The sequence below is a fragment of the Lissotriton helveticus genome, chromosome 3_1, assembly GCF_964261635.1.
Source record: "Lissotriton helveticus chromosome 3_1, aLisHel1.1, whole genome shotgun sequence".
In the NCBI taxonomy this organism is placed as follows: Eukaryota; Metazoa; Chordata; class Amphibia; order Caudata; family Salamandridae; genus Lissotriton; species Lissotriton helveticus.
In genome coordinates, this window is record NC_136061.1 from 532241012 (window position 1) to 532313100 (window position 72089).

Sequence of the window (72089 nt, forward strand, 5' to 3'; positions counted from 1 at the left end):
ATCCCAGATCCCTTATAATCATCAATACCACAACTATTGCTACTACCATTATCATCCTTTCCACCACTATTATCACGGTCACTGTTACCAGATCCACCATTACTGCCACCATTGCCAACAACTAGTCTATTACCACTGCATCCTTTGCACCACGATTACCACTATTTTCAAATACAACACCAGAACTACCATTACCACTACCATCAGCACCATTATCACCATCAGCATCACCACTACTACTATCTATTTTCACCAGCACCATTACCACCATTGCCATTAGCAATCCAACAGACATGGCTGGAATATGTGCATCTCGTTATTTGGATGTGTTATAACATTAAAGCCAGCACTACTGGCTTTTTCAGGGCTTTTTTGTTGAGAAGCAGGTAATAACTAGTGGCAAACGAATTTCCAGGAGTTGTCTAATCTTATGCATTGAGGTTTCAAAACTGCATAAACAAAAGATTGATTTTTTGGTTTTACTCGGATCAGGGTCTCAATCTACTATTTTCTCTCTAGTACATCTACCGAAAATGTATGCTTTCATTAATGATCAACGGTTCATCTACATGTGTTCACAAATAATGTAATACCCTTTCAAGCGATAATGTAATATTTACAATAATCATGAGGTGTCTGCAATTGTTGTTTATTATTTGGGATATTTTAATGTATTGATCAATTGCTGTTTTAATTGTTGTATATCGTGGGAAAAGTCCTTTGCCTGTAGTATGTTTATCTAGGGACCTGTATCGATACTCCAATTTCTGACCCTTGTCCGGTTATAAATCACTAATATCCATACAACGGCACAGAAACCCGTTTCATAAATTAGTCATAGCGCATGCTGTCACATTAATCAAGCACTATTCCTCCAGACCCCTAGAAAGCACACCGAGTTCTCTAAACAAACCAAGCCTCCAGCAAACCTGGGAAATCCCCGCTGCTATTGTTTTGATTTCGTTCGAGAACTCCTGTAAAGAATGTAAGAACGACCAGTTCTTAATGACATCTTTTATTGACGTCTTATGTCCATCCTTACGTCAAACCCGGCACCTTTCAGGTATAAATATACCGACGCTGCCCTAAGCAAGGACACGGTGGTTATGCGCTTGGAGCAGGGACTACTTGCCGGAGAGCCCAGCTGATGCGAGAAGCCCACGGACGCTGCCCCTCCCTCTTTGACACGCTGAGAGAGACGCTGCCTTTTCTCCTGCTGAGAAATCTAGCTTCCAGCGTTTCCTGGCCATCTTCACGGGTGACTGGGATATCGAGTCCTGAGACAGAGATACCAGCCCTCCTGCCTTCTAAATCCCAGGTACTGAACTGACTAACCCCTTACAGAGAATTCTTGAGTCAGATTCTTGGCAAAACAAACTTAACTTAAACTGCTACTTACTTACTCCCTCCCACGTATTAGGCTTAGGTCAGGTACACCTAGGCGTAGTTAGAAGCACCAGTTGAGTACGATTAGTCAATGTATATATGTATGTATATCTTTTATCCATTTTAAAGTATCATATGGCTAAGAAACCATATCAATGCTTTTACAGTATTATTTTATAATCCTGCTTTTACTGTATGCACTTTACTTAACCTTAAGTATTGCTACTGTAGCGATTCATTTCGCTTGTATGAGAAAAAGATACTGATCAATAAATAACACCTTTTATTGAACACGCCCATCTCTTCTTTCTCTACAATCTGGTGGAACTAAGTATGCACGTACTGACTGAGTAAAATAGTTGTCTTTTGTTTTCACACAACTTTGGAGATATAGTCTTGATTAGGGAGAGCAAAGTTGTCATGTTCTATGGTTGTCAGAAACTAAATCCCTTCTTGTCTATCCAGGGAGGTTAAACTCCTCCTCGCCTATTCGAGAAAGTTTCTAGTGAACTCTGAGCTAGCTGGCACACAAAACTTAAGTCTAATATCGTCAGTAGAAGACCTAGTTAACCTCTGTCCTACGTCTATACTATTGAAGATATTATTCCAATGCGCAGAGCCTATTGGGATAATAGGAACTACACTACATGGCGCCCAACGGTTTGGTAAGGTGATAAAACTAACGCAAGACATTAGAGTAACTCAGTCGTGCTTTTCACACAGACCCTTTCTCCCATAATACTCCAAAGACGTCTGGAGTGGGTAAAAGGTTAAAAATCCGCCAAACTTAGTAGGAGGAGACTCCTATGTATGGTTTTTTGGTTTATTCAACGTTGAAGGATACAGTTTTCCAAAATATTGTGCACCTAATCTTTGTTTCCGTGAAAACCTGATCTGCAACAAAAATCTTCTTGTCAGTAAAATGTCAGACAATGAAGAAGATAGGGAGACAGCTAGAATGGCAGCTCAACTCCTAGCGGATGACACAAGTCTCCTACAGCAAGACCCGGATGCAATACTCATCCCGGTCAGCATAAGAAAAACTATAACTTTAAAACTTATAGAAAATGGACTGACATCGAGAGGTGGTACAGTCATATTTGTAATTGAGGCACATGAATATCGGCAGACAGAGGTATTCTATTCATGGATAAACTTTCCAGCAGCAAACGCTGTAACAAAGGAGTTCCACTATTACAAAATAGAGGAACCACCGGATGAGTACACTCCTTCCGAGGAGGTGGAAATCCCATTAAAATACCAAGAGCACCTGCTCTGGTTTAAAGGCGCCCTAAAACATAATGATCACATCACCAGGCTCGGTCCACTAGGTAGACCAGGAGCAACGTGGCCGGTTCTAGCCAGCTACACACCACATCCAGACATTGAAAAAATGTCAATACCAGAACTTTTAGTACAGCTAAAACAACTGATTAAAATACATAGACAATTAGTCCAGTACATAATGCGGACTTCAACAGTCCAACCAGCTATTAAAATCCCACAGCTGACCCCTCATCAGGGGAACACAAATAAGATCACACCACAGAACATACAGTCCTGTCTAGGTAAAGTACCCATTAAAAGGGAACAAATTCCATTCTGGTTAGCACAAAAAATCACTCAAATAGAGGCAGTATTTCCGGATACTGCCCCTACTGAGAAACACAGAATTCTGACTATCTGTCTTCCAATGGGGATCACAACACATGTGGAGGACTGTGACACTTGGGGTACAGTCTTTGCTTCCATTTACACAAAAACACATGGTGTTCCGTCCATGGCGGTAATACCAGAAGTGCTAAAACAGATTCAAAATGAATACGGTCCAGAACCTGCTTTAACTCTGGGTATGAAATTACTGAAAGATTTCAAGCAGGTCTCGGCAATATTACTAGCCAACATAAAGGGGGAAGCAGCAAATGTGGCGATCCACCAAAGACTGAAAGAAACAGATATTGCAGAACAACCATTTGAACTTGCCAGAATCATAGAAAAATCCTATGAAGAACTAGGAAGAGATAGTTTGGGTGGAAAACCACTGAAACCCCAACTAACTGAAAATCCTGAAAAAGTATTTATTAAAAATAATCTAAACACTCCAAAAAAGAGCTGGGAGGGAAATAAACAATCCACTCCCAAAGAAAAAAGATTCCAGTCCAGAGGAAGGTCTCCTCGGCGGAGAGAAAGATCTCCGAACCAAGGACACAAGTCTCCCCAGAGGGAGCCCTCTTAGAAAAAATACAACCTTAGAAATAGGGATAATTTGAAGAAACCTGATAGATATCAAGATATTGATACACATCCATCTCGATCTTTTCAGACTTCCTCGCAGAAATCGGAAAGAAGAGGACGGTCAGAACACAGGGAAGAGCACGTCAAGTCCAAAGACAAGGAACCTGCTCATCAAAATAAAAATTTCCAATTTCCAAAGAAGAAGGTAGCCAGTATTAAAGTAATAAAACATGCCGAGGATACTGAGGACACAGCTGAAAAACGGAGAGTGGGCTCAGACAATGCTAGACAGCGCAGCAGAAGTGAGCATTGCTCGCAAGATCCTGATGAATCATCTGGAGACAGTGGACACGAATGAATACATTCAGGTGGAAACTGCAAATACCAGAGTTAGCAAACCTCATAAAATATACGAAATAACATTACGTATAGAGGGAGATAAGACTAGGAAAATAAGGGGTCTATTTTGGGATAATCTCTCCAAAGGCTATGACATCCTTTTAGCTGAAAAAGAGTGGCCACCAGAGTTTGTCAGGGAGTGCCCTCATGGAGAAGAAATGATTATGCCTGCCTTCTCAAATCACATTCCAATACATAAAAAATATACACTTGCAAGAAAGTGGGCAGTAGCCCAAGCTCCTGCATTATATAAAAACTACGTAGGATGGGATGAGGACTCACCTCCTCACAAAATCCAGTTAAAATCTCAACCAACTGCACAAAGGCAGTACCCAATTAAACAAGAAGCTACAAAACAGGTCAGGGAGATCTTAGATCAACTTTAATACCAGGGGGTGATTGAAACTTGCACCTCACAAATGAACAATCCTTTGTTTCCTGTCTCCAAGCCAGATGATTCATATGGTCTAGTTTTGGACTACAGACACCTTAACTCATGTTGCAAAACTTTTGCAGTACAAAACTCACACAGAAATTTTGAGATCTTTACAAACAGACATGTTAGTTAAAACAAAACTACAAACACGCGATAACACACGCAACCTTGTGATTCGAGTCATCCCAGGAAGATGCGGATTCACATACCTAACCTCTAATGAGGGAGAAACGGTACCAATAGCATACAAATCACATTTGTACACAGAAGCTGAAAAAACATTCAGCATTAAGGAAAACATTGTTCATGCGGTTCAAACAGCTGTAGCAAGAGAAAGATACCAAGCTGACGGCAGACAGATTACAGTCAGAACAGCAGAATTGGCCTTTGAGGCATTAACAAGCCCATGTAATTTACCTACTATGGCATTAAATCCAAAATGGATACAATGGGAAAATTGTCTTGCTACAGACAGAGTGAAATACTATTTTGACCCGGAAATGAAAAAATTAAAAAATCTAGAATATGAAAGAGAATACCCTCTGCCTAGCGACATTCTGCCCATACAACTTTACGCCTGCGTAATGTACACAAACAGTTATGCTCAACCCTCAGTTTGGGGAGAGCAAGCCTACAACGCCACATGCGAGATTGTAAAAAACGTATGGCACGGAGGTAAATTGAGACCTCTGTTTACAAAAACACACTCAGTGGAAAATAATTCAGAACAACAGACTGAAATAATAGCGTTAAAAATGGCGCTAGATAATGCTGATCGCAAATTCCCGACACTAATAGTGTGCGATTCGTATTACTGCGTCAAATCATACAACGAAGACTTGCAGAAATGGGTTCAAAACGGTTACAAAGATGTCACAGATGCCACAATAAAGCAAAAATCGCTTTGGGAACAAGTAGTTCTTTTACAGAAAGAACTACAAAAGGCTCACGTGATACATACACTGAGTCATCAGCGTGATGGCGTTCACGCTGCAGGGAATTTATTGGCTGAGACAGCCACAGCGGAAGCAACTAAATCGGCTCCCGTAGCTACAAAAAAGCGTTCAGGAAAATACATTGACGGGGAAACAATGCTGGCGGTGAAAATATCATCAAAAGGTGACTGCTTAGCGCTACCCATCACCTATCCACTCAATTATACATACATAATCGATGCAAACTCCGTTCCTTTTGCTCAAATCCCTGGAGTGGGGGATAGAGTAATTCCAAACACGAACAGGAGAATATTGTTAATAGCAGACGCACATATGGGTGAGGGTCTTAGACACCTTAAGCTTAATGAATCTCTGGAAGAATTGCAATCCAGATACTGGTGGCCAGGAATGAGCCTGCAACATCACATATTTGCAAAAAACTGTCCAAACTGCAACAGAGATCGCAGTGGCGACCGAGACGGTGTTTTACCATGGCGTTTCACTCAAGATGGGATTAAACAATAAATATATAAAACCCAGTATGATTAATGCGTCAAATTAACAAATAGAGACTATCATCACTTAAAATGTAGACCCCAGCTCTCGGCTGTCATCTGAACTGTTATAAAAAGATTTGCAAGTCTATAATGGCATATACGCATGGGGCATGCTACATTCTGACCATTGCCCTGCTTTTAGCTCTCGAGCTTATGGGGGGTGTATGGCCAGCATGGGCATTGCATTGCGGGACTCTTGGCACTTCCTTCCTGAGGGAAACGGGATGGTGTAAAGAAAAAACCAAGGCATAAAGCAATCTATAACGGCAAAGGTATTAGGTTCGGGAGCTGGGTGGGTCAAACATTTAATAAGTGTCCAACGTAGTCTTAATAATCTGCCAAGAAATTCTCTGAAAGGTCTCAGTCCGTACGAACTATTGTTTGGGACTAGAATGTTAATTCAGGACCTCGACAGTCAAACTTCAGTGGTTAAAGAAAAATGCTTTGATATCAAAGATCGTTTGGCTATTTTACAGGACTTAAACGAAAAAAGAAAAGACCTGAGCAACATAAAGTTGAAGCAACTGCCAACAGCCACTGAAGAGAAACCACCTGTCCCAGCAAGGCCTGTCTGGATTCCAAAAATCGGGGATCTGGTCAGAGAGAAGATCGCGGTAAAGAAGGAATTTGGGCCTTCTTACCGAAAAGCAGTACCTGTCTTGTCTGTCAACGGGACAAGATCAGTGGTATTACCGCCCCTTGCTGGTAAAAAGGAGAACCGAGTTGTATCCATCGACCTGGTTACACCACAATCATGTGGCCGATAATAAGTAGTAGGCCAAGTGGACTCCCAAGAAGTAGTAGAACACCAAAGTTTGCTACAAATACAGAGGTTCATACTGAGAGACTAATCACAATTGATAAACCTACAGTGAATCAACAAGGACTATGCAACAAAGCCATGGAACTTAAACCTCTTGAAACCCAAATCAAAAACTTACATCAAGAAACACCAGTCTACAATGATGTAACCACAGACTATGCTAATGAAACAAAGAAAATTCAAAAAGCAAAAAAGAATCCAGAAGCAATTGAAACAATTGACAGAACAGCATCAGGCTACTTCATCAACTTCGATGATTTTTCTGAAGATCCGAGTGAACATGAGGAAGAACCAACAACAAAAACCTTTAAAAACAAAGCAAAGGAACTCTTTCATCAACTAAAAGAAACCTATCTGATTTCTCCATGGATTGAACTTTGGGTGGCACTAGGAGTATTCATCCTCATACTTTGGCTCATCATGGTACTATGCTTGGGACATTTCATTGAGGGAAAATATGTTACAATGGACACAGCAAGTCAGAATATCAACTTGGTCCTGAAACCACACAAGTCTTCACACATCGAGAAAAGGGAACTTTCTTCAGTGAACTTCACAGCAAATCCTATACTAGGTGGGGTAGCATGGGACAAAACTGATTACGAAATCTATGGTCCGGTCGAGCTCCTGAAGTATCCTCATCAATTCAAGATTTCATTGAGTGACTTTGTAAAACCAAGCACATTCGCTGATGATTGGGACTTTGACAGTATTAATGATATGATGTCAGATCTAGTGATGTCAGCTAAATTTACAGGACATGATTATTTACAAGGTTCATCTAATTATGACCAGATGTATTGTTATAACCACTATGGTAACCATTATCTGCATAAATCAGCTCAACCTAGAAATGTTTTTAATTATAACCAATGGGAACATTATGCAACTCCACCAAAAGGAAGTTCAAAAACATTTTATGATACATTTTTATACTTCTCAGGGTTTAACACAAGTGATGCAGAAACGTTTTATTTTAGACTGTTAAATAAGACAGGAATGAAAAACATGCTTACAAACACAAAATTAATCTATTCAGAGACGTTTTTTGAAAAAATGAAAACATTTGGTTTTGATTTCTGGAACAACAATATTGAAACAAAAACGATCTGGGGTACAAAAGATTGGCAAGTGCAAGGTATAGAATCACTATTTAGAGCCTGCATGATCCCAGAACAAATTATATTTTTGAATGATACAATTCAACAGACAACCTGTCTTGGCCTAACCAAAATTAAGGACTTAAACAAACTGTCTATTCCAAAACCAACACCCGGCAGTAATAGCACTACAGATGTTGAGATAGACGTATCCCATATTTTAAACCAAAACAGAACACATCCAGATTGGAAAAAATGGTTGATCTGGCCCACAGACACAAATATCTGTCAAGATAGATTCCTGAACAAAAACAGGGGTTCACAATAACCAGGCCAGACCCTAGATACTCCCAGAGACAACATCCAGGGATTATAACTACATACAGTGTAGGGAAACTCTGCCTCGAATGGCTACGAACATCCACACTGGCAGAAATTAAGCAACACTTGACTTTACTTAAAGAAGGTGCTGACTTGCATGATTTCATTATGGGACCACGCAAACAGCGTCAAAAACGTTTAATAGCGGCCTCTATTTATGCAGCTTACAACGAAGCTTGGAAAGTAACTCAAATTGAAACAGCAGAGAAAATACGGGAAATTGACTGTGTTAATTTGGAAAAATCGTTTTCTGTTGTGGACAATGGGTTAATGACTCTGTCTTCCAGAATATATTCACTGGACAGTATTGTATCATCTGCAATCGATATAATAGAACTTACTGATGTTACAACACGGTCAGTCCCAATTGCGTTCTATTGTACAGCTTGGCTGGACGTTACAAAATCTGCGTACAGGCTACGTGCCTTGGCGTTTAATCAACACCACGTCACTATTCACTATCTGTAACCTTACTGATACACAAATCAGCTTGGCTCAAAAGGGTGCAGAGTATACAATTCTGAGCATTGAAAAACTTGAGAGATTACCATTGACAATGTCAGAATGACCTGTCATTGAATGGATAATACAAGGAATCATAACTATTCCGATAACGACTTTCCAATTTCGATACTGCCAGAAATATATACAGGCAGGCCAGTATGAAAGGTTGGGTAAAGGATACATTAAGTCAACATGGAACTTACCTTATACACACACATGTTACAGTAATAAGGGACAAAGTGTATTTCTTAGTGGTAATAACTGTGAAAAATCACTAAGTGGTATACTTCTGTGTCAGGGCATAAGTTTACATGGGGCCTGCGAGGGGACTTCAAATAACCTTTCATGCCACCAGCTCGGCACACCTGCAACAAAAATAGAACCATTCTTTAGAAGACTTTCTAACGGGAGTTACGTTTTAATTGTAGATCACAGATGTTGTGGCTTGCTGCCAGGAAAACCTTATCTAGTAAGCGTGACTTCCATGGTCATTTGCTGTGAGCGAGTATTGTTTCCGAATGACACTCCAGACATGGAGGGAAAAATTTGGCCCAGTTTGAATATCTCTTCTATTCGAATTGATACATGATTGTTATCAACAAATTGCCCCCTACACTTCGCAGAAATGCTAAACGAAATCTTAAATATTTCTGATACAAATGGTATCGCGAGTGTATTTAAGACCGTTTTTTCGGGACTGTTAACCCCATTCAAAGCAGTCCTGGGTATTTTTCCAAATTTCGTCCATTCCATCTTTGGCGGACTTCCTCTCCTATTGGGACTCGTAGCAGGCATCCTATTTTTGCTACTCTTGCTTCGTTATGGCAAGCCATGTCACAGACAAGACTCCAGCAACAATGGAAGAAACGAGCCTAGCTATACGCTACCGGGACCGCATAACTAAAGTCCTTGGATTAGCCCGGCTAAGAGATCTAAATATGACCTGGTTTCTTTCGTTCAGACCCATATGGCAGAATTGTGTCTTACCTGTATTAAAATGCATGCTATGCGGCGAAGAATGCGTGTTGGACACCTGTCTTACACTACAATCAGAAGTACCATTGGATGCAGATACTTTGTTGGGTCCAGTAACGGCTCATGCATTGTGCTGTCCCCAGCGGCTACCTATCCTGATGACGGCATTCGTGGAGACTTCACCACTACGATTGAAGGGTAGTGAAGTACAGGATGAGAGCAGCATCAACCAGGTACGACCTTCTGTAAGTAGTACTGGTCTAAACATCCCTGAAAGCGAACATGCGCATGACTGCATGGTAGCGACATTTTCCAACTTGGTCGAACTTTCACCAGAAGCGGTAGACTGTTTTTTCGAGAGTCTGTCTGAAAATGATGTTTTCACCAGAACAGAGAGAATGACTTTAAGCAAGATTGCACACAGCGTTCCCTGAACTCTGAATTTGGCCTTCGGCTGTAAAAACAAAGCCACTGACAATTTTTTTCCTTCTTCACTGAAAAAACGAAAACTTTTTCCCAAACCCAAAATATTTACCTTTTGGCACTTATCTTCTGCTTAAAGTAGAACTATTCTTAGAGAACAGAGCTTCTATTTTTAGGAACTCTAGAGACAATACATTACCTCAACCTCTAGCTTATGTACAAGTAATTGTATTTATATGTGATGAGATGGTCTCGCACCTTTTTTTCTGTATTAAGAGCCATTTCATGTGTAATTTCGCAAATCATTCATGCTGATATAAATTGTGCATCTCCTTTTTGAATGATTACACTGCTTGAATGCATACAGTACCGATACTCATTTTCGTGTATTTCGAATATGCCTATTTTTAAATGCAAAGAATGTATTTTGGGGTGGTTCGGTATACACATGCACTATTAGTTATGTTTACTATTGCTTAGTTAGTAACTATGGACATGAATTCGTGGAGTGGGTGTAGTGTGTTTATCTAGGGACCTGTATCGATACTCCAATTTCTGACCCTTGTCCGGTTATAAATCACTAATATCCATACAACGGCACAGAAACCCGTTTCATAAATTAGTCATAGCGCATGCTGTCACATTAAGCAAGCACTATTCCTCCAGCACCCTAGAAAGCACACCGAGTTCTCTAAACAAACCAAGCCTCCAGCAAACCTGGGAAATCCCCGCTGCTATTGTTTTGATTTCGTTCGAGAACTCCTGTAAAGAATGTAAGAACGACCAGTTCTTAATGACATCTTTTATTGACGTCTTATGTCCATCCTTACGTCAAACCCGGCACCTTTCAGGTATAAATATACCGACGCTGCCCTAAGCAAGGACACGGTGGTGATGAGCTTGGAGCAGTGACTACTTGCCGGAGAGCCCAGCTGATGCGAGAAGCCCACGGACGCTGCCCCTCCCTCTTTGACGCGCTGAGAGAGACGCTGCCTTTTCTCCTGCCGAGAAATCCAGCTTCCAGCATTTCCAGCCCACCTTCGCGGGTGACTGGGATATCGAGTCCTGAGACAGAGATACCAGCCCTCCTGCCTTCTAAATCCCAGGTACTGAGCTGACTAACCCCTTACAGAGAATTCTTGAGTCAGATTCTTGGCAAAACAAACTTAACTTAAACTGCTACTTACTTACTCCCTCCCACGTATTAGGCTTAGGTCAGGTACACCGGGGTAGGCGTAGTTAGAAGCACCAGTTGAGTACGATTAGTCAATGTATATATGTATGTATATCTTTTATCCATTTTAAAGTATCATATGGCTAAGAAACCATATCAATGCTTTTACTGTATTATTTTATAAACCTGCTTTTACTGTATGCACTTTACTTAACCTTAAGTATTGCTACTGTAGCGATTCATTTCTCTTGTATGAGAAAAAGAGACTGATCAATAAATAACACCTTTTATTGAACACGCCCATCTCTTCTTTCTCTACAATCTGGTGGAACTAAGTATGCACGTACTGACTGAGTAAAATAGTTGTCTTTTGTTTTCACACGACTCTGGAGATATACTCTTGATTAGGGAGAGCAAAGTTGTCATGTTCTATGGTTGTCAGAAACTAAATCCCTTCTTGTCTATCCAGGGAGGTTAAACTCCTCCTCGCCTATTCGAGAAAGTTTCTAGTGAACTCTGAGCTAGCTGGCACACAAAACTTAAGTCAAATATCGTCAGTAGAAGACCTAGTTAACCTCTGTCCTACGTCTATACTATTGAAGATATTATTCCAATGCGCAGAGCCTATTGGGATAATAGGAACTACACTACATGCCATTACTGTTCTGCTCCTTGTCGTAAGTGTTTTGTCTTTTGAATAAATGTGCATATACAGGTCAAGTCGCTATTTGTTTGTAGTAATTGTACAGCTTATAGACAGATTTAGCAAAAAAATCTTTTTTGATGAACATTTGTCAAATTTCACTAACTATTTTAGTTTTATTTTATCCAAGTCTAATGAGCGTTCACTTGGATGTAACAACTTAAAATTCGGATAATGCTTTATTAATCATCAACATCTCACAGAACAGATTGAATACTGAAAGAAGGAACGTCACAGGAAAACTCAGCAGCACATATTGCATTTCATTCACAAAACTATAGCAATGCAAAATGTAACTTAAAAATTGCCCAGCACCCTCTCAGCTTTTTCTTGCGGATATAGGTCCATTGCTATGGAATATTGGGCCTGATGTACTAATATGTCACAATAAACCAGTCAGTATTTTGCACAGCGACTGGTCTGTCACCACACCTTCATTCTGCGTTGCAACTCAGTCACAGAGCGGTATGGTAATTTTAAGAGTCACGAAAACCTCTTGCCTCTGTAATATTCATGAGGCAGGATACTACTACTTACCACTCTCTCTGAATAAAAAATCAGCAATGGGGAACTGCGAGGGACAGGCCTACGTACACGGATGCCGACATTTGTTTTCTATTTTTACAGCGGGCCCTGTCCCTTAAAGAGACAGAGGGTTATTTCAAAGATAAATGCTAACATTTAGTGAATGGCAATGTGGGTAAATGCAGCGGGCCCGTGACAGCTACCATTGGCAAGGTGGAAATTGTCCCTCGGGGAAAGCGTCCACTTTCCAAATGTGTTACCCCCCTCTTTTGCTCACGCTTGAGTTCACTCTCTGCCTCTCCCACACCATCAATGTAAAGGCAAAACAAGGGTTTTTTAATCATAATGACTTTACTAAAAGACAAAGTGGGCAAGAGAAAGGGGTAAGAGAGACAGGTGGCAGTGAAAACACCTCAAGCAAAAATGTGTTGAGGTGATTCAATCATTCCGGGCTTCTAAAACCTTGTAACATTATCTTTTTTTCAGTCATATTAAGCAAAAAGCAAATATATTTATTTGCAAGTAAGTACATTTCAAATGTAAATAGAGCACGCTATACAACGTAATATTCAAAGTATATGCACCATTTTGTTGTAAATATGTACGTTCGCGTTGCAGTATGAAAAAACGATTCGATATGAAAGAGAAAATAGTTTTAAAAATGTGTGATGAATTAAAACAACGTTTGATGTTCGACCTTCAGCATGAACACACACATGTAAACATGTGATTTGTTTCCACCCAGTAAAATGAGCCAGGGGTGCTGTATTTCATAGAATAATTACAGGGACAGCTACGGATGTTCTACTGGTGGAATTGAGTAATGAAAGACAACACTGGAGCTATGCGCTTGCGAGATGTGCTGTCTCATTTGCTTTTGGGAAAGATAGTTCATGCTTGTCTGGCTGCAGGAAGGGGAGCAATAAAGATGGTTTGTTAACTGCAAATTTAATGTTGGAAAATGTCAAGCATGTCCCAGCGCCACCTCATCTGCAGGCTGCCGATGATTCACAACATGAAAAAGGATTGTATTTTCTACAAAAACAGATATTGCATAGTAAGCAAGGGCTGATACATGAAATCGTGCCTTTTGTCCTTTGGGTTTCTGTAGTAAAAAAGTATGGAGGAGTTTAAGAAATAAATCGGAATGGAGAAAATGACAGACAGTACACTGTCTAGCTGGTGGTTTATACTTATGGCGAAACACACAGCCAAACACCCATTATACAAACACATCTCTCCGATTGATTGATTGATTGATAAACAAGGTGTTTGCACAGCCAGTCGGACATGAAAAAGCTGGCCTTTCAAGCCCCTACGTGTGAGTGGACGGGGGCTCTGCGATCCTTACAAATGCAGTCAGAAGAGCCCCTAGTGTTTCCAAGAATAGAACAAATCCACAATCAAGTGGTGTCTTGCACACTGAGGTGACACCCATCGTTGTGCGCTGCTTGTAGATGTGTTCTGCCTTCAGAAGCATCCCTGTCAGTTAAGTCGCCCCCTAGAAATAGCTAAAATAATAACGCCAGAAGAACCTGCTTGTTTCAGCCATTGATATTCTTCTAGTCAACAAAAAATATAGTCAGCAGTGAAAGTTATACAAAAAAACGCATTACCATTATCTTCACAAAATTGGTTTACCACATGTAAAATCACTATCATAGTGTTTCCAACCCAGACACGAGTTACTAGAGCGTGTTCCCTTATACAATGGCCAATAAAGAATAGTTAAGATTACACAGCATAGAATTGAGTTTTTTTCTTTTTACTTACATTTTTCACAAAGCTTTGAGTTTCAAAGCTTTGAGCTTCTCTACCTATGTGTTCTGGTTGTAAGAGGACAATATGGGGCCCAATTAAAAAAAGTTATTTCTTGGTACCTGTAATGCTTTTGTCGTACTGCGTCACCTACTCAAAAATGCAATTCATGTAGGTACGGATGTAGATCTACAGCCAAGCCTGTCCTATACATCAAGTGCAGAGTTCTCCACCACCAGAAGACTAATGACGAGAAGGCTCACTATTTAAACATATGCTCCTGGAACATCCGGGGTCTAACAAAGGAGAAAACAGAACGTTTAACCTCAGGCCTGCAAAAGACCCACGACATCTTCGCTATCCAAGAGACGTGTGCCTTGGAAAACACCATCTGGGAAGAATTTACAGTAATAGAATCTACCGCCACTCCATCTAAAGTAGGTGGTCATGCATCTGGGGGCGTGCTGATCGCCATAAAGAACTTACTGACTGCGAAGATAGAAACTTTCCATAGTGGAGCTGGCGATTATATTTTCGTCAGGACTGAGATCGAGAGCCAAGCAAAGGGGAAACCAAAGCAAAAAATGATCCTTGGATGCATCTATTTACACCCAACAAAAATGAGACGAGAGTCCACTTTGAGTAAAATACTACCATTAATGAATAATCTCGAAGTTTTATACCCAAATGATCTGTGGTTGATAATGGGTGACTTCAATGCAAATTTAATGGAAACTGATTTCACCCAATCCTCTCAAATAACATCACTTAATGTAATGTGGGCAATCCCGGAGATAAAATCCCAGTATCACCGAAAGGATGTTAATGGAACAAAATTGGCAACAAAGCTGAATCACCTTGGCCTGCGCATCCTCAATGGAAGGATTGCCACAGACCAACCGGCCGCATATTCTCATGTATCCTCTTTCCATATGGAAATTCTAGACTACATATGGATATCGCTTACGTCTTTACATCTGGTATGCCAATTTACGGTAACACCATCCCCTGACAGCGATCACGCCATTTTAACTTGTAATATCGCCCTCGGGCCACTACATCGCCCGAATACAAATCCGATAGGGATAGCTTCAAGTTTACAGAATGTTAGAAAACTTTGATGGTCAGAAAACAACCAGGATGCAATTGAAAGGGAGGTGGATATGCTTATAACCAGAAGGCCCCAGGCTGGTATTAGTCAAGCGACGGCTTCCACTTGGCAAACCATACTGACCAACTTCAGAGATCACTTTAGTCCAAAACTTACTAATAACCCTTCAAAGGACATTCCAACTTTGACAACTTTGTCAGCGCAAAAACAACATGTAATTACTGCAGAGTAAACTAAATAAGTTACAACAAACAAACGTAAATAATGAAAGTGATCATAAACTCTTGAAGGAAGACATCATGGCTGTGCGAAAACCTATAGGAAGGCCCTTTTTTTATTAAAGAAATTGGAAGAAGAGCGGCACTGGGCAACTGCTTTTGAGATCATAAAAACTAAAGATCAAAGAAAATTCTGGAACTGTATTAATAAGGCCAGCAAAGCTACGAAACTCCCTACCGCAACTAACATCTCTCCCGAGGATTGGGAGATTTATGTCAAAAGGCTCTACACAGCACCGCATGGCTAGATCACCAATAGTACGGCCTTCCTTGATCATCTAGTTAATCAGGACGGAACTCTCCCAACTGCCAATATACTAACTGACGCGATAACAGGAACGATAAAGAATATGCGCTCGGGTGGTGCTCCTGGTCCCAAAGGAATTCCGACCCAAATATTTAAAGCCTCTGCTGGGAAATGGGCCCAGATACTGTCACCACTCTTTGAAGTTGCAATATTGGGTGGCCCCATCCCGGCATCTTGGCAAGGCTCACTTCTTGTTCCCTTCCACAAGAAAGGTTTGCGCTCCAACCCCGATAACTATCGGATTATAGTCCTTCTAGATGTGGACCGGAAGGCATATGCCAGTATTCTCCTAACTGCACTCACTAAGTGGGCGGAAACTAACAACTTAGTCCCCTTCACCCAAACCGGCTTTCAAAAAGGGTGCCACATTGAAGACAATCTGATCTGTATCGCCCATCTGATTGAAATCACCGTAGCTGCAAAAGGGAAATCGTTACACCTTGGATTCATCGACTTTTGCAAAGCTTTTGGCAGCGTAAGCCGACCAAAACTTTGGGAAAAACTCGCAAGATGGGACATCCTGCAGTCGTTACTGAAAGCATTAATTGCCTTACACACTGACACCTGGGTTAAAGTGAGAGTTACATCAAGATGGTCCACCTCTAATAAAATCTATACCACCAGTGGTTTAAAACAAGGGTGCACCCTTGCACCAATGCTTTTCAATCTGTACCTTGCAGACCTCCCCGAATGGCTGTTCCCGCGCTTTCACTCCGGGAATAGAATCAAGAAAGATTCAAACTCTGCAATACGCGGACGACACCATTCTGTTAGATTAAACCCAGGTGGGCCTTCAAAGACTGTTTAATTCCTTCGCCCAGTACTGCATAACGAACATGCTCGAAATAAATGTCACCAAAACTAAAGCAATGACAATATCCACTGGAAAAACCAAAAAGAACACGTGGTTTATTGAAGGGAAGAAATTGGAAACTGTCACTGCCTACAAGTACTTGGGCATGTGGATCGACCACAAAGGGAGATCCTCCGTGCACATAACCGAAATGCAGGCTGTTGCACGAAGCCTAGAAGGGGCTTTCATAAGAACAAAAAGTACTTTGCACTCCCAGGATTAGGTACCATTAACAAAACTGATTACTGCAAAATTACTCCCCACAATCTCCTTTGGCGCAATAATCTTTAAGGATAAAATGAACATTTGGCTGGATTCGAGGGCAATCGTCTTGCTATCGCAGAGTTTTTCGACTCCCTAATTCAACTGCTCATGCTCAAATTAGAAAATAATTCTTGCTATCCTCCCAGCGATGGATTATGAGTGCACGTTTTATCAGCTACTGCTCAAAAACTAAACAAGCCAGCGCTCATACCTTACAGAGCTGTTTTTGGACAGTCTTCAGTAACCCAAAAACATCATGGAATAAATATCCGAAATCATGCCTCGAATCCCTCGAGGCAAAAGACATATGGCTCTCTTCGCTACCCATCGAGGCGAAAACAAAACTCTTAACCAGGCAAGCAAAAATTCTTTCAAACGATTTTGATGAGCAACGGGTTAATCAGCTTTTCCATGGCTCCTGGGCCTCTAAATTATACACCTCGAAAATCCTTCCACCGCGCCTGGCATCCTCTGTGAGAGTCCACATAAAACTTCAATTGATGAGATTCCGCTTTGGTTTAATACCACTAATGGCATATAAGTTCGGCCAAGGCTACAGGAAAGAAGCATCTCCACAATGCCGCTTCTGCAAACAGGATGAAGAAAACCTTATCTATATCCTGTGTATCTGCCGAGAACTCCGAGCCCAAAGAAACTTTTGGTTGCGCCCACTCTGGCTCCAACTAAATATCAGGACTTGCCATGAAGCATTAGATGCATGTATGAGGGGAGACTCACCGCAGTTAGCAGTGCGTTTTGTTAAGTTTATTATCAAAATTAATTCCCTGAAACTCCCCTCTGTCAAAGTTTGAATTCCTTTTCCCCCTGTGACTTTCCTGCACTCTTTTTAATTTAATTAGCAACTTCTCTCTTTCTTAATTGATTTTTATATTGCCTTCTATTTTAAATTTTTCAAACTTCTAATCCTTAAAGGTTATTCTCGGACTGTACATTGTGCAACGATTTTTATTAATTGTGCAAATAAAATTTCTGAATTCTGTGAATTCTGTGATCCGCGTTGTAACGAGTCATATTTGTTCTTGAACAAACAAAAACTAAAAATAGCCCACTGCAAAAACAAATTTAGAATAAAACATGAAATTAATAAAGAAATTGAAACATAGATTATACTACCAGCCCTGGAGTACATTGTGGGCAGATGTGCATATGTGCACAAGATAAATGCTGTCCCTCACACTAAGGAGAGACAGTCATTGAAGAGGACTCACCCATTGCCCATGCTGGATGCTGTGATGAGTGCTATTAAGTTGTAGATGATATTTGAACAGATTAATGAATGAAGAAGGCTGTGTGTGTGGTGTGTGCACGTGTGTGAGTGTGTATGTATATTTATTATGATTTTTGGGAAAATCTGCTGTTGAGACTGTTGAACTGTATCAGATGTAAAAATGACTGATTTACTTACCAGAGGGCTATCTCAGCAGTGGGTTGCTAGCTTCAGACGCCCACATACTGATCAGATAGGACAGGGGCAAGCAATGAAAATTGAGGACTCTCCAAGTGCAGAATGGCACCCTCGGAGTATGCCCTTAGTCATACCCTGATGTTGTGTGCAAGTGCATTATAATAGTTAATATCCACCTTATTCCTGACACGCTGCAGCCTCCCATTGCAAGCTGAGAGTCTACAGAATCAGCCATTAGTGCATTATAATTCAGCCTGCTCACTCAAGCTACTAACGCAGAAGAAAGAAGATATTTTTCTACTGCCTCATATCACAGTTAACACATAGCAGGATCCCACTGAGGAGTAAGAGAAAAGTTATGTTCACCGGTGATGCTACATGAAAAAGGAGGAGAAGTATATAGACGTAGTTCCTCCTCTTCGTTTTCTACAATTTTCAAGATTCATCTTTTAGATCTGTTTCTAAGTGTCATTTAAATTCAAACTAATATTTTAGGGATCTCCATTTTAAGACTCCGTTTAAGACATGTTTAAACATTGAAATACATTCTAAAATCGGCCTTTCATGATTGTTTTTACACATCTGCATTTTAACAGCTATTTGTTCACTTCTATTCTTTTCAATTTCGAACTTTCTCATTAAAGAATATACTTTCTGTATTTAAAAATAGAATCACAAAGAAACTTGTTTTGGTTACAAAATATTTGACCTAATCTTATGCACAATCATAATGACAGGATCACAGGATGAATCTACTCCCTCTTCAATGCAGGGATATGTTTCTGAAAATCAAAACAATGAAGCCCCCAACAAGAACGTAGTTTCCCCTTTGTTGTTTGGGAGATTTCTCCATTTTCAAGCCTGGGGCTGTCTTGCCATGTACTTCCTCATGCATTCTCTACTGTGACCATGAAGCTCTGTAATAGATGGGCTGTTGGTTCAAAATTTTCCAAAGGCAGAGCCATGTGAGGCACCTTAATTGGAAATGTCTGGTTCACCCACAATTAATTGAACCATGGAACCATTTTTGGGCAGGGCTGGAGCAACAGCATTTTCAGCAGGGATCCTGCTCTACTAAACTCTAAGGGGCATATTATCAAGGAGGGCGATAAGAGATTATCGCCGCTTTAGCGGCCGTTTTCGACCGCTAAGCGGCAATATTTCTATCGCCCTATTAGCAAACTGTCGCTAACAGCAGTTAGCGACAGCTTGTAGGCGATAGCGAGCGGTTTGGGGCCCGCCTTGCATGTCAATGATATTTATCGCTAATGACACACAAAGTGGGTGTACCCAACCTGTTAGCGACCAAAAGCAGTTGCTAACATCGCTGTCGCCTATTATCAATGCAGGCGTAGAGATGGAAATATTCGCGCTAAGCGCGAATATCTCTAAAACCTAGCGCTTGCTCAGACCAGTTCTTTGCCATTATATCCAATGGGAGGTGGATATCATGGTTAAGACTCTAGTGGCGTTAATGCGTGAATATCGCTGTATTCTCAGCGATATTCACGCATTTCGATGCTATCGCCGGATATTTTATCGCTTTAGAGATAAACGTTGCTAATAGCACGTTATCTCTGCGATAATATTCGGTGATGCTTGGCAATAAAAAAAAAACTTACTAAGCCCATTTAGCGATAAATATCGCTAGTTGTTGGTAATGTGCCCCTAAATGAGTATGTTTGGTATCCTAGAGATGACAATGTTCAAATTCCTGCTTTAAACAAGTGATGGCTCATGATGTGGTTCGGGCTGTTCCTTTGGCCAATATTCTTCAAAGCACTGATGGAGCAGTGCCTCTGCATCAATCTGGCCATTTCTTCACGCTGTACTATTTCAGTACAGTGACAAAGGGCAATTTTCAGGGATTCACAATATTCATTCTTTTTATTATTCCTTAAGTAGTATACCTTCTAGAAACCTTGTGATCATCAGCAAATTAAGAGATAGAAGCATGCAAGAAGGAATCAGGGTCACTGATAATATGCCCAATGCTTTTTTCACATAATTATTCATTTGTCTCACTTGCCACATTTTCGATCACCTGCTGCATAATCAGAAGATTTAAAACAAAAAAAAAAATGTTCTAGCTCAATCTGATCAAAAGTACTACAAGCAGGGTGACACATGTTTCTGTGCACTAGAAGGCCCCTCACAAAAGTTGACTGGTTAGCTTTCAGTTACTGCTGGATTTCGGTGTACAAATGAGGTGAAATATTTCACACACAGTGTTGCCATGTGCAAAAATGACAAAATCATTAAATAATACCATCACAAAATGTGCTGCATTACCCCACATGATTTGCCTTTTCTTGCTGCATAATTTAGGCAACATTGCGGCATAATTTCTTTGTCCTCTTCCAACATTAAGTTAATAAAACAAATTTTGTAGCGTGCCCTGGATTGCAAAATTCGATGCAGGGCGCGCTACGAAATTCATTTTATTAATGTAATTGTTTACTTACCTGCAATCATCCATATTCCGGTGTTTACCACCCCCCACCCTGGCCCTCCCCCGCCCCGCCTGTCTGCCCCACGGAACTTCCTCCATGGGCCACGGCTGTCTTCCAAATAATTCCAGTGACTCTGCGAAAGGTGGACTTCCACCTATGCATTTGCTTTCACAATATGCCAGTTGTTCTCCAATTGCTCTTTAAAGAAACTGTGATTACAATTCAAAACCCAATGCACATTTTAAAAGGGATATCCGAGTGATAATGGTGCAGCCATTGGCTCACCACAATGAGTACGGCTCTCATTAGGAGTACAGAGGCTGACTCAGATGAACACGTTTCCCTTCACATATGGCTACTGTTTGACTAAGGCAGTTGACAACATTTTCATGCTTTCGTAAATCATTTGATATATATTCATGCAAGTCAGAGAAGGGAGAACATCCCTGTGATTTATCTCCAAGATGGGAACAGGGGTTTAGGTTGTGGTGGGAAGACAAGGGGAGTAAAATCATGTCCCAAAATGTAGACACCCAAAAAATCAAACACCCTGAAACTTTACCTCATACAGTTCTCCTACAGGTTGTATTGTGCATGAAGGCACATGACGAAACATCAATTAGCAGATTACACAGTTCAATTAAATAATGGAATCCTCTCAAGAATTGAGTTCTTGATCAATGGAAAGTTTGAAGGGTTTCATTAAATTTTCAAAATAAATGGTAGTCAATTGCCATGAAGGCTCTCACGTGCAAAGTTATACCGATAATGTAAAAATCATTATGGGGCAGATTTACAAGAAACTGATGCATCTGTAGAGATGCGTTAGTTTCCCTGCGCCAGCCTGCGATACCCTGGCGCCCCTATGGATGCGCCACATTTACGATATGGCGCACCGTGGCGCAATGATTGATAGATGACGAATCTGTTGGCCCAAAAGTCACACGTTGCTGGATTCATGTTGCAAGCACGACACAGGAATGCATGTTAAGGCCTATACTTATTGTACTATGTCACTCCTTATGCCTGCTTCAAGCAGGCGTTCAGTTTTGACGCAGTGGTGTCCTAGAAATGGTGCAGTGAAATCTTGTAGATTTCACTCCGTCACTTTTACGAGGCTTTCTTGCATGGGATCGCCCACCCTACATACATTATACCTGACAAAGTTATAATGTGAAGCAGGGCTTTACAACATAATGCATCTCCTTAGATGCGTCAAGTTGTCAATGGGCCACAGTGTGATTAATTGTTTACGCCGCTGCAGCGCCACAAAAAATGAAGCAACAGCGGCGCAAAGTGTCGCTAGGGACTTTAAATCTGCCCCTATATGTCTTAATAAGCAGCTCAATATGTAAGGATATCAGGCAGCATCACAGGCGGCACTGGAAAATCTTCACATCTCTCACAAATCTGGTCCACCCCCAAAAATGTCAAGGGATTCTTATATACATTTCTTGCATAACAAGTTAGAGAAACTACAAAATCACTGTGGTGTGGGTAAAAGTATAATTTCTGGAGCAGATCAAAACACAAGAATAATACAGATCATTACCTTAAGACATAAGCACCATCCAATTTCTAAAAACCTGATTGGACATCCTCTACTCTAATGTCATTTGGAGGTGTTCTAACTAATACAGAACATTGAGACAATGGGCCTTTCTCCCACTGAATAGACCAGTGATCACAGTGGACCACTGTGGATGAGACTGTGACAAATGTTACAAGTCATAGAAAACAGGGAAAACTTTATTGTAAGCAACTTAATCATAACAGTGAAATTATACTAGTGCACATCAGCTTAATTGTGTTCTTGCAGAGCCTGTGGGATGAAGATGTGTACATGGTGGGAAGCAGGAGTGATTGACAGAGATGACGTTTATCTTGTTTAAGATTGTGTTTTCCATGACAAAGTGACATAACTAAAACACATTGTTAGACCTGTCCTCCTTAGGGGTTTACCCCAAATTTCTGCTTGCTTACCTCCAATTTGTTCCATATATTTTTGTTGGAATTAAGATTATAAGCACTTTACCACTGCTGACCAGTGGTAAGCTGCATGTGCTTCTACCCTAAACATGGTAACATTGGTGATGCTTATTGGCATATTTAGTTTACCTGTAAGTCGCTTGAGAAGTGGTAAACCATATAACCAGGGCCTGTAATCTAAGTGCTACTAGTGGGCCTACAGCACTGGTGGTACCACCCACATACGTAACCATTCAAACCTGTCTCAGGCCTGCCATTGCAGGGCCTGTGTGTGTGGTTTACTGCCACCTCAACTTGGCCTTTGAAACCACTTGTCAAGCTTTATACTCGCCTTTTATTACAAATAAGTCACCCATAATGTAGGCTCCAAGGGCAGGGTGTTGTGTAACTAAAAGGCAGGACATATACTTTTAAGTTTTACATGTCCTGGCACTGACAAAAAGCTACATTAGTTTTTCACTGATGTGAGGCCTACCCCTCTCATAGTCTAACATTGAGGATTCCTTAAAACACTTTTTAAGCTGTAAATCCTGATCAGAAAGGAGTGGCTAAATCAAGTTTCATATTTTGGGAATGGTCATGATAAATCATCTTTAGTGGAAAAGTTGAATTTGACATTACCATTTTTTAAATGCCTCTTTTAGAAAGTATATTAAACAATTTGGCTGTGCCTGAACCTTACTTTTTAATGGACGCTATTGAATTCGCGTTAAGATCAAGCGCATTCATTTTATTTGATCCGATACTTTTTTATTTAAGAAAATGTTGTTTATATTTATACACTGAAGCATGAAAAAGACACTGGGTCTAGTCATACCCAAATTCTATACATTCATGAATTACAAATACATTCATAGAACTAAACACTTTGTGAATACACATTACATTACTGTGCAAAATAAAGTTACATTGAAAACATCCAATACACTGATATTCTGACACCAACTTAAGTGGTGTGAAATGCTGATCCTAGACTATCTGAGACGGCATAGGATATAAACACAGAGGAATGATTAATTAAAATGTCAGTCTGTTAACTAAGAGAATTTTCCTTGTTATAGATAATATTGTGTTCCCTGTGTGATTTTAGATACATGATACAGACATCTCATATAGTCTAGGATCAGACTAAATGTCTTCGCAGGGAGCGGGTTAGAGATTAGAGATGTACCTTTGCCCCAGCCACTCAATACGTAAGAGGGGTGTTCTGGGCCATCGTACGGAGGACCAACATGGGTGTGTGGATGGTAATTCCGGGGCTCTAGGCGTAGTTCACTACAGGAAATGTGCAAATGCATGTGTATCTGTCACAGTGTAAGTCTCCTTTGTGGGGTGTGGGTGGTCCCTGATGAGACTTCAACACCCTGTATGTGATGTAGCTCAGCTTCCATGAGCTCTGAGCCCACCTGCACTTGTTCGGACACCTCCTTTTGGCATTCTGACACATGGCATTGGAATGTGGATTGTGCCTCGGTGAAGTGTTGGGAGCCAGCCGTGGTGGCAGGTGCTTCCTGCTGTGTGCTCTGTGCGGGAGCTGGGGTCTCCTCTATGTAGCTTGGCTGCCCTGCTCCTGGGGGTGGGTTGCCTTAGATGTCCATGTGCTGTTATAGTGCGTTGGTGTCGAAGGTGTGATGGTCGTCTCCAGCATCACTGTTGGGTTGTCTGGTCTGCCCTGCTGGAGGTGTTGTTTGTCCCTCTGCAATGTAAAGGGGAGATGTATGTTGACATTGTGTTGACATTTATGTTGGCGCATTGTTCTTGTTAACATGCAGATTGTGTGACAATGTACATTGTGACTGTTTGGGTGGTGGTGGCAATTTGAGGGGGGACAGGGGACATGTGGACTACGTGACGGATGTGAGGTTCTACACGTACATATACAGCTCACAGTTTCCTGCTCTGTTCAATGTTATTGGCCTGTTTCTGCGCATGAGAGGACACAGTTGCGTCCCCTGTTCTGCAGTGTTGGTGTGGCACTTTGTGCCACATTGTCGTTGTATGTGCTGTGATTGCTATGTGTGTGTGCTGCAGTGTGCCATGGGGATCAGGGACATGATCCTGGGTAATTGTGGGTGTGCAGTGTGCTACACATTGTTGTGAATGTGTGACATGGTGCCCATCTCCCCGTCCCCCCAGCCCTTGGTTGTTACTCACCATGTTGATGTTGTGTCAGGTCCTCTCGAGCTGTGTCCATACTCCCACCTCCTTGCACCATCTCCACACTAATGGATGTGGCCTTGGTTTCCTCCAGCACCTCCTGCGGCGCAGGACTCCCACCACCTGTTGTTGCTGCCTTCCTGTTGGCAGCGGGTTTGTGCTTCGTTTGGCTTTTGACATCATGTCAGCGCCTCTTGCCCTCCTCCATTGGGTCTTTGGCACTCCAACTGCATTCAAGATCGTCTAATTTTGGGTCAGTTGATGGTAATGTTCTGTCACCTCCGTGAAGCTGATCTGGTTTTCCTGCAGACTGCACTCCATCTTCCTCTCCCTCTTCTCCTTGACCTTCCCCGACCACATTGTTCCTTGCTAGTGGTCTGTGGGGCTTGTGGGGTTCGCATTGGCCTCTGCGCTCAGTCAGGGTGCATCCATGTTGCTATGCACTTTGGATTGTTTCTGGTGTGTTGTTTTTGTAGCTTTTATAGTGCATTTTCCCGCCAGACGCGTGGGATTTGCAGGCCTGCTGCTGGTTTTTGCTGCTTTTTGTATCGCAATTGACCTCATTGTAACTTTTTTTGTGTTCGTGTTTCACATTTTTGCCGTGTGGCGTTGATTTTATCGCGGGCATGGTACCACCGTGTTGTGAATACTTAGTTAACGCGGCGTAATTTGCCCGCGATAGACTGCGATGTTGAGTGTTGCGTTGTTACTATGCGATGGTTATCACACGTTCTTGAGAATATTCCCCCTAGTGTCTTTCATTTTTTCAAGGTAAATTCATTTTCGAGCAACACGAACGTTTATATCAGCTGTTTATAAGTTTGCAGGTGTGGATAAAAGTAGCAAGAGGTGCCATATATTAAATTGGAGGGATGGGAAGGAAGCAACACATGAGGAATTCTTAGTACTAGCAATGTTTGTGGCACGGAAAGGTTGTATTGTAACTGAATGAACCTTGCAACAGCTTTCAATGTTGTTGCTTCACTTCACCCGTAGTACTAATTATTCTAAATTATATGTTTTTGTCAAGTGTCTGCCTAGAACTCTTGCTCTGTTTAATATGAATTACCTGCATATATCTGTAGGACGTTGCTCCGTAAAACGTGCAGCAGTGTAAATCGTTCTTAGACAGCTGGCAGGTTTTCACTCTACTAGTTATCAAGGGGCTTTCTGCATCATTACTGTTATCTCAGATATTCTTTTCAACTCTTCATAAAAGAAAATCACATGCTTATTTATCTTTTTGTCTTTTGACTAGATCCAGGGCATATTTTTTATTTGTTTTCTGCCTAAAAGATAGAAAATTCCTTTAAAGTTATCATTTTCTTTGAAGTTATTGCCTTTGAAAACACAGCAGCATCTGGTATAACAAACACGCATCACAACAAAATCTTACAATAAAGAGGCAATATATGTGTTGCAGACAGGGTGCTGACTCAAAGCTACATTTCACTGCTGGAATCCACCAATGTTGAAGATTCATGCTTTAGGCCATTGGTCTTTTAAGAATTGGGAAATCGGAGTGTAAGGTGTGCAAGAGAGTTAACTACAGGAAAATATTCAGCAGAGCACTGAAACAATGAAGACTTGAAGGCAGAACTTGAGAGATGCTTTGATTTCTGGGTCTGACAAACACCATTATGATTACTATGCCCTACGAATCTTTGTGTACTCTGGGTACGGGTGTGGCCACAAAGAATTCCATTGGGCAGGACTATAAGTCAGATTTTGAAATGGGGCTTCGAAAAATAATAATTTGGAAATGAATACTGGAATGTAAAGGAGCTTTTAGAATCCTCCAAGCATATACCAATCAGCATTATGCTTAATGATGAGGTTTTTTTGGGGCATATTTATATAGCGCGAACTCGACACAAAGGTATTGGAGCGCTTTACATGAGCATCGTATTCACGTTACATATTCAGGCACGGTGCAATCAAATGTGTCTTCTGTAGGATTATAACCTGGACCAAACTCTCACATTATCAAGCGGGGGAAATGGCGGCCAGCTAATAGCAGCAAGCTAGCACTGAGGAGGCAATGAAGGAAACAGGCCTTGCCTTTCTCAGGGCAGCATGTAAGGTGATGGAGCAGGTTTGAGGAGAGTTGGTGACTTACCACTGCCGGGGGACTTTAAGTGCCACGACACTGCATGTTGTCTTGGCTGCCTGCTGTGGATACAGGGCCCATGCCGCGCTGGCCTTGTGCGATCGGTGAGATACGTCAAAGGAGGGCTTCGGCAGTGGCTGCTCCTAGTAGGAGCATAGGCAGAGGAAGCACAAGTGTGGGCAGGCCATGGATTCCGGGATCATCTTTGTTTTAGGAGTAGGAGGCAGAGAAGAATCTGCAGGGCCCCTCCTATAACATATGAAGTAAAGATTGTGGAGAGACAGCTGATGATCCTGGGAGGAAAGTGCAGGTTCGGGGCCCCTGGTTATATGAAGGCAGAGCCAGTCCATCCATCAGTTCAGGAGTGCATACACGCAATGGCCTGAAGGGGCACCAACTGAGGTTCTTGGAAGTGGGAGTCTCTTCCTCATTATAACTGAATTAGTTGGGTAAAGGGAGGAGTTCATTGGTCACTTACTGACCTAAGCAGTCCTGTGGAGGTCCAAGTCCCATCATGCAAGATCCCCTTTTGAAAGCAGCTGCAGTTTCCACTGAATACTGCAGCCTCAGAGGGAGGGGCCCAATCGAGACTCCGGGGTTGCTGCGGGAGAACCAGAGGCAGGAAACAACATCAGGCTGCTACGTCGTGTTATGCTTCAGTGAAACCTAAAGTTACTCCCTCACTTAACTTTTTCTTTGAAAATAATGGCCAGCAACAAGTGAACCTCTAAGAAATGGGTAATGAAAGCACTGGAGCCTAAGCATGTACCTCTTAACCCAACTACTGCAGCTCGCAAAGGGTCCCTTATACATCAAACTGAGCCAGGAGTGGAAGAGGTTCAACCGCCTCCGGTTACATCGGGGGTCGCTTGTTGGCCCTAGGGCATTACACAGTATCCCATCCTCGTCTCCAAAATGTTGAAGTATGAAAATCCATATGCAGACAAGTTGTAGGGTCCAAGTAGTTCCTTTATTAAGTTTTAGTTATAGATGTAATAAGATAGTAGTAAGATGGTAGTGTAGCCCCACCAGGAGCAGCCTCCCTGCTGCTCAGCCAGCAATCTTCAACTGTCACTCTCACCAAGACCCAGCACACTAACATTCCATGACATCATTATACATTCTACAGTTATCAAAGCTGAACAGAAGGGAGAATACTGGTGCAGAGAAAGAAGAGGAAAAATCATGCTACAACATATAATCCTCCCATTCTCTGGTCTTTTATTTTTGCAATTATTTTTTTATTGCATATCTTTCAAACTTCTATCCGTTGTTCTCTCATATTTGCAGTTATCATTTGCACTTTGTTTGTTTCTCCTTCATGCTACACTTCTATTTTTATGATCTTGAATTAGTTATCACCATTTGTACATTGCATTTTCCCCTTGTATTGTACTTTTATTGTGCAATGTTGTAATCATTCTTGAATTAGTTTTCACCATTTGTACATTGTATTTTTCCCTTGTATTGTACTTTTATTGTGAAATGTTGCAAGCATCCTTATGTATTGTGTTCCCAAGGGAAAGGGATGTGTTATACCTTGATTTCCTTTCCCTGCTGCTCAGCCAGTATAAATCTAGTGTGTATGTGGAATGTTAGAACGCTGATTATGGAGTGCCTGGTTGTGTGGACAGAGAGACAGTTGGAGAGTGTGGGCTGAGCAGCAAGGTTGCTGCTCCTGGTGGGGCTTACCTAGAGGCTTATCTAGGGCATTAACTACTTAACTGATCAGCTACCAGCTTGTAACTACAATCTTCCATCTAATCTTAAATAAACCTCTTACTTATGTTATACCTCATGGCTACGTCTGGAGTTCCTTGGATTCATCTTTGTAAAATTTGCACTGGCCCACGAAACATTAAACAGCAAAAGATGTACTGATATGAACTCACCCACGAAAACAGCAGAAAAGAAACTGGATGAACACACCTAAGAAAACAGAAGAAAGTGTACTGGGATACGCACACCCTTGAAAACAGAATAGTATGGTACCAATTAAAATGTAACCTCTCACTAAATTACACAGGCAAAACCACAGAACGAAACACATTCACAAATGTAGCATAAAAGTGCACAAAATCAAGAAACAACAATATACAGGCACCAACAAGTAACAACAATATCACAAAATGAAGATTAAAACTCCAGTGAGTGATATCTCACCTGAAGTGAAGTACAGTCTCACAGGTCACAGGAAAGGAGTAGAAATCACAGCAACATCAACCTCGAGCTGCACCAAAAACAGCAGGTTTGTCGAAGTCAACACATGGTGAGAAAATGTTCCTTCACGGTTAACCCTGTGGGCATAAGCTTCACACATGTCTGTAGAAAAAATCACAGGCACGAAATGACAAAATGTACCTTTGTGGTAATCCCAAGCAGTGAGCTCAACCAAATGTCCAAAGATAAATATGCACAGCCTTGTGAGGTCGGAGAAAGCGCAAGAGGCAAAACAGTACGACTACCAGTGGTCAAGAATGATGATGAAGAATGAAGATGAAGTCTTTAATTGAGCAAAATGCTGTTGTATTGTATACGTCGTGCAGATTGAAAATCAATAAAAGAAAACTCCTTTACCGAGGAAAACGGGGTTGGTAGGGTTACAGCACTATGTAGAGTGCAGGATAGAAGTGAAGCACCAAACCCAAGATGGCGGTAAGCGCCGGATGGCTGGCGGCAGCAGCATGCACCAAACGTCCACCACAGCAGCGAGTCCGAGGAGGATGCATGTCATAGGAGCAAACAGGAGGACATCAAAAGAACAGTAAGGCAGTGCGCATTGAGAGTGCGCGTGTGGTGGGATGCTCAGGCTCGTGAATAGTATGGATGGCGGTGGTTCAACTGCCATTGGAATGCAACAAGACAAAGAAAACTGCCCCCTACTCACCAGACAATACGTGGCAATAGTCTCAGCATCTCCAAAGATGGATGTCAACTCAAAAAACATGCTGCTCCACGCACAAGTAATTCCGCCAGGTTGGGTGGATAAAATTACATGCTGCATATTTCAAAACAGCCGAGTCAGCGGTAAGACACCCACTATGGCATAAGCATAGAAAATCACCACAAAAATGCGAGAAAATCTGCAGAGTGATGTAGTACGTAGGCGCTAGCTTCAGAAGAAGAATCTGACACACCCGAGTTGAGGCTGACCGATAAACAGGTCACTGGTGGGTCTGTGGGCTGCCAGTTTCATAAAGTAGAAAAAACGTAGATACTTCAAGCTTGCATTACCTTAAGTTGTAGTTTCTTTAGTAGATTCCTTAATGTCAATTTCAAAGTTGCTGGTATAAAGTAAACACAATTTGTAGGTTCTGAGTCCAAACTTTGCCAAAATGTACTAAGTAAAGAAGTCCAAATCTTAAGCAGAGTTGTAAGGTTCAAGATGTAATTTATTATATCCAGTTCCAGGTACGTAGAAAGATAGTTGAATAGTAAATAAGATGGTAATCAGTAGTAGCCCCACCAAGAGCAGCCTCCCTGCTGCTCAGCCTCTCACCTTCAACTGACACTCTAACCAAGACCTCACACCAATATTCCGGGACATCATCCTACATTCTAAAGTCATTCAGGCTGAACAGAAGGGAAAGTATTGGTGCAAAGAAAGAAGGGGAGAAATCACGCTACAACAGAGAGCTTTTGCACAGAGGGCTCATTCGCCATCCCAGTGGGGAATAGATATCAGCCCTTTAGTTGTTTGGGCAATAGGAGGGATCAGTGCTTCACAATGAAATATCTTTCAAATCTGACAGGTTCTTCAGTTAAGCAGGATGCCCCAGAAGTCCCAAATACAGTCAAGAAAATTCTTTTGAATCTGCATCAGGGTATGCAACGACATTTTGCAATCTCTAAGTCCAATCAGACGGGCATTCAGGGAGTTTGTCAAGCCCTGGAGGCAAAACTTGAAGACATCTGTGAGAGTACTAATGTTCTTGAGGTGCAAGTGGAGAAGGTTGACCAAGAGGTTAAGAGGACTATCACAGATCTGAAGGCACTCAAGGTGGAGAATCAGTACTTGCAAGATGAGTTGGAAGATGGAAAAACATTATCAGAGAAACAACCTAAAGATCCTCAATGTTTCAGAGGATCTATAGGGAAGCTACCTGAAAGCCTCTGTGAGGAATATTTTTAGGGATGGGGTCCTGAAGAATTAGCCAGACAAGGACCTTGATAAAGAAATACAAAGGATCCACAAGGACCCCTTCAAACATTCAGAGGAAAGGAAAATACTGATTAAGGAGCGGAATCTTAACCTGGATCTGATGCAAGGGGAACTGGGTGCAAATTCTTTTCCATGTACAATCATACATACATATCTGTGTGGCATCCGAATAGAGACAGTCGGAGCTGGGGCAGAGGTAGGGGAGCTGCAGAAGCTAGGACCAAAGTCCAGTTGAGGTTTCTGGCCATGGCTTGGACTTATGAGGAACAATGAAATGCATATCATTAGGCAAACAGAACGGGCCGACAATCTCATTAGAATAATGCAGAGCTTATCCCAGGGTTGCAGAAGTTCACTGTCTCACCCTGTCCTCCTTGCAGTTAACTCCTTTTTTATTCTCCTTTTCTTGCAAGCTGTCCTTTTAAGGTATGGGTGACAATCAGGTAGTATAGTTGTTAATAGATATTCTCCTAAGGTGGGGCCTGAATGAGCATAGAGTATGCCACAACTAGAAATTGGGGGCTTTCCAAATAGGAGGGTGTTAGGTGTGGGGTGGGGAGTATTTTGGAGAGAAAATGAAAAAAAATGAAAAAAATAGAAAAAGTCCTCACAATCATTATACCCACCCCACCCTTTCCCCTTAAAAAATGTTTTATATTTTGTACGAGAATTGTGATGAGACAGTGGAGTTATGACAAAATGGGTAAAGCTGGTAAGGGGATTAGGATACTGACATTATAATGTCAATGGTCAGCAGTCTAGAAAGAGACAATGGCTGATTTGTCAGTATCTAAGAGATTCCTTTTGATGACCTTTAGAGGGCTTCAGTGAGGATTTTTCTACCTGTTATCTCTCCACGGTTCCATAGTTTTGGAAGAGCCATCGCCTTCTGATGTGGAAAATAAAAAGGTGGGAGTGGGAGTGAAAGGGTTCTATTCCTCTTCCAACTTTTATGTCCTGGCCAAGACCTATTCCAACTATTTTGTTGAGTCACGACTCAGAGATTTTGAATCTTTAGTGGATTAAATACAAGAGCCGGATTCACTGCGTGCAGCTGTGGCTGCTTGTAGACAACTGTGGATGAGTTCCTGGGAAAAGACACTTTACAAACATCTCTTCTAATGTGCCATCTTTTCTCCAGCACTAAACTCTTTGGGCGCAATTGGAGGCAATTGTAAAGACATTGTTAAAGGATTATAAGTTAATGACTCCTTCAAAAAAAGCAGTGAACTTAGAGGGCTTTTGGTCCTTCTTCAATGTTTAGAGCTCAGAGTCTGCACTTTCAGGCAAAGAGTTGAGGCTGGTCACTCTTGCAGATAATTCTCTGCCCTAGGCTGCCTCAGATCCTCATTCCACAATAAAAATCCGACTATTCATGTTTGGAACATTCACAACAAGTGCCTGTGGGCCTCTGGCCAATGATAATTGGTTTCAGACTGGAACAAGACAGTGTCAGATGCTTTCTTTTTTTAAGTCATTTTGCAAGGCCACAAGATTAAATTCTCAAGTTTAATTCTACCGAGCTTTAGAGCAATTCATCTTTTTTAATAGCCTCTCTGTCATAAATCTCTTCTGCAGAAAGATGAGATTTTACTTGCAAAGGGAGCTGTTATGCCAGTGCCAGAATAAGGAAAACATTGTTATTCCACTCTGTTTTTAGTTCAGAAACAGTCCAGCGAAGTATGGTTACTGATTGATCTGAGGGAGGTCAATGTTTTCATTCCTCATGTCACTTTCAAGATGAGAACAATTAACTCCACTTTCCTGTAATAAACAGGGATTGTAATGTCACCACCCTGCCGTTTGGTCTGACTTCAGGGTGTGTACAAAGATTTTAGCCCAAGAGGTGGACATTTTACATTCTAGAGACATTAATATTTTTCTATATCCTGATACTGGTTTATCCTTCCCTCCTCTTTTTCAAACATTAGGGTGGTTGACAGGGTTGCTGAAATTTCTAGCCAATAGGATGGTTAAACTTAAATACTAGAAGTGTGGGCCATCTAATGTTGCACTAGTATACATTTCTAAACAATGTTTAGATCCCTAATGCGCTACTTTTCATGACCCCACTGCAAAGTGAAAAGGAAGATAATCTTTCTGTGTAGATTACTTAGTTGTAAGTACAATAAGATACATTATTCCAATGTACTCAATTCTATTCATCAAGGAGTCTTGTTCATCTGTATCAAATCCACTTTGTTGAAGTCATTTTATAAACGTACATCAGCGCCGCCAACATGCTTCGCCCACCATGACTTCATATGGGTGGGATTTGATCTTCCAATAACCAATATATAAAGGGGGCGTGGCCAGCAGCCGGAGATGGCGGCTGCTTAGGAGGAGAGCTCCGTGAGTGAAGCGGCCTCCTAGACGATCCGAGCACTAATCCGTGTAATTTATTGCCCAGGCGGGACGGCGGCGAAGCCCAGGACCGGGCGGCGACATCCTAGCTTACCAGGACGTTCACCCGTGATCGGGATCGCCAGATTCAGACGATACTTTGGTGGGCCTGTAGTCAGCGAACAGACCGGGGACTACACTGAGCGGCGGGGCGGACAGGAAGTTGGTGGCTCCTGGCAGAGGGGAACCGGAAGCGCCCGCTCGGGCCGGGCGGAGACACAGAGGAACCCACTGAGCATTTGCGGACCGCCGGCATTCACCGGCACGGAGCGCACCCCCGGAGACCCCAGCGGGAGGCAGAGGTGAGGAGGAGAGGGATCCGGCCAGCCTGCCGGGTCGGACGGAGGAGGGCAGGGCAGAGATCCCAGGAAGACGAGCCGCCGTCTTGGGGGCGCGTAGTCGACCCTGCCTGGGTTGCGACGGCCCTCCCTCACGGCGGAGTTGGGCCGGAAGTGCTTTGCCGCCACCGGCCACTGCATAACAGACACCGGGGGGTCCTCCAATGCCCTGTGACCAATAACGCTGCCACTGATCCGGGCGGTCTACAAGACACTTTTACACCCCTGCCAGCCCTGATTCGGAGGGCGGGCGATCACCCCCGTAGATCGAATTTGCTAGCCTCCGGCTGCTCCCTTGCGGATACCACAGGCCCTAAGATCGCAACGAGAGTCCCAGTTGCGTGGTTCGGAGGCCGCGGAGCTGTGGCACAACGTTCGGCACTGCAGTGAGGGGTTTCCACATTACCGAGGAGTCCGTTCACAAACCCGCCCCACAGCCGAGGCAGACAACTACCTTTTACTAACCCCACTGCGGACTGCGAGGGGGTGCCCTATACGGCGTGGTGCCGCTGGATGCAGTGCGGATTGGGGTGTGCCCACAAAGACCAGGTGCATACTTCTACTACGCTCTGTGACCACCCAAGGAGTGACCTGGGCCAGAAGGCGTCGGGTGTGGCTAAACGCGTGAGGCAGCGCCGACCCGGAGAAGAGTGACACCGGCAACGTCCGCGTTGGGGGACCACAACTGTCGAGATGGCTGGAAGGGGCCCGAAGTCTGGGGCATCGCAATCCCGCCTGGATCGCTTTGCTTTCCCCGGACGCCAAAACACAACAAGGCAAATCAACGGACGCGGCGGGGGCTAAGAAGGCGACCCTGGACGATGTCATGCAGGCCCTCGCGCAAGTACAAGCCACCGTGGGATCGATCTCGGCCGAAATCACGCTAATAAGAGCGGACTTCCATAAGATGTCGGAGAAAGTGAATAATATGGAGGTGGTGACCAAGTCTTTGGTGGACGATGTGTCAGAGCTGCAGATTGGTATGGAGCGCGTCCTGAAGGAAAATAAGGAACTGCGGGACAAGCTCGATGACCAGGAAGGGCGCTCAAGACGGAACAACATCCGTATAATAGGTGTGCCGGAGTCGGAAGACACGAGGGCGATGGACCTATACGTGGAGGACTTAATCAAGCAGAAACTACAGCCTAAGGGGCTCTCCGCCTTCTTCACAGTGGAAAGAGCGCACAGGGTCCCTGGTGGACGCAGGCAAACGGGAGCTAACCCCAGGCCGATCATAGCAAGACTCTTTAATTTCAGAGATCGTGATGCCATCCTGCAGGCGGCGAGAATTTCACCCCCTCTTAAGATCCAGAACTCTACTTTGGCCTTCTTTCCGGACTACACAGCAGAGGTCGCAAGGAGAAGGAGAACCTTTTTCGAAGTGAAGAAGGAGCTGAGAGCTAGGGAAATTTCGTACTCAATGCTTTTTCCGGCTAGACTTCGAATTGTGGCGGATAACAAGACATGGTTTTTCGACTCCCCGGAGATGGCGCAGGAGTGGCTGGAGGGTTGGAGACAGGTGGACCCTCCGCGTCGCTCTAACCGGCAGTACAAACATCGTACCACAGGATCCCGACAGAGCTCACAATCCGCCGGGGAAGGAGCGGAGGCTCCCCCCCCTATGACTGACCTTCAGGAAGACGATGCTGAGGAAGAACAGTGATTCGTGAATCTTCTATGGCTGAACTGGCAGAACTGTTGACAGACAATGCCGCCCTGGACACTGGGCTGAGGGCCTCCGCGGCTGAGGAGGGGGGCCGCTGATACCGGAGAGTCCTTCACCCCAGCGAGCAAGTACTGTGTTTTGGTTTGGGATCAGGCACTCTGCTGAGTTGGGGGGGCGGGCAGTTTTGAGTCCGTTGAGCAGGGGGGCAGGGAGGGGGGGAGTTGGGGGTAGGATGTGTTTCTGTTTTTTGAATACTACAAAGGGTCAGGAACTATACCGTATGTTGCGAATGCGTAAAGTACTGGTGTTGCAGAGTAGAATGCGTGTTCACTTCACATGCTGTTTCATGCGATGCAGCAGTCGGCCGACTTACCGCTTGTTCTGCTATGATGGGGGGGGACTCTAACTTGGGGCGGGCACCGTCACTGTGTTTGATGTCATGGAATGTAAGGGGCCTAGGGGACAAAATAAAACGAGGTTTGGTCTTACAGAGCATTAGGAGATTGAACCCAGCCCTGGTCCTGCTGCAGGAAACTCACCTGACTGGCACGGCGACTCGGGCCCTGGATAGGAAGGGCTATAGTATGATTGTCCACTCTGAGTTTACTAAAGGGTCCCGGGGTACTGGGATATTGATGCACCGCTCCTCCAGGTTTATAGTGCGCTCAGTTAAAGTAGACACGCAAGGACGCTTTGCGGCGATTCATGGGCAGTGGGACGGGAAGCCGCTTAATGTGGTCTCTGTCTACATTCCACCAGCGCTGCACGCTATTGCTCTCCCGGAATTGGGTAACTTCTTGCTAAACCTTCCGGAGGGTGACCTAATAGTGGGAGGTGATTTTAATGCGGTGGCCAACCACTCCCACGACCGCTCCCCTGTGCGCGCACCTACACATAGGCCGTCCAAACTGTTTGACTTCATGGAAGCGCAGGGCTTAGTGGACATCTGGAGACAGTTTCACCCAGAGGATCACCAATACACATACTATTCAGCAGTCCACGGTAGCCTGTCGAGGATAGACTACTTCCTTACACTGGAAGGGGGCCTTCTCAATGTCACCGACACTAACATTAAACCGCGAGGGGTTTCTGACCACTCCCCGCTGACACTGACCCTATCCAGCCAGGTGCGCACCCACAGACGCACCTTTCCTATTCACCCGGGGTTCCTTAAGGAGCCTATGATAGCCAAGGCTTTGAAAGCCGGTACGAGATCGTACCTCACGGATAATGACGGATCGGTGTCCTCCCATATAACCTTGTGGGAAGCCTATAAAACGGTTCTCCGCGGGCAGGCGATCTCGGCTATTACACAACACAAACGCACACAGAACCTGGAGCTATCAGACTTAGAGGAACAGCTCGACAGGGCGACAGTGGACCATGAGAGTAACCCGACTGAGGACACATACCACACGCTCCGGTTGTGTCAACAGAGACACGCCGACCTGTTACGACATAAAGTGGTGGGAGGTATGGTGGCGATTACAAATAGGATATACGATATAGGGGATAAGGCAGGTAAACTCTTGGCCTGGCTGGAGAAGAAACGTGGAGGACAAAGGGCCATACTGCAATTGAAAGACTCGAGCGGGGTGCTGCACACCAGTCCAGTGCGAATAGTGGAGCTCCTAGCAGACCACCTCAGTATAGTCTACTCCCCTGATACGCATGTCACGCGGGAGATGGTAGAAGGGTCACTCCTAGGGGTGCAGACACGTACTCTCTCCCAGGACGCAAGGGATGAACTTGATTCGGATCTGACGTCGGCAGAGATACAGGCAGCTATTGCGGCGCTACACCCGGGGAAAGCAATGGGCCCGAATGGGGTGCCGATTGAATGGTACAAGATCATGTCTGAGACTCTCTCCACTCCCTTGCTCGAAATGTACAAGGAAAGCCGGGAGCGGGGGATGTTGCCCCCCGACCAGCGCATTGCCACGATAGTAGCAATACCGAAACCCGGCAAACCCCCTGAGGAATGCGGATCGTACCGCCCCATCTCGCTCCCTAACGCCGAAAATAAAATCTTGGCGAAACTATTGGCCACCAGATTACTGCCTCATCTGCTGCGCCTCATTCATCCGGACCAGTCGGGCTTTATGCCACACCGCAGCACAGCGCTGAATCTGCGGAGATTGCACGGAGTGCTGGCGCGTGCCCCGCGATTGACTGAACCAGCAGCAGTGCTGTCCTTGGATGCCAAAATGGCGTTTGACATGGTGGAATGGCGCTATCTTTTTGCGGTCCTGGAGCATATGGGGGTTGGCCCCAGCTTCATCTCGTGGGTCAGGCTGTTGTACACTGAACCCGTGGCGAGGGTTACGGCCAATGGTTGTATTTCAAGGGAGTTCCCATTGGCGAGAGGCACGAGACAGGGGTGCCCGCTCTCACCGTTACTATTTGCTTTAGTATTGGAACCCCTGGCCACGATTCTCAGATCCACCCAGCTGCTGAGGGGAATACAGTGGGGTGAGGGTTGGGAAGATAGGGTCTCCCTGTATGCAGATGACATGCTCATCTACCTCATGGACCTCGAGACTGGTATTTCGGTCCTGTTAGCCCTGTGTGAAAAGCATGGTGCGGCGTCGGGATATAAACTAAATTGGTCCAAGTCCGTACTGTTTAAGATAAGGGGCGACCCCCCAGTCCTGCCTCTTGACTGCCAGTTGGTCGTTGAACCCCGTACCTTCAGGTATTTGGGAATTCAGATCTCTAGGGAATCGGACACCTTTTTAGAATTGAATCTTATGCCCCAACTGACCAGATTGAAGGCGGATGTGCGCCACTGGAAGACCCTCCCCCTGACACTGCTGGGTAGAGCGGCACTTTTTAAAATGCTGGCATTGCCTCGCTTCCTATATGTTCTAGAGAACACACCGGCGGTGGTCCCTTTGTCATTCTTCCGTCTAGTATCGGCTCAACTGTCTGCTTTGCTTTGGAGTGGCAAGCCGGCTCGAGTGTCACAACTGAAATTGATTAGGGACTGGTACAGCGGGGGAATAGCACTCCCAAGCCTTGAACTGTACTACTGGGCGTCACACCTTAAGGTCATCAACCACTGGATCCATGGTGCACACGACGACCCGGCATATGTTGCGGATAGACGGCAATTGGGCATGGCCACTCTTCTGGCCCCGCTCTACAACAAAGGTATGGTGGGGAGGCTGGAGGGGCCTACAAAGCACACTGTGTCTATATGGCATAGGGCTCAGAGGCGGCTTGGTTGGGAGGGGGTGATTACCAGACTCACACCGCTATGGGACTCCAGGGCCCTTGGTAACCTGCGCAGCAGTAAGGGGTTTGATAGATGGGATGCCATTGGGATTTCCACGGTTGGCGATCTGTGGTCGGGAGGTGCAGTGCTCTCCTTTGAAACCCTGCAGGAACAGTATGAACTTGGTGTGACTGAAACGTACCGATATGTTCAAGTTAGACACGCACTCATGTCGGTATTAGACATAGGGACGACGGTTCCGGAATCGGCTCCATTGGAGGATCGGCTGCTCACAGACTATATGGAGACTGGTGCCACCTCCCTCACCTACCGTAAACTGTTAAACAATCTTCCGGATCCGTTGGTACACCTGAGAGACAAATGGATGGAGGAGATTGGGGACTTGGATGACACAGAATGGAACGCAGCATTGGCGTCGCCTAGGGAGGCGGGTATATCCACTAGGTTTAGATTGGTCCAACTTAAAATACTACATAGAGTCTACTACACCCGAACAACACTACACAAAATACACAGGGCGGAACACCCTTATTGTTTGAGGAATTGTGGGGAGGAGGGCACGCTGTTCCATACTTTGTGGGATTGTCCTGCTTTACACCTTTATTGGAGACGCATTGCACGTACGATCAGCCAGACCCTACGGACCTCGTTCACACCTGACCCTAGGGTATGTTTATTGCATGTATGGGGCCCGACTGATTTGTCACCGCATGGAAAGCGTTGGGTGGTCATTGGTTTGATGCTGGCGAAGCGCGATATTGCACAGAACTGGGGAGCGCCTACTACTCCGACATTGTCACAGTGGTGTAGGAACATGGATATGATTATGGTGACGGAGAGGGCGATATACAAACAGAGACTCAATCCGCGCAAATGGAACAAAATATGGACACCGTGGAACTCATATAGAGGGGACGTATGTGAGCCTTTGCCTGAGGATGAGGGGGGAGACAGTTCTGAGGAGGATGAGGAGATGGGGTGAGGGGGGGCATAGAGAGGGGGCAGTGAGGGCTTAGGAATGTGAGCACCGTAGGTACTGAGCGTGTAGACAGACTTGTTTTTGGGCAGCGACTATGATTAATGTTTGTGATGCTTCTATTCACGCAACTACTGTTATTGATTGCTGATGTGGACCGTTCATCTTGACCCTTATAAGTGGTATGTTCAGAGTTGGGGAGAAAATGAAAATTTGAAAAGTTGCATAACTGATTGAGTGCAGCTGAATGTTGACGCTGCGTTGAAAAGTGTTTAATTTGCTATGTATCATATGTGGTGGCAACAATAAAAAACAAATTTTCCAATAACCAATATATCTTCCAGAAGCAGAAAAATATGTGGATGAAATAAGATCTTGAACACGTTCCATTTCAATGTGTTTGCAAGGTGTAGGACCCTCTACAAAGAGCTGCCTTGTCATCGGCAGAGAACAGAATAATCAGCAGCTGATCTGTGTACATCGATACAACACAGATACGCTACTGGTTATTCTGAACTCCGGCAGAGATGAGGCTGAAATCCCATCTGTCGAACTAGAAATAGAAATCTCATATGATATAATAGGATATTATGGGATATTATATTTTGTCAGACAGGCTGTCTGTCACCATTGTGAAAGAGTAACCTGTTGTCCGAGATCTAAATCAGGCCCTTTGTTTCCCCAGTTAGGTAGACACCAACCCCAGTGGAAAAGGAGCTGCTCATAGAACTAGTTTGAAGAAGGGGTTGCTCATTTTCATGGCCACATCACCAGGTCAGGAACACAGGCTCTGCAACAAGGGGGACAGGTTTCACTATCTTGGTTTTAGGCAGAGGTTTGGGGGACTGTTTGCATTAGGGCAAACAGTAAATGCTGCAAGCGTGGGTAGGGTAGCCCTGGCAACATTTTTCTTATTGGTTAGGAACTCACTTCAACCCACAAGCTGGTGCCAGTTATAAAAGGTTGCATCCCCAGTACCCTCCTCAGAACACTGCTGAAAGATCAGAAGAGGACTGAACCTACTGTCAAGAGACCTGAGAGGATTTCTGGAGGACTGGACCTGCTGCCTTGTGTACCCAGGCCAAAGGCGTTGACTCCAAAGTGCCAAAAGCCGGATCTCCTGGTCCAGCTATAAGGACATAATTAGCTACAAGTAGCCTTTCCTGAAGAATCCCTGTTGAACAAATACAACTGGACCGAACCTAAACCATGCTAGTAGCATCTGCTTAAGTAAATCATAATCCTAAAGTACTGTTCCTGCGGTCCTGGAACACTTGGCAGTGTCTGGCTGAACTGCTCATATTGCCCATGAAAATCTGGGACTTCAAAACTATTCAATCAATCAATCAATCATATCATTTGTAAAGCGCACTACTCACCCGTGAGGGTCTCAAGGTGCTGGAGTGGGGACTGCTGCTACTGCTCGAAAAGCCAGGTCTAGAGGAGTTTTCTGAAGGTCAGCAGGTCTTGGGTCTGCCGCAGGTGGATGGGGAGGGTGTTCCAGGTCTTGGCGGCGAGGTGGGAGAATGATCTGCTGCCTGAGGTCGCTCTTTGGAAGCGGGGGACTGTAGCGAGGCAGAGGTCAGCGGAGTGGAGCTGGCGGGTGGGGTGTAGAAGCTGAGTCGTCTGTTGAGGTACGTTGGTCCAGTGATGTGGAGTGCCTTGTGTGCGTGGGTGAGGAGCTTGAAGGTTATCCTCTTGTTGACCGGGAGCCAGTGGAGGTCTCTCAGGTGGGGTGTGATGTGGCAGCGGCGAGGGATGTTGAAGATCAGGCGTGCAGAGGCGTTCTGGATGTGTTGGAGCCGTCTCAGGAGTTTGGCCGAGTCTCCTGCGTAGAGGGCGTTTCCATAGTCCAACCTGCTGCTGACAAGAGCCTGGGTGACTGTTCTTCTCATTTCAGTGGGGATCCACTTGTAGACCCTACGGAGCATGCGGAGGGTGTTGAAGCAGGAGGAGGAGACGGCGTTGACCTGTTTAGTCATGGAGAGGGTGGAGTCGAGGATGACCCCTAGGTTGCGTGCGTGGTCGGTGGGTGTTGGAGCGGTTCCCAGTGCGCTCGGCCACCAGGAGTCATCCCAGGCCAAGGGGATGGATCCGAGGATGAGGACCTCCGTCTTGTCCGAGTTCAGCTTCAGTCGGCTGCTCCTCATCCATTCAGCAACGGCCTTCATTCCTTCGTGAAGGTTGATTTTGGCGGCGTGGGGGTCCTTGGTGAGGGAGAGTATCAGCTGGGTGTTTTCGGCATAGGAGATGATGCAGAGGTTGTGCCGACAGGCGACGTGGGTGAGCAGTGCTATGTAGATGTTAAACAGGGTTGGGCTGAGGGATGAGCCCTGGGGTATGCCCAGATGTTCTTGGTGGCTTCGAAGCAGAAGGGGGGAAGGCGGATGCTCTGTGTTCTGCCGGAGAGGAAGGAGGTGGTCCAGTCCAAGGCCTTCTCTTGGATCCCAGCGTTGTGGAGGCGTGTTGGTAGTGTGTGGTGACAGACCGTGTCGAAGGCCGCTGACAGGTCCAGGAGGATGAGGGCCGCCGTTTCTCCGTTGTCCAGCAGGAACTTGATGTCATCGGTTTCGGCGATGAGGGCAGTCTCAGTGCTGTGGTTGCTGAGCAACCCGGACTGGGAAGAGTCCAGGATGTTGTTCTCCTCGTGGTAGCGGGTCAGTTGTTCGTTGATGGTCTTCTCAATTACCTTTGCCGGGAACGGGAGCAAGGAGATGGGTCGGAAATTCTTGAGGTCCTTGGGGTCCGCCTTGGGTTTCTTGAGTAAGGAGTTGATCTCGGCATGCTTCCAGCTCTCCGGGAAGGTTGCTGTCTTGAAGGAGGTGTTGATGACTTTCCGGAGATGGGGTGCGATGGATGTGCTGGCTTTGTTGAAGATATGGTGTGGGCATGGATCTGACGGAGATCCGGAGTGGATGGTGTTCATGATCTTGATGGTGTCATCGTCGTTGATGTTGGTCCAGTAGAGCAGGCGGTTGGTGCGGATGGTGGTCGTGGGCACGGAGGTCTCAGTGGTTGTCAGGGCGGTCATGGCGTTGAAACTGTAGTGGATGTCTGTGATCTTGCGGTGGAAGAAGGTGGCCAGCGAGTCGCACAGGTCTTGCGAGGGTGGGACGTCATTAGTGTTGGAGCTGGGGTTGAAGAGTTCCTTCACGATGTTGAAGAGCTCTTTGCTGTTGTGCGCATTGTTGTCTAGGTGGTCTTTGAAGGAGGCTCTTTTGGTGGATCTGATGAGGTGATGGTGTCTGTGAGTGGCATTCTTGTGGGCGGCGTGGCTGTCCGGTGTTAGTTCACGGAGCCAAATCTTCTCCAGCTTTCGGCAGGTTTGCTTGGAGGCCCGGAGGTCTTCAGTGAACGAGCTGGCTTTCTTGTTGGTATGAGTGTTGGAGGGTTTCTTGATCGGAGCGAGGGTGTTGGCGCAGTCGTTGATTCCAATAGATCTTGGAGGACCTGCCTAGTCTATCTGACCAAGGTGCTTTGCCGCTGTGCTAAAGATTCAGGTTTTCCCTGCTTTGAGTTTTTTTCATGATGGCAAATCTTCTGCAGTGGGACCTCGTGGAGATGGTAGCTGACCTTGTGGAGCCCAATTGGGCTGCAGCCTTGATCAGCTGGAGGAACCTGAATTCCAATAAGTGACTAAGTGCGATAAAAAAATCTTGACCGGATGAAGGCTCGAAAAGTATGCAGCCAAAGAGGGACTCTTCCTTGATGCAAAATGTGAATTTCTCGGGCTCTGAGCTTTTCCGCCAGAAACTAACTCCTTCACCAGGACCATGTCCAATGTCTATCCCCACTTTTTAGAGCCCTCTTTGGCCACAGCCTGCTGTCTTGCCTTCTGAAGTATTTGGCATTCCATTTTTGTGACTAAGTCCCCTGGTATATGCTCTAACTAGATCATACCTGTTCCATGTATCCAACCATGGCTCCATTGGGGTCGGCCTCAAATTGCCCCAAGGTCCTAGTCTTTGAAAATTCCAATCTCTGGCTTTCCTTACTGAATTTTTGTTGTGTTGATGTCATATTATTTATTACAATGTATTCTATGTTTCTAGTCGATTTGGGATTCTTATTGTGTTGCGTTTTGACTTTGTTACCGTTTTGGTACTGCTTAAATACTTTGTACATTTCCCTAGGTTAAGCCTGTCTGCTCTCTCAATAGCTAACAGGGGGTTGAGTTCAGGTTAATTTAGTGACTTTTGTCATTCACCTTGCCAATTATCGTGTTTGGTTCTTGAGGTAGGTAGTCACTCACCTCAACCAGGAACCCAATTGTTACAGTTGATGTTTCAACCTTTACAAGTGCTTAGCAGTAAAAAACATGCATCTGGTTCTTTCATTTGTGTGCTTCCTGGATTTCAGTTTAGCGATATTGCTGCTGCACATATTACCAAGCCCCCCAGGCTACTTTGATTTAGCTCATAGTATGCTATTGACAATTGGCTTATTGATGATGCTACAGATCTTGAAGGTGATGCAAGTGGGCTCTGGGAGTCATTGTAGTTCTCTGATAGTTTGAATTATCCTGTCAAGTTTCTTAACACCTTCACAGTGGTGGCTGGTGACATTTGAAAGTGGTAGGGCGTAAACGTTGTGAATGTGTTGGGTCGTAAGTGAGCACGATTGACAAAAGGGGAACTGGAAGGACTCTTGCGCCAAGGACATTTTGAAAGAGAAAAAAAGGACCAAATGGTGCAAGTTAAAGCAAATTTCAGAAAGTGAGACTATTTCTAAAACTAATTAGGGGCACGTAGTGTTGAAATAATTAAACACATTTAAAACTGTCCCATAACTTACTGCATTCCTGCTTTACCAATGCCATTCATTTTGCCTAACTGCAATATTTTAAAACAATAGGGTTAAAAATAATCGCCAGATGCACATCACCCTTCATTTAGCAACAATAGGCTTCTCTTGAAAAGGCAAGTTAAAAATAAGTAGCTTATGAATGTCAATGGAGCTCTCGGCAAATAAACCAATGAATTGCCAACATTTGAAACTGGCCTACCTTGGACTAGAAGAAACCCCAAGTGGGCACTTCACAGCTCAGCAGCTCTGCTGAAATCAAATGTTTGTTTTACTTGCATGAAAGCATAGACAACTACAAACGAACGCTTCCAGGTCAGAGATTTAATTTCCATTTACATGATGCTGCCATCATTCTTCCTAATTTATCACTGTTGCTGGCACCGTGCATTTGGCGCTTTAATCATTGTCTGCAGTGCTGCTGCTCTCACATGTACAGGGAGCAGCGTGACACGGGGCAAGAAGAGGGCTGGGTTGGAGCTATGGACGACTCACCTGCCCTATCTCAGTAAAGTGAGAGGTATTAGCGCTAGAGTGTTGTGTTAGGCTGGAGCTATGCCCAACCTACCCTCCCGCACCTTGCAGGAGTCAGTCCATGCGGCGCTGGAGGAGGGAGAGAGAAAGTAGAGAGGAGGGAGAGATGAGGGAGGGAGTAGGGAGAGAGCATAGATTGAGGAAGAGCGAGAGTAGGGATAAGAAGAGGAAGGGAGAGATGGGGAAGAGAGGCGGGAGAGAGGGGGAAGAGTGGCGGGAGAGGATTGCCAGGACATCAGAGGAACAGTCTGTAGCTTTAAAAATCATTTGTGATCGCAATACAAGGCATGAGTGACACCTCACCATAATAACACTGTTAATGTAAAACCAGCACTTACTTACTCTTCAACATAGAGTGGCTGGTAGAGACAGGAGTACAGCCTTAACATGGCCACGCAGAGTCAGGCTACAACGTGACTGATCACTGCTCCCCTGGGCAGAAATACAGACCAAAGTACTATAACCTGTCCTTGTGACTTAATAGTCACTATTAATTCTCTGAACCTTGCCTATGTGGTATTACACTTTCAATTGCAGTCAGTGCCACACTTCTGTTGAAGTAGACGCTGCCCAATGATGTCATTAGGGCAGGTGGCACTAGGAAGGCTATTTCTTAAAGAGGCCCTCTCCACATACTCAAGGAGTGCTTCTTGGGTCTACATTTCGCCCAATAGCTTTTAGCCCCAGCCTCCGCGATAGTGCGTTTCCAGATTCAGTTATCCCCATTGTCAGTTCTTTCAGAGAATATCAGTGTAAAATTCCAGCGTTGAGCATACAATATTTGCAGTTCCTATACTTAGAGATGGCAATGTCGCACTCTGAAACAGTGTTTACACTGCCTCATTCTCTCTGTTAACTCCAGTGGTCTCAGACATGCAGCGTATTTCTCCTGTGGATTTTGTTACCTGTATCCGCCTTTTACTCTCCCACCAATAACCCTTTAACCACACGCCCCTGCTGCGTTTGTAGCTGGTGGACTAGTTACAATGTAAATAACATTTACATACATCGTTCCTCAACCTGTGACCTGCTGCGCCTCCTGCTTGACTCTGAGACCACACCCCGGATCTGTATCTCACGCAGACACCGGCACAATCCTCTGCTATACTTAGCCATGGACCCCCACGCACTAATATAAGGGATGCAATGATTTCACGACTCTCCCTCCGGTAATAACGAGGCGTGTTTGTTTGGTGCCAATGTGCGGAGGAACAGGTGATCCCCCTCCTGCTCCTCACTCATCCTGGTGAATCCAGACACTGTTTCCATGCTGTTTGTTAGAAAATAGCATGAAAGCAGTGCCATGGTTGGCTGGAGCAGGCCTAACCAGCGCTCCCCAGGAGACCAGTGAGGCTTTCTGCAGCTGAAATCGCCAGCTAATAAATAGTACAGATTGAAGAGACTTCAAGTGTGCATGTTGGGTTGGCCGTAGAAAGACACCCGTCCAATCCAACATGCACACTAACACTGCAGTCAAGTGCAGACCGAGTCAACCTGTCTGATTTCAACAATTAAGCCTTGCCCCCGCCGGCATAACTCACACTGATCATTAAAAGGCATCCGTCTGTGTGCACCCAACCCGATTGACAGCAGTGCAACAGAAATAAAAAAAGAAGGAAAATGTTCTTTCATTATAATTAAACATTTCAATACAGGGTCCAGGTGAGCAACAAATACAGGCGGGCGACGCTCCTATGCCCTCATAGAGGAACCACCCCATGGCCTTTAATTGATGATGCTGCTGCATAAAGAATGCTCCTAGGTGGTGTGACAGTGTATCTAGTGAGTAAGATATTGCCACTATCAAGATGGCATAAGACAAGTGGCCTGGCTGCCATTCAGAGGGTTTACTATGGTAGGAACAGCTTCAGAGTAGGTGGGCCAGTTGATGTTAATCAGTCCTGGCCTTGTGTGTAATGAGTGTCAAATGCTGAAGTTCGTATCAATGTATCAATAGATGAAGTGCAAAACTGCCTGATAATTACACATACCCAAAACACCAAGCCATATAAACACCCTCTCCATTTTTGGGCCTTTAATTGTGGTTGGATAACAAACATCTTTGAATCTCCTTTCCCAAAAATGAGTGGTACACAGGTCCAGGGCTGTTCTGAAGAGTGACTCTGGATTTCCAAAATGTATACCTGGTGCTAGCCTTTGTGTGTGGGCAAGCCCGTCTGCGCCCGTCCGCGCCGGGACCGGGCCTAGGGCCACTACCTATGGCCAAATTACCAACGCCCGGCATATCGTTTACTCACGCACTAGTCTGCTTGACTTACAACCGCCTCTGTTACCTGACTGTGTTTTACACGATATGACATTATCTCCCAAGATGGAGGTGTTACACTGTGCACATTGCAACAAAGAGATAATAAATAATAAGGTCAAACAGCCAATCACTACATATAGTACAGATACTGATATACCCATAGCCATGGCCCTTATTAATGCTCGCTCCCTCTGTAAACACAGACAAGAAGTAGCTGAAGTCATAACCGACTACAAACTAGACCTATTATTCATAACTGAAACATGGACAGATAATGCTTCTGACCCGGATTCAGTGGTTGCTACACCATTGGTTATAAAATCTATAGACAGGACAGAACAGGGGGGAAAAGAGGAGGAGGATTAGCAATTATAGCCAGAGAAAGGTTTGGTATTACTATCTCACCCATTCCAGAAACATCATGTGAAGCCTTACAGTTTAGAGTCCAGCTCAATGCCCTATGCACTTTCAAAGGGATACTCCTTTATCGACCTCCAGGAGGTAGGGCAGACTTTCTATCGGGTCTAAGCACTATACTGGAATCACTGGCCATTGAGGACTCCTATACGGTCCTGGGTGACCTGAACTTCCATTTGGAAGACAAGAGCCAGAGTGATACTCTTGCCTTGCTTGCGGATATGGATATATTGGGGCTCAGACAACTGGTGGCCTCACCCACACATGTCGCAGGACACACATTAGATGGTATATTCTCTAATGTTAAGGGCCTTCAGGTCTCCTCTATTTTGCCTATGACTTGGACTGACCACTATGCCATCTTCATTAGTATGAGAGTCCCAGTCATGGAGTATAAAAAATGCAAAACTCATCCCCATATCCCCTTTAAAGCCTAGAAGAATATTAATCAGGTAAAGCTGATAGATCAGCTAGATAGTACGCAACCAGTTATTTCACCTGATCCAAACATGGCAATATCACAGTTTCACGACTGGGTTGGCCATGCAACCAGTATTCTGGTTCCCACAAAGTCTATATCCAAAAATCGAGCCAGGCCTACAGCATTGTGGTACACAGAGGAACTAAAAAAGCAAAAACAACAAAGTAGGAACTATGAAAGGCAATGGAGAAAAACATATGACACGGCCAGTAGAAAGCGATATAAAGACTCACTCGCCGTTTATAAAGGAATGATAGCAACAGCTAAAAAGTCTTTCTACTCTGCCCAGATTGAGCAAGCTCAACATTCCAGTAAAAAACTATATGAAATAACTAAAATATTGTCAGGCAACCTTCCCGACCTCATTCCACCTCCATCTCAAGCTATGTGTGATGAGCTTGCTAGTTTCTTTTTTTCTAAAATAGACGATATTTATCAGACTTTCACGTCTAAGTCTATTATACCTAATTTCACACTTTCTAACAAACATACAACCCTTTTTGATAGTTTCAATCCTTTAACCGATAATCAAGTAAAGACCACCGTTACCGCAATTAAAACAGGATCTGCATTAGATCCCTGCCCTTTATCTGTGCTTCTTCCCGTTGTGGATGTTTTAATACCAATAATTACTCACGTATCCAACTCCATCCTAAGTTCAAGAACCTATCCCACTGTTTTAAAAAAGACACTTCTGAAACCCCTTTTAAAGAAACCTGGCCTCGAAAAAAGCGATTTGAAGAACTACATGCCCATAGCCAGTCTCCCCTTCATAGCAAAAGTGGTTGAGAAGGCTATGAATCAACAACTGTCTGAGTACATCGAGAATCACAGACTGCTTGACGATACACAGTTCGGATTCCGAAAATATCATGGGACCGAAACTACCTCAATTAAGGCGGCAGACGATGTGCGAGCAATTCGAGACCAGGGCGGGACAGCACTCCTGGTATTGCTGGATTTGTCTGCGGCCTTCGACACAGTCGATCATAAGATCCTGATCGACCGTGTCGGTAAAATGGGCATTGGACAAACGGCAATAAAACTGCTCGCCTCATTCCTCAAGGACAGAACCCAGGCGGTAGCCTTGGGGGCATACCAATCTGCTCAGCTGTCTCTGCCGTGTGGAGTTCCTCAAGGCTCATCCCTAAGTCCAACACTATTTAATATCTATGTGTCGGACCTTGCTAGTGTCATCAAAAGCCATGGGATGAGCCTAACTTCATACGCAGATGACACGCAATTGGTATTAGCCATTAAAGGCGACGGTCGGGAGGTGGCCCAACGCTTTCAAAATGGAATGCTGGCCATAGAAGATTGGATGGCGGTAAACAGCCTAAAACTCAACTCGGAAAAAACCGAGGTGGTCATTTTCGGACCACTCCAACCATCTTGGTCCCCAGTCTGGTGGCCATCTACTCTTGGAACACTCCCGACACCAGTGTCTAAGGTCAGAAATTTAGGAGTCACTTTTGATGATGGTCTCATTTTTATGGACCATGCGAATAAAGTAGCATCAATAGCCCACTTTAAGCTACGCATGATCAAGAAAATAAGTCCGTTTCTACCAGCAGCTGCCATTAAAACTTTGGTTAGCTCTCAGGTCCTGTCGGCACTTGATTATTGTAATGGTTTATTCTTAAATACTCAGGCCAGGGTCTTAAAAAAGCTGCAGTCAATACAAAACGCTGCAGCACGTCTACTCTCGGGACTTCCAAAATTTGCAGCCATATCAGGCACAATAAAAGAATTACATTGGTTGACAATCCAGAATAGGATTAAATTTAAATCCTTATGTTTAGTTTACAAGTCCTTAAACAATACAGGTCCCCTATTTTTAAAGGAACAGTTGGTTCGATACCTCCCCCCTAGACAGCTCCGGTCCTCCAATCTCAACCAACTAATGGTCCCTCGGTCCAAAACAGTTTCTTGGGGTGACCGTCGTTTTTTGACAGCGGCACCTAAACTATGGAACACCTTGCCACAAGATATTAGACTCAGCCCATCACTCCTACAGTTCCGCAAGAAACTAAAGACCTGGTTGTTTAACCAATAGCTGTTTTCTAAAAAATACTTTAGACATCGCAAGCCGTATTGAACAACAATCATGCAAATCTCAGCGCCAAGACGCCCTTGGGTATAAGCTGCGCTTTATAAATGCCAAACATAAACATAAACATAAACATAAACATTTGCTGTCCTGTCCCACATCTGGCACTTGAAAGTTTTTTCCCTTGCACTTTCAAGGTTCCAAACTGTCTTGGGGTAACAAAAGTCAGGCAGACCTGGTGTTAGGTTCCTGTCTGTGTGTGTGTGTGTATGTGTGAGGCAGAGCCCTTTAAATTGCAAGTGGAGCTGGGCACAGCTCCTCCCAGTCTAGATTGCAAGCCTCTTTGATTCTCATGATGCTTTTGAGCTCTCTGTTTATCAAATAAGACTTTATTTTTCACATAGCACTAGCTCAGTTATCAAATGGATCAATTTTCAACTATGGCTTGCTTCATGTTAGGGAAATACAATAAATACAATAAATACTGAAAATAAAAACAAACACCAGTGAATCATGCATCAACTCTAGGTACCTTTAGGGTTATGGATTGAAGGGGGTTGAGCATCATGCCCTTTGTGGAGTGCCTATATATTAACAAAGCAAATAAGAAGGCTGAGGACTGGCCCCAACATTTTACATTAATGGCAAAGTTACACACAGCACTCAAAGGCCATACCATTGGTCATGCAGTGCTAAGCATATGTATTTTAACATACCATAACACAGGGAAGAGGGACTAGGGAGAATTTCTAAAATTGGCAGCTGGGCACAGAAATCTCAAGTCTCCCTTAATTAAACAGTTTCTCTAGTTAGAAACAAAATCTCTGTGCAGATGAAAACTCTAATGATAAATCTTGTCAATTGTCTTATCTGCAAACCAAGGGGCCCATTAGGATGGCGGGCAGATTGCCCCCGCCAGGCTGGCGGTAGCAATCCGCCCGCCATCTGCACCTAAATTCACCCCGCCATATTAGGATGGCGGGGGGACCGCGGTGGACGGAAAGACCGTCCGCCGCTTATCCGCCCCGGTCGCCTTGCGGCCGGGGCGGAAAAGGTTTATTATGGTGGCGGTGTTTATGAGACACCGCCAGCCATAATAGCATGGGCATTTACAAATGCCTTTCCGTGGCCGCCAGGGAAAGGCATGTGGAGACACCCTGCGGGGGCCCATTGCGGGCCCCTAGGGACTCCGGGGGTGGGGGGTGCACATGGGGGTACCTATGGTACCCCCAGCATTACTAAGTACGACGTGGCAGGCACCGCGCGGTGCCTGTCACGTTGTACGTGCTTTGTAATGCATTGCATATATCTTCAGCATTGCGGCGGGCGGTGCTGAATGCACCGCCCACCGCAATACTGAAGATACAGGATGCGCCCACCACTGTGATGGGCGCATCCTAAGGCCCCCAACGGGACCCCCGCCCTTATGGCGGGCAGTCCCTAGTCACGACAGGCTGACAGGCGGACAAAGTCCGCCCGTCATCCTAATGGGTCCCCAAGTATCTGAACTGTAGAACAAATATCATAGTCTGTCAGAAATAGCTAATGTCATGCTTGAATTCCTTAAAATGACTGATATTAGCTAAAACAAGTGACATTAATGTACAAGCATTGGTAAATGCATTAGGTTTCACCTATGTGATTAATAATAAGCTGTTGAGTAGTTGCGGAATATAAGTTACATAAAGTCTGATAAAGAGTTATGAGGTATGACTTGTTTATGTACAAAAATGCAATATCTTGTGCTGTTACTAGTGGGAAAGTGCGGGTAAGTAAAAGCAAAATTATGAAAAATTTAAGGAAGAAAGAATAGAATGAATTGATGTAATAGCAATATTATGTGCTTGGAGGAGTTCTGACAACTTTTGGGCCCGGTGCCACTGCACGCGCTGAACCATTCAAATCATGCACCTAGTGCCTGCAAGTTAACTGCATTTGTGACTGCCTACATAGTAGTAAAATATAGCAACATTGTGTGTTAAAAGGAGTTGTGACAACTTGTCGGCCCGGTGCTACTGCACCTGTTGCACCATTCAAATCATGACTTTGTTGTCTGCAAGGTAACTGCACTTGTACTGTACCTGTTCAGTAGGAAATTATAGCCATAACAGGTGTTTGGTGTGGTGCCTAGATTGTCTGGTCTTGGTGCTACTGCAACTGTTGCACCATTCCAATCATGACTCTTGTGCCTGCTAGAAGGGGTCTCCAACCTTTTCTATACTGAGAGTTACTTATGTTCAATGAAACACATTTAGAGTTACTAATATTATTAGTTTTTTATAATTTCAATTTTGTTATATGAATATTAATTCAACTTAGCAAAAGCTTTCAAATTTAATATGTTGGTCTGCACACAGGTGAGATACTCCGAGGTAGCTGGAGAGCTACAGTAGATGAATGCACTTGTGAATGTCTTGTTTAGTAGTAAAACATAGTAATATTCTGGGTTTAGTGGGGTCTCTATAGCTTCAGACCACACTGCCACTGCACCTGCTGCACCATTAAAATCATCCTTTTTAAATGCATGGTAACTTCAATTGTGTCTGCCTGTTTTAGAAGTGAAATATAGCAATATTATGTGCTTAGGAGTTCTGACAACGTTTAGGCCCGGCACTACTGCACCTGCTGCACTATTCAAATCATGACCCTGTTGTCTGCAAGGTAACTGCACTTGTGATTGCCTGTTTAGGAATAACATATAGCAATATTAGGTGTTAAGTGAGCTGCATGGAGCTTTTGATCCTGGTGCCACTGCATCTGCTGCTCTATTGAAATCATGACCCTAGTGCTTTCTAGATAACTGTACTTGTGACTGTCTGTTTAGCTGTAAAATATAGCAATATTAGTTGTTTACTTTTTTTAAATTTTCATATAACGCCCCACCAGCAAGCAGAACATTCCCATAATTTACAACAAATAAATCAACTGACAACAATTAATCCTCTAAAGTGCATTAGAACAAACAAAGAGATAGAAAACAGAAAAAATAACAGGCCGTACAGAGAGCAAAGACTCAATCCATTTATGCATCACATCTCAACATATGCTAAACATGCACCATTAACCATGAATATAAAAATTGATTCTTTGAACCACCTTCCTTGTTAACCATAATTGCTGTAGAGGTATCACCCCTCTTTTTCTTTTTTCTCTCTCTTTCTTTTTTTCTTTTCTTTTTATTTCTCAGATTGTTCGCAGGAAGTGCTTAAAGATTTCCAATCACTTAGAGGGGGGGCCATACTTTGGAAAATGCATTCCGGGCATTCTTGCCTTTCCGAACAAAAGAAAACTCATCAAAAGTCATGGTAGCCACTGATGACATAACAGAGCGTTAGGATCAAGCCATGTTGTCACGATATTGCGACAAACATAAACAGCTGGTATTTAATTGGTGCTATGTCATCATGGACCCCTAAAAGCATTAGCTGGGGAGATAAGATTGTATGCACCCCTAGTTTATTTACTAGAAATTCGGTAATTCTATCTTTAAGGCCCTGTAGTTCTGGGCTTCTGGCCAGCATATGCACTATATCGACCCCAAATTCCCAACATCTTGTCCTTTTTGTCCCTCCCCAGTTTGTTGTTTCCCTTGGGGTTATATACAAGTTAAAACAGGTTTTAAAATGTTGAGCCTGTAAATTAACCAAAATTAAATAAGCTTGGACGCCCTCTAATGAGATAGCCAAATCTTTGGTTTGTGCATTTACCTTCCCCTCTTTTCGCATGTTTAACCATATCATCCTGCATCGTGCTCTTCAAAGCTCTGGATATGGTTCCAATTTGGGTATCTCCACGGATAATCAACGGGTCAATTTCTGCCTTAAATAACCCAACCTCGTCACCCTCCATTTTTTCCTCCAAAAATCTCTTATCTGTAGGTATTTAAAAAATTCCTTATGGTTAAGCTTAAAATTCTGCTGTATAGCTTCAAATGTCTTAACCGGGGCTGTAGTAGTAAAATCTGTTCTCCAGACCTTTGCCAATATACGAAAGGCGATCTCCAGTACTTTGAATTGAACTTTCCTGTAATATCCAAACTCAATCTTCCAAAACAAACATCCCCAGCTTTTCCCCCATATAATAGCTTACATATCAAAGGAGTTATGATGCATGCCTCTGGTCTTATCTCCCTTTCTTGCAAAAGAACTGACAATTGTTGTGTTGCTGTGGCCCCGTGATATATTATGAGATTTGGGACTTCCAAGCCGCAGGATTCTTTTGGCAGGGTCATAAAACTTAATGCCTTCCTGGGATTAGCATATGCCCAAATAAAGTATGTGAACATCCCATCGAGTACTTTGAATCATTTAATTCCCACTTCCAATGGGATGGGCTGAAAAAAATATCGAATTTTTGGTAGGAACATCATTTTAAAAAAGTTGCTCCGCCCTCAGTTTCTAACAGGGTGCTTCTAGGATCAGTGGTACCAACAGCCAAATCATCAGCATATGCAAGAATTTGTGTCCTTCCCCCAGAGAATTTATTGGCAAAATTACTGAATTGTATTGGATTTGCCTAATCAAGGGATCAATAAATAAAGAGAACCATAGGGGGAGCATAGAACATAGGAAACGGGCGGTTGAGGGTGCTGGCACGACGGACGGACGACTACTTGGGTCTTATCACAGTACCCATTTAAGATGTTTCTTCATGCTTCCTGATCCATTTTTTGGGAATACATTAATACCACGTTTATAAAGGAACTCAATCTTGAATTATAGTTTCTGAGAACCTCTACTGTGACACTAACAACTAATCTGCAGCATCACATATATCTGCAGTCTTTACCGCTTGTACCGCCTATCTCGGATTCCACAATTTATGAATATTAGGAGAGGCCAATTGGATCACTTTTTCGGGCCTATACACCTTGAGCACTGACAAGGGATCCACACTATTCTGTAACTGTAGAGCAACTACTGAAGTATGCTGCCGGGTTCATCTACTACTAAAGAAAGCCTTGAGGAAGTCACGGTGGTGACGAAACGAGCGTTGGCTGTTTCTGTGCTACCACGTCAAATAACTGAAACCTCACTTAAGCTATAAGGAGCTGTATACAATTTTTTTGCAAATGTGAAGAATGTTTGAAATACATTTCTTGTGTCTTTGATGTAATACATCACTGTTTAATCATTTGATTCTATTTGGTTTACTAAACTCCCTGCTTAGAAAGTTTTCTCTCATCATCAAATGTTGCTTGTCTTGCTAGTTTAAATTCATCTACTAATTTTATCTATATTATTTAAGAGTGCCGGGTTCAGTCTTTCTTGTATTTTGAGCAAGCCAGTAATTACTTGTTCTATTTGATATTCTGGGTAGTGGGATATCCTACCCTGAGAGGCACCTACCTAAAATTGTTGGAACACTACATAGTAATAGCTAATCTGTACCCATATCTGCTAATACCTTGTTTGAAGTGCGACATCACACCAACCACTACCGTGTGTGGTTGTTTGTCATAGGGGGAGCATGGGCACCCTTGCCTAGTACCCCGCTCTATATTCACTATATCAGAAAAGAAACATCATGATATCGTAGTGTAACGACTGTAGTAAAGGACTTTCACTGATCTGATAAACCCCGGACCAATCCCTATGTTTGTCATAACCTCCCAAAGATATGAACAAGAGACCCTATCAAATGCTTTTTCTGCAGCAATATTAGGTGTTTAGAGGAGTTCTGACAACTGTTGGACTCTGTGTTACTGCACCTGCTGCGCCATTCAAATAATGACCCTGCTGCCTGCAAGATAACTGCACTTGTCACTGCCAGTTTAGTATTTTATTTTAAAGGTTTTATATAGTGTGAACATGACCACAGGGAATATCAGAGAGCTTTACAATTTATCAATCACACAAGGTGTAAGAGAAAGTAACAGAAAACCACTAGAACAACATACAATCAACACAGTTGCATTGAAACTAGCATGTCCTTGAGAGCATTGGAAGCTAGTGCTCTATGGCCTAAGTTTCTTCATCAATATCACTTTAACTTCCTTTTTGAAAAAAAGCAATAGGGGGATTCAGTCTATATAGTGAACATGTTCACAGGGGGTATCAGAGTACTTTACAATATAGCAATTGAGAAAGGTTAAAGAGGAACTAACAGAAAACCAACAGATCAACATATAATCTTCACAGTTTCGTAGAAGCTAGCATGTCCTCGAGGGCCTTGGAAGTTAGGCTTCTAAAAAAGAGGTTTCTTCATTAGTATTGCCTTAACTTCTTTTTTGAAAAAGGCAATAGGGGGATTCAGTCTGACTTCAGGGGGTAGGAAGTTCCATATTCTAGGGGCGATACCGGAGAAGGCTTGATTGTAAGTTTTCTTTATATGGAATTTCTGTGGTTTGAGCAGTAATGTGCTGGCACTTCCAGAGGATCTAAACCACCACGAGCTCCAGTTTTTGAGCGAGGTATATTAGGGTGTTGAAATGAATGGCTTTGGGGCCATGCATGCAATTTTTTGTTGTATCCTTGCTTCATATATGAGCCAATTTAGGGATACCAGTGATATGATTGTTTCTTTTAGAACCTGTTGTGAGCCTTGCAACAGAGTTGAGAGTGGCCCTAATTTGAGCAGTCTTTTATCTAGAAAGGTCGCAGAGGGTTGCCCTTCCATAATTCAGCTTAGAGATCACTAGGGCTTACACCGTTACCTTTAAGTCATTAGAGGGGAGGAAAGGTTTTATTTTCCTTACGGTGCTGAGTTGGACCTTCGCTCCTTTGGTGAGGTTTCGTCTGTCTGTATTCAGACTACCATTGTACAATGGTTTGGAGAATTTGGAGGACAAACTTTTTAGCTGTAGAGGCGCCATCGAGTCTAGAACACTTGTCATGGAGGGGTTATAGTGGTCTGTAAGGTCATGGACATCCAACATGTCCACCGGAGGGGTCAAAATGTTATTACTAAGAACAGTCAGATCACCCAAGTTGATGTTTCACAGGCTTCTTTTCCAGTGCTTCGGTTCCTTAGGCTGGACTTTATTAACTATCACAGAATCTGAAATGAGGGAGGTAATGCAATGGTGGTCTGTTCAGTCACACGGGACGATTGATTGAAGACGTATGTAGTTCACCTTACTGATTACTAAATCTAAGGTGGCTCCTTTGATGTGAATAGGGGTTTTGCAATTTTGGATTAGGTAAAGGTCTACCAAGCTATATTTGTGCAGGAAAACCGTGCAGAGTTACTTCTACTTTTTGTAATCCCAGTAATTTGCATCCAAATGCAATTATAAACCGTCCTGGCATCAGTACCAGGGTTCCGGATGATACAAAACAAGAAAAACGTTTTCGTTTGGAAATGTGAGTCTTACATTTTTAATTTGTTACCAAAGTCACAGACACTTTTAGATGAAGGGTTGATTAAATTATATCGAATTATCTGCCACAAACCTGTCGGCAGCCTACATTCATCCAGCCCTGACGATGTCCTTCTGTCACAAGTCTTACAGCTTTACATGTTCACTCAATCTGACAATGGATCTTAGGCACAGTGCGTATTTCAGTCAGCATTCACACTGCTCCACTGATTGTCTCATTGCTGGCGTCAAACGGCATTCATAATCCTCCGACATATATCTCTGCCGCAGGGCTGACTTGAGCCTTCATTCACACCGGAGTGGCCAGTCCACATTTACAGAACTTTACCAGTACATCTCAGTTCTACAACTTCCTTTAACCAGCATTCACCGAGCAATGGCAAAGCACAGCTGTTAATGACTCCTTTCAGACACGGAGTGTCGTGCAAGGCAGCAAAGAGTAACCTGTATTCCAAATAGAGGGAGCAATTTGCACGAATACTGGGCCATATTGTCAAGCAAGGGCGATACATGTAGAACTAAGAAATAACCACACTGGTGCGGGAAGTCGTTCTACTACTTTATTACCCGGAGCGCCGGGAGCCGTGGCTGTTACCCCTGCGGTCGGCGCCAATAACAAGATGGCCGCCTTCCGCTTCCTGTTCCCACATTTCCTGTTCCGGAGACGGAACACTAGACCGCCACTACATATCTCCCCCCTTTATGCAATAACAAAACATTGTACAATGCAGTTCTTACTTCCAGTTCATGTCATAGTCCTTGAACTTCTCAGGTACCTTTACAGTTCTTCCAACTCTGGTTTTCACCACTCCCATACTTCCTTCTTCTTCCGGTTCCCTTCTGTCCGACTTTCTCCCTGCGCATTCTCTTTCTCTGTCCATCCCGTCCTCACTGCGTTCTTCCTTGCACCAGCTCCTCGTACCTTCGCTCGTTCCTCCTTCTTCATCGCTGTCTTCCACTTGCTGCACTCCTTCCTCTACATTCTCGTCACTCCTTCCACTACGTTCTTTTTCACCTTCATCTCCTACATACTCTGCTCCTTCCTCTGTCTCATCTCCCCACTTCAAGATCTTGCTGCATTTGGCCATTCTGTCCTGTGACCATACTTTCCCGTCACTGAGCAGGGCAGACCGGCCATAGGGCTCCAGCACTTGCAATGGTGGTGAAATTTTGCTTTCTCCCTTTTTCTTGAGGATAGCCAGTTTCACCCTTACCCAGTCACCCTTCTCCAGCTCTACTCCTTGAGCGTTGCGTCTCTTGTTAAAGTGTGTCGTGTATACTTCTTGTGCCTTCTCTAGATTTCTTCTGACCACGGCTGGTGACCATTTACTTTGCACCACTAATTTCCTCCATGCCAGGTTGTCCTTGGTGAAGGCTTCTCTTCCTCTCAACACCTTAAATGGGCTGTATCCCGTGCTCCCCGGGGTGATCCGATAGGCCCAGATCATCTTCTCCAATTCCTTTTCCCAGTCCTGTCCATCATTAATGGCCGCTTGAATGGTGCCCATGATCACCCGATTGAAACGCTCCACCTGACCTTTTCCAGCGGGATGGTAGATGGGCGTATGTTTCACCTCTATTCCGTTCCTGGCCGTGAAGGCAACCCATTTCGCCGAGGTGAATAGCGGCCCATTATCGCAGGTGATGATCTTAGGGATTCCTTCTCTGACAAACGTGGCACGTAAGAAGCTCACCACTGCCTCCGTGTCCACGTTCTCCATCACCTCTACCTCTGGCCACTTGGAATACTTGTCGACGAGAACTACTACATACTTCTGTGTTCCTGCTTTGTTGCGGATGGGGCCCATTATGTCAACTGATACCATTTCCCATGGTCCATCTGGTACTGGGAACTTTCCCAGGGGTGGTCTTAACATGCTCTGTGATTTGTCAGCCTTGGCACATGACTCGCACTGCCGCACATATCGTTCAATCGGCGCATCAATGGCTGGCCACCAGTACGCCTGCCTGGCAAGGGCTTTGGTCTTTGTGATGCCCTGGTGCCCCTCGTGCAATAAAGTCATCAAATGATCCAGTATGCCTTGTGGTGGGATCACCTTGTCACCTCTAAGTAGGAATATCGGGTTCTCCGCCAGAGATAGTTCATCCCTTACTTCCCAGTACCTCCTCAGTTCTTCTTTGAGGTGTCTCTTTTCCAGCCACCCATGGACCACATACCCTTTGATGGACTCCAAGTCGACGTCTTCCTTGTATGCTTCTTCCCACTCTTGGGCACTGATCACTTTCTCCGTATCCTGGATGGTGGCTACCACGTATCCTTCCCATCTTTGTTTCTCATGGCTATCCGCCTCTTCCATGGCCGCTGCTCTGCTGAGGAAGTCCGCCACTTTGTTCTGCGGCCCCGGAATGTGTTCCACTTCGTACATGAAGTCCAACAGTCTAAGCGTCATTTTCGCAATTCTAGGGGTCGCATGAGCATGGCCACTGGAAGTCAGCACTCGGACCAAGGGCTTGTGGTCCGTTCTCACCAGGAATTTCGCTCCCCACAAGTACTGCCTAAATCTTTCCATCGCCCAAACCACGGCCAACATCTCCTTCTCAATGACACTAAACTTTTCCTCGTTGGGCGCAAGTGACCTTTAGGCAAAGCTGATCGTCGACGTTTCTCCACTCTCCGACTGCTGCATCAGTACCGCCCCTAGGCCACGGTCACTGGCATCCGTTGTGAGGATAGATTCTGCACTTGGGTCAAATCCCTTCAGGGGAATGGTAGCACTCATCTCTCGTTTAAGGGCTTCAAATTCCGCCTGCTCATCCTGACTCCATAGGAATTTGTTCCTTTCCTTCAGTAACTGGCGTAGAAGATGCGTTTTTGTGGCAAAGTGGGGAATGAATTTACTGTAATACTCGGCCATTCCCAGGAATGACCGAACGTCTTCTTTCTTGCTCGGAGTGGGGGCTTCCAGAATGGCTTTCATGTTGGCTCTTTTTGGCTCTATCCCTTTTTCGCTCACCTCATGACCTAGGTAAGTGACGGACTGCACTCCAAATTTGCACTTCGACCATTCCGCCGTTAGACCATTGTCCTGCAATGTTCGTAACACCTTGTGGAGCTTCACGTTGTGGTCTTGTTTGGTTCGTCCAATTACTAAGATGTCATCTTGGAAGACCTGTACATCTTCTACATTCTTCAGTAGTCTGTGCATCATCTTCTGAAAGACCGCAGCCGCTGATGCTCGGATGCTTGTTTCCGTTCTGGGAAGGACATGGCTTTTGTAGTTCGGACTGGACTGTTCCCATGGGGCACAGGGTCAGCGCTGATTTGCATATCGCCATTGTCTAACCCAGGGTGGTGTGGAGTGGAAAAACGATGGATTTGGGCCCAGATCTTTGGACTGGGGTGAATGTGTGACATTGATCCACATTCTGTCCATCATTGTTGTGTTTGCAGTTGATGCGAGGCCAAACGGCATTCTCACGAATTCGTAGCAGCCGAAAGGCGTGATGAAAGACGTGAGATGGCTGCAAGATGGATGTAGTCTTACTTAGTGGTATGCCGACGACAAGTCCACTGTAGAGAACCACTTGATGTCTTTGGTCTTCGCTAGCATCTCATTTATGCGGGGCAGGGGAAATTTGTAAATTACGATGTTTTTGTTCAGTTCCCTGAGATCGACACACAGCCGTACTTACCATTGGGCTTCTGGGCTACCACCAGAGGTGAAAGCCATTCCGCGCTCTCTATGGCTCTGATCACTCCTTCTTTTTCTAGCCTGTCCAGCTCCATTTGCACAGCTTCCCTGCATCGGAACGGGATGTTCCTCACCTTGTGTACCACGGGTTTCGCTCCTTCTTTTAGCTTTATGAGGTGCTTGTATTTTGCCAATTCACCAATTTGTCCATTGAATACTTTGGGGTATGCCCTATGCCATGACTCCACGTCGTCCTTCCCTTCCATGTCCATTAGGAGGATTTTTTCAACGCCCCCTGGATTGAGTTGTATACCCAACGCTCCTTGGTCCTTCCAGCTCAGCACCGAGGGGCCTTTCTCAGCAATGTACAACTTGCAATTTGCATGGCGGCCCCTAAACTCGAACAGGAGGGGGCAATACCCCAACATAGGAATTCTTTGTCCTGTATATGTGACAGGTCTTAAGTCCATCGGGTGCAGTTTCCCCTCAATCTTAGATACAAACTTTTCCTCCCAGACTCGTCTCTGTGTGATGGAGATGGGTGCCCCGCTGTCCGCAATCATTTCCATGGGTATCCCACCGATATGCATATTCAGTCTGGATTTGTCCGTTTCCGATCCTTCCATTTCCAATACCTGGACATCAATGTAGAGGAACTCTTCCTGGTCCTCAGTGTCTTCTTGGCCGTCTGCATTATCTTGTTGCTCATGGTCCACATATCTGACCATCGCTCCTTTGGGCTTCCGGCGGCACACCTTCTCATAGTGCCCGAACACACTGCAAAACGAGCATTTCGCCCTGAACGCAGGGCACACCTTGTCGTTACCCATATGTGAAGTACTGCCACACCTGTAGCAGCTCGGCCGTCCCCCTTTATTCGTCCTATTGTCCGTCTGGTTGGTGTGGGCTGTTCGTCTTCCGTCTTGATTCCTTTGTAGGTCTCTCTGCCTCGGTCGTTCACCTCTCACCGGCGTCATTATCTTGCATACCGTTTGCGTCTCACCGCCATCCTCCTTGGCAGCTTGCGCACAACGTTTCGACAATTCAGCCTTCTTTACCATCGCCCATATTTCTTTGAGGGGAGCGTCTCCATTTACCCAAAGTTTCTCTTGGACGTGGGTGCTGGACGTGTGCATGACAATTTGGTCTCTAATTAGGTCGTCATGTAGCGTGCCAAACTTGCACGTGAGGGCTAACTTTTGCAAGGCTACGACGTACTCGTCCACCGTCTCTCCGCTCTTCTACTTCCTTTGAAAGAAGTTGTATCTGTCTATCGCGACGCACACAACTGGCCTGTAGTGTGCGTCCAGGTCCGCAATGGCGTGGCTGAAGACATCTGTGTCCGTGGCGTCCCTCACACCTTTGACTATGGTATCATATACCCTGATCCCTTCCGGGCCCAAGTTGTGTAATAGTATTTTTTTTCTTCTCTTGCTCGAGAACGGAGTATCACCTTCCTCTTCCAGGGCATCAAGGTAGTTAAGGAAGTACCTTTTCCAGTCTTCCCATTGCATCTCCGGGTCTCCGCTCTTTGTCAGGAATGGCACCAGTTGAGTGAGGGAGGATGACTGGGCAGCCATCTTGGGTGCACCTCTCCGGTTTGCAGGAACGGGAATCGCCCGACCAGGTGGGCTCCCTGGCGTATGCTGCTCTGTCGCGTCCCCTTCGCCGCGATCACTGTCGCTATCTTCTCCCCTTCCTACCTCCGAGGGACCTGGTAACGCCTGTAGGCTGTGCCCCTTGGGTGGGTTCGTCGAGCCAGGCACCTTCTCGCCTGATCGCTGCTCCGCCAGGTTGCCGGGCACACCGTCGCTACAGCCAGGGGTGGGGTGTACTACTCAAAGTGGCTTTGTTTCCCCTGCTTGTGCCCACATCGCCGCACTGTGCTAGATTATAAAGTCTCCAAACTTTTCTCAACAGAAGGATGCCACCTGGCATACTCCTGGGTCCGTTTTGGCTCTGTGGAGCGCTGGCGTTTTTTTCGCGCTCTTTTCCTGGTGCCCCCTCGGCTCCTCTGCCACGCTCCGGGTGCCGGCGGTGGTTCTCCTCGCCGGCGGTGACGTACTGCGCCGCTGGTTGGGCGCGGGGTTTAGAGACCAACCCTCGTCGCCATTGTAGAACTAAGAAATAACCACACTGGTGCGGGAAGTCGTTCTACTACTTTATAACCCGGAGCGCCGGGAGCCGTGGCTGTTACCCCTGCGGTCGGCGCCAATAACAAGATGGCCGCCTTCCGCTTCCTGTTCCCGCATTTCCTGTTCCGGAGACGGAACACTAGACCGCCACTACAATACATTATCGCCGCTTTTATCAGCAGGAAACTGCCGGTAAAGCGGCGATAATGGGCTTGATAATATGCCCTTGTGAATTCCCATAGAAGCCCAGGTTCTAGTGTTAACCTGGGCTGCTATGGAAATTCACAAGGGCATATTATCAAGCCCATTATCACTGCTTTATCGGCAGTTTCCTGCTGATAAAAGCGGCGATAATGTATCACCCTTGCTTGATAATATGGCCCACTATGTTTTACATAACATTTCATACCACACTTGCCGTTCCAAAGCACTATAAAGTCTGATATCACAATTAATGATTAATGGTGCTCAGTTTACCTACCTCAGAAGGATGCAACGTTGATTCTACTTCAGGAAATCGAATTTATAATCTCTGGACCATTGCACTTGTCAACAGCGAACATTTACCTCAATGATCCATTCTTCAATCAACTATGAATTCAAGAGTGCTGTAAACGTTCAGATGAGGAATAACATCCTGGAAGGCAAATGCACCCAGCAGCAGGAATGTTGAGAGGGGCATCAGTGGGTTCTTAAGGCTCGTGTACACACGGCCTACGATGAGGTCAGCCCTGCACTCGGGTTCTAAATAGGAGAAAGGCTGTTATGGCCCTCGTTCAGCAGCCTTGTGTTTTCATAGGAAGGCATATTTATCTTATCTTGAAAGGGGAAAAGTTCACTGCTAGCTTTAATTTGTCACTGTCTTTTTTCCCCAGAACACTGTGAGCGCCGGGCCATAAATATATCACATATTTGTCAAATTGGAATCTCGTTGCATGCCTTGGTTTTTCAATCCTTTAGATTCCTAGACTTGCTCCCTGCAATGGTTGATGTTCCTCCTATTAGCATTTCCAACATGAAAAGCTTTTTCAAAGCTGCCATTCAGACAGACACCCTCTGTGCTGGAACACCTCACAATTTCCACTGTAAACAAAGGTACCTGCTCACACGCCTTTCTTCTCAGATAATCTATAAAAATAAAAATCCCTGAAGAAAGTGACTCGATTAGTCCTTCTCATCTCCATTCAGCACTGTGTTTGAATGCCCATCCCGCCTCCCTTCTCACGTCAAATGTGGGAATGGAGCAGGGAGGATAAAATCCTAACTCCTGTCAGACAGCACACTGGCGAAAATGCAACGCACAGACTGGGCCTCCCTTTACATTGTTTTTTGTGCAGGCACTCTTGGACTTTAAAACCGTATGCACTGCTTACAATTAAGTGCACAGAAGTTAAAGTCGAGTTGCGTTGCCACACAGGCACGCACCGTAAAGGGAACTTAACAGAGGAGGGTCATTATCAGTTCCCAGATGCCTATTAACTGCATCTTTGGCAAAGAGCTCCCACTGGTGAGAAAAGATCTGCGTGAAAACCCAGATTTCTGGGGGTCACTGTCCCTAAACATAGGTAACAGAGGTCCAGATGAAAAGTGAGGAGTAGTAGGTGGATGAAATCCACAGTGGGAAAACCAGAGGGTCAGGTGTAATCCGTTCTGATGACCCTGGTGAAGTCACCTCTGATGTGGAGTTGCTGCTTCCACTGTCAAAGAGGACAGGACACCTACGCTAGACAAACTCCATGACATGACACCAATAGAGTGTGTCACTACTGAGGGGACTATCTGGCTACTCTGAAAGTCCTCAACTCTCAGGCACATGTTCAAACCTGGGGGATACAGTTCTTGAGTTGAGTATCCAGTCTCGAGATGTCAGCCCTGAGATGGTGGAAGTAAGAGTGGGAGGAGAGTGTCTGCAACCTGAAGTTTTAGCCCCCATGCAGAGATCTTAAAAGGCCACAAGGACTTCAGGAGCAAGTGGAGGACTCTCATTGGCTGGAAGTGAGGCCTACTCCATGTGTCAGCCTTTTGGGCAGAGCTTACCATGGGTTGAGGATAGAAGTCTGACCTGAAGGGCAGAATAAGTCACGTAACATTGTTGACCATTTTGGAACTGTCTGCTTAATGGAATGCATCTGTGAGCAAGTTGTGTCTAATAACCTCACAGGTGGGGTTTACAGTAGGGAGAAGGCCTCCCATGGACAGGGATAGTGGCGAGGGCAGATGCTGATAGAGAGGTACCGTAGGATCAAATGGGCATAAAAAGTCTAGAGGCAGTGATTTGTCCTTGTTCTATCTCCCCTTCTAGCAATTGCCTGGGGATGGCTAGTGTAGGAAACCTGCATTATTTGCAGGGTCACCCCAAACATTTTGCCTTTTTGTCTGTACCTCATTTGTCCTTACTTTAGAACTCTGCACACTGTACCCCTGCTATCTAGGAATAAAGTGCCTGCTCTCCCCTCTAAGCATGCTTAAATATTAGGCATATTCCTGATTGGCACATGTAACTTGACTGTAAGACTCTAACACATGGTATAGAAAGAACACACAGGCCCTAGAAGTTAAATTTCACTGGTATACAGAAGCACCTATTGAACCATCCAGTAGCAGTACAAACATGACTACAGTCCTACTTTGTGCAACCTGACTCCTGCAATGCAAAACCTTCAGTGCAACCTGTCAAAATACCCCTTTTTGACAGGTACATATCTCTCTTTTGAATATATGTAAGTCATCCGTATGTAGGCCTTGTAGCACGCAATGCATGGTATTTAAAAGTGGGACAAGTATAACATTAGAATTACCATCTTCCTACAGTGAAAGGGCCCAGAAAGCTATTTTCACTATGTCACGCCTAGCTGTCCGATTTAAAAAAGCAGAATTCAGGTTAAAATAATAATTTTTAGAACTCAGGCCAAGGACCAGCGAGAAAAAGAGCCAAACAACTATTTTTAATAGTTGTTAAAATTTAGTGGTGAAATCAGCTTTGAAATAAATATTACTGAAAGTTATTTTTGGGGAGCTACTTTTCCCCTGCCTGAAGTATCTGGAGGCTAATTTGCATTACCTCTCCAGCAATTCCCAGCTTGTGCTCTGCCCGGTAAGAGGTGGAAAAGAGACATGAAATTCCTTCCAGGAACACAAAATAGGCTGGCCTATATGGGCAGAGATTACTTTTCTGAGATTAATAGAATATGCAGAGTGGAGGATGTGGGTATTCTGTTGGCCCTACAGTGTCATGTCCTGTCGGACAGGTCTGTTGCGCCACATGTTACACTCTGGAGCACTTGGGGAGAGAACAGGATGCCAGGACAATTCTTGGTTATCACTAGTCTGGTTCATGAGGGACATGCTTTTGTGCTACTAGACTTTTCTCTCTAAGTTTGTTGTGGGTACAGTGCCTGCTTCAAACTGGATTTTAGTGTTAGAATTTGGAGGAAAAGATGTTCCCCATTATCAAAATGCCCTGACTCGTGGCATTTTGGGCTTGTTTGTAGTAAGGCAATGTGGGTAGGGTTACCTCTGAGAGCCCACACATGTTTTGCTGTACTAAACTTACTCTTTGTCCCATCTTTCAGAAACAACCAATGATGACTTCACCAATGCCTTTGGTCTCCCTACACACAGTTTGTGGAGGGACACCGACATGAGCCCCTTGTGTGAACACATAGAGCTACTCATTTCTTTTTCTATCTAATCACTGAAATCAGATTCAAGTTAAGGTAAATGGAAATTAAAGAGACAGTGACAACAGATTTTACATCTGTAAATTATTGCAATAAAACATATACCATTGCATCTATCAGAACCTTTTGGTTGCAGAAAAGTATAGCTTTGCAGTTTGTCCAAAAAGCTGAACTACATTTAGACAATAAATGAACTATGGCTTACAATGTATTCTCATTGTGCACCTATAATGCATCACTTGACAATGAAAAATTAAATAACTCAACATTTGATGTAAAGAAAAGCCATAGACTTTTAAAATGTACCAAAGAATTTGAGATCATGGATACGAGTTGTTAGAAATGGGGGTCTCTAGTTGGCAATGGTTTGCACCTTTGTCCAAGTTCGGTAAGGGGGATACACTTCTAAAATAACCCCTGCTCACCCCCTTGGTAGCTTGGCATGAGCAGACAGGCTTATCTCAGAGGCAATGTGTAAAGCGTTTGTGCACACATACAGTAATAAAGTGAAAACACTACAAATGGACACTACACCAGTTTACAAAAATAAGCAATTCTGTATCTAAAGTAAACAAGACCAAACGCCAAAAAGAATACAACATAACAATTTGTAAAAATTGTTACTTTGCAATATAACCTTTAAATTGCAGAAATAGCTGAAAACAGACTCGAAAACAGCACCTTTCTAGTTGAAGACGACACCAGGTACGAGCCGGTTGGGGCAACCATTGTGTTTGTGTTGCAAAAATGGAAGCGGTGCAGGCTGCGGTGCCCTCACGATGCGGTTCAGGTAGGGGCTCGGTGACGATCATCCAGATGGCGATGGTGAGGCCAAGGCTTGTGGTACTGGGTAAGATGGTGATCGATGATGGGCTGGCAGGGTGCCATACAGGCGACGGAGCCGGTCGATGTTCCGGTGGAGCAGGGACGGTGTCGGAATGAGGTACCCACAGGACGCGGAGCGAGCAATGGCTCAGTGACGATCATCAAGATGGCATCAAGGACGTGGTGCAAAGTGCAACGGTGGCTTCTGCGGGTCCTTCAGGACATGGAATCCTGCGATGGACTCGGTGAAAAAGTCGGTTGCCCTTTTCTTCTGTGGCGACTGAAACGATTGGTTCCAGAGACTGTGCTCAGAAGGAAGGTGAAGCCTTTGCCGTTCTTGAGACCTCTTGAACAGGGGACAAGCTCCATTTCCAAGCCCTTGCAGATACTCTCTCAAGCAGGACACACATACACAGTTTCTATCTTTGGCAGAAACAACTGCTGCAGGCCAATCCCAGACAGCTCACATCATAGGGGCAGTACTCCTCCAGTTTCTTCCAGCTCTTCTCCTTGGCAAAGGTTCCTCTTGATGTCCAAAAGTGATCTAAAGTTCTGGGGTCTGGGTCTCAATATTTATACCTATCCTAACTATTTGCCTACTCAACACCCTGCTGTGTGTCTGAGAGCCTTGAGGATCAACAGCTTTGGGTAAGACGAAGCCCTGAATTTGTACTGGTTAATCATATGCCCACATTTGCATCAGTGGGGCTCTGTTGCACCTCAGCAAGGTTTGTGTGTGCACCTTAAGGCTTTCTGGCCGCTCCACTCCTACACCGACCATTGCATGTTGGGAGGACCTATCTGTCGCGAAGCACTGCGCTTAGACGGCATATGCCCTTTCTTTAGACCTGATTCATCGGAGGACATCTGTGACCACCCCGCCATCTGGAGGCCAGCAGGCATCTTTGATATCCCCCAGGACTTTGGAATTTGTGCGGTGCCACTCTACTACGCCATTACACAGCACGCTCGAGACGGGCCCGGTAGGCATTGCCCCACAGAGTGTGCAGGCGGCTATCTGCTGTTCCTAGCAACCTCAGCATTTCATTTGCATAACAGCTTGGTGGGGTGAGAATATCTGCACAAGTGCGAAGTCTTGCCTGTTCATGCTTCACTTCAGACCCTGACTACAGTGCCAAAGAGCACATGGCGGTCCTAACGGCTCTCCCAGGCACTCGTGTAACCAACCCCTGTGCTCTCCACTTACTGCCCCAGTGGTCAGACAGTTGTCACTCGTCTCACTCAGCAATCACCCTTAGGGGGCGCCACTGGTGTCTGTGGTGCCCTCTTTGAGGTTTGCCCAGCCGTCACTCTGCACCTTGGCTCCTCAGTTGACTAGGACGGACCCATCCTTGGGCTCACATTGAGTGTTTTGTTTGGGGGCCTGCCACGCTCTATCCCTTGCGATGCCCCATACAGCGGCATAGGCCGCAGAGACCCTAAGCAAAGGACCCTGTAGTTCGAAAAGATGGCTGAGAAGACACACAACGATGACCCGGAAATGGAGGAAGGGGGTCAGGTCACAGAGCAAAATGGGGACTCTGTATCCTTGCCCACATCCCTATTGCAGGAAATGAGAGCGGGCTTCAGGGCTTTAGACGGGCTCTTTGATACACTAGATAAATGACTTGAGAGCCTTTGAGCGAAGATCTAGGTCGATGACAGGCATTTGGATGTCGCAGTGGCAAGGATCTCCGACATCGAGGATGGCACGGTCCAATCCCTCAAAAAGCTGGAACGGGTTGAGCGTATCCCCAACGATGTGGCAATTACAAATGAAGACCTCCAGGTGGTTGTAGGACGATACAGAGCAAATGTTCACTTCGCACGCTGTAACAACGCGGCAAAAACATCACAAGGTGCATCACAGCAGCATTTTTTACATCGCATGCTGTAGCACCGCTAATGCGGTATTCCTATTGGCAAGCGTCTAACTTCGCAGACTTTTAACTTGCGCGTCTGTACAACGCTGTCTTTAAGCCCCACCACATTTCCCATTAGTATACCTTACAGCTAGGGTGGAAAAGAGGTTTAACGCAAATCGAATACAAGCCCTGAACCCTAGAATCGAGGTGGGTCGTGGATAGCAGAAACTCTCACCGTGGTTCGCAGAAACTCTCACCGTGGATCGCAGAAACTCTCACCGTGGATAGTAGAAACTCTCACCGTGGATCGCAGAAACTCTCACCGTGGATAGTAGAAACTCTCACCATTGGATAGTGGTTAAAGTGCGGATAGCAGAAACTCTCACCGTAAAAGATAGTAAAGAAAACGCGGACACAGATTCGAACGTCTAATAATTTAATTATTTAATTATTTTGGCGGGATCTCCAGCATGCGTTGTGCGTTGTAAATGCATACAATGCTAATGTCATCGCACCGTTGTAGCATGCGTAGTAAATGCATGTGATGCTATTGACCCTACAATGAATTGACATCACTGTAATGGGTGTTTCCCCCTCCAGGTGCACAGCCGGTGCAATAATATACGTATTATGGGGGTGCCAGAGTCTGCAAACACTGGGCGCTTCGATCTATTTGGGGAATCAATCAATCAATCAGGACATTTGTTCAGCGCACTACTTACCCGTGAGGTCTCAAGGCACTGGGGGGGAGGGGGTGCTGCTATTGATCGAGGAGCCAGGTCTTGAGAAGTCTTCTGAAGGCCAGTAGAACTTGGGTCTGCCGTAGGTCTGTGGGGAGGGTGTTCCATGTCTTGTCAGCGAGGTGGGAGAAGGATCTGCCACCGGCGGTAGTTCTTCGGATGCGGGAGACTGTGGCTAGGGCGAGGCCGGCGGAGCGGAGCTTGCGGGTAGGGGTGTAGAAGCTGAGTTGTCTGTTGAGGTACGCTGGGCCGGCGTTTTGGAGGGCCTTGTGTGCGTGGATGAGGAGCTTGAAGGTTATCCTCTTGTTGACGGGGAGTCAGTGTAGGTCTGTCAGGTGGGGCGTGATGTGGCTGCGGCCGGGAATGCTGAGGATCAGTCGTGCCGATGCTTTCCGGATGCGTTGCAGCCGTCTCAGGAGCTTGGTTGATGTTCCTGCGTAGAGGGCGTTTCCGTAGTCCAGCCTGCTGGTGACGAGGGCCTGTGTAACTGTTTTTCTTATTTAGGTACAGATCCACTTGAAGATCCTATGGGGCATTCGGAGGGTGTTGAAGCAGGATGAGGGGAAGGCGTTGACCTGCTTGGACATGGAGAGGGTGGAATCGAGGATGACCCCCATGTTGCGTGCGTGGTCGGTGGGTGTCAGTGCTGTTCCCAGTGATGTCGGCCACCAGGGGTCGTCCCAGGCTGAAGGGGTGGAGCCGAGGATGAGAACCTAGTTCAGCTTCAGTCGGCTGTTCTTTATCCATTCGGCGACAGCCTTCATTCCTTCGTGGAAGTTGGTTTTGGCGGTGCAAGGGTCTGTGGTGAGGGAGATGATCAGCTGGGTGTCGTCGGCGTAGGAGATGATGTTGAGGTCGTGCTGTTGGGCGACGTGGGCGAGGGGTGCCATGTAGATATTGGACAGCATTGGGCTTAGGGAAGATCCCTGGGGTACGCCTCAGATGATCTCGGTGGCGGTGGAGCAGAATGGTGGTAGGAGTACGCTCTGATTTCTGCCAGAGAGGAAGGATGTGGTCCAGTCCAGGGCCTTCTCTTTGATCCCGCCGCTATGTAGGCGTGTTCGTAGTGTGTGGTGGCAGACCGTGTCGAAGGCGGCTGACAGGTCCAGGAGGATGAGGGCTGCTGTTTCTCCATTGTCGAGCAGGGTCCTGATGTCATCAGTGGCGGCGATGAGGGCGGTTTCGGTTCAGTGGTTGCTGCGGAAACCAGACTGGGATCGGTCCAGCATGTTGTTGTCCCCGAGGTAGCGGGTCAGTTGTTTGTTGATGAT